Raw genomic sequence first — 72,089 nt, 5'->3', positions numbered from 1 at the left:
AGTGCTCAGTCCCTGTTTGATGTCTTTGTGTGCACATCTCTGAATATATTTATAGATCATTAATAAATACATTTTTTCAGCATCTAAAGAAACTATGAAACAAGCTTTTTTAGCTGTTTCCAATATCGACAAAGAATTTGAGCTATTTGCAGAAGAAAATAAGAAAAAGACGAAGAAGAAAAAAATCCATTTATTTTTCTCTTTCAGTGCTTTTCATCTTTGCATGACATTGTTGTCACCTACACTTAAAACAATATTTCAGTCTAAATTTACATTTTATGTAGGCCTAATTCAGTTGCATAACCATTGTCCATCTATTTAAATTACATAGTTTTTAACATAAATCAATAAACTTAATGTGTTTCATATGCGTCAGTCATACGTGAATGAAACAGGTATTATGTAATAGGTCACAGCAAAGTCCCCACACTCAGTGTTCATGTGTTTCCACACTACAGTGTTAAAGTAACATTGAAGCAGTGTTGGAGTTAAGAAGATAATTATGTGATGACTGACCATGATGAACAGCTGCTGTTAACAAGCAGAATCACTGGAAAAAAAGAGAAACACAAGAACTGACTTCAGCCACAGCCGAAGAAATAAAAGCCATTAAAATTCTCAATATCTGATTAAACAACTCCTAAAACAGCTTTATTAGCTTCTCATTATTAGCCAGATTTACTTTGTGTCCGACTTCTAGAGAAGCTCTTATTGAGAATGAACAGAGGTTTAGCTGTTATATTCTTTCATTTAAAATCACCATCAAGGAGACCAGTTTTCCCAGTTGGGCTCTTGACCCTTGATTCTTTAGTGTTAATGTTATGCTGAGTGTTTTAACTGTGTTTTCATATAGAACACGTTTAGCTTAAAAGTTTTCTTCTGCAGCAATACAAAGACAGCAGACATCAAGGAGCTATCACAACAATGGTGAAAGTCAACAAAATGCTTTATGCTGCTGTACATGGAGAGCCTCCTATGCTGTAACCTAATGCAGCATGAAGCATTTTGTTGACTTTCACCATTGTTAAGATTCCTATGCTGAGGCAGGTTAGGGTGTTGGTCCTCGACCTATCCCAAATTTGACTATGAGATACAAGTCTACTGCGCAGTTCGCCTTAGTGTAGTCTGCTGAAGTGGGCATCAGTGGCGCTCTGGATCTCTTTAAACCTAAAATGACGAATGGGACACCATACGTACATCTCTTGGATTACACGAACGCGGGCGGACAACACTGCAAGTTTACATTAAGTGTCCTATTTGCAACAGGGTCGCTTCCGCAGTTAACTATATTACCATCTCAAAGGAACCAACTGTGATTCTCAAAAAATTTTGTTCTCAACATTCTCTGTGATTATCAAACCAGCTTATACAGGTGTTTCGTCCGCACCAAAATGAACAGACCCTGTGTTGTTATTATGAGTTTCTTTTTGGTTCCAGTTTTAGCAGGTATGATTTCACCGTAGCTATACTCGATAAGAAATATGTTTTGATTTATTTTGAATGTTCATTTGCTTGTTTATTTTAAACATAACGCCTTCGTGTGTACGCTCATTCAAATTTTTGTGTGTGCCAGTATGAGGGTTTCCTTGAGACTTTAGCTTACTACAATTAAATTTACGTTGCTAGCGGAGGTAAACTACGGGTGCTTTCATTTGTCGTTTTCCTTTCCTCGCGTTAGCTCTTCTCTGCGTCAACAAAGACTTCCACACATGATAAACCTGAACTTTGTTTCCATGTGCGAAATCGCCTTATATAGCCTACCCGCATTAATGATTCCCTACATTAGTCCAGTAATACAGTGTACTTGAAGGAGTGAATGTAAATGATTAAAACAAATTCGGACACTGGGCGCTCCTGAAGCATTGGCATAGATTGCCTTTTATAATTTGAAACTTAGCAAACTGTCTAGTAATGTATTGATCTCAAACGCTGTAATGGAAACTCACATGTACCTGTATAAACCTTAATTAAACGATTTAATAATCAGTTAAAAATAAATAGCTTATGTATCTGTACGATCAGTTTCCAGGTCATGGACTTTAGGACAGAGGAGCGAGGAAACATCTTAACTTTTAATTAGCTTTAAAAAAATAAAAAGAAGGCTCAAATTTGAGCTCATATTATTTGAGAAAGTACCGATTATTTGTAGTTTTAATAACGGATGTCCCATACAGGACATCTGTAGTTTAGTTCCAGCAGTATTGAAAGATTGATTGTTTAAATAATAATTCTCATTGATGTCTTATATTTTATTGTAAAGTGTTGTCATTATTCCAATATTACATTAAAATAAAGCCCCTACTAGTATCCACTGTCACTATAGAACCTCACACTGATTGACATGCTTTATCTGCTGTTTCAGGTTCTCATACTTTGATGGGGCTTGCAACATACATTACAGGAGAAGGAGCATTTTGTGCTTCACTTATGTTGGATGACATTACTGTAGGATATTATAATTCAGTAACAAAGATCTATGTTGCAAGAGGGAATGATACAAATGAAGATGATGTCATAGCTCCAAATTACCTCAAGATTGTAAGTGAGAATCTACTCGTTCATTTTATAGAAAGATCACATCGCCTGAGACCTGTCAACAGCACAGAAAGTAAAAGTAAGTTCAGTTGGCTAAAGTGATCAGATATTGCATGAATACTTTAGGTCACTGCATGATTGTGTGTGATCTTTTTGTTTGAAAGATATGTAAAAACATTAAGAAAATGATGTTAAGTAAAAAAGCATTTGGTTTTGTAACATGTACACTGTTAGTTTACAATAGATGTGATGAAATAATTCATCTGATTCACACTCAAAATAAACAATTTATTTGTTTTATTTTGCACATGGAGAAAAAACAAGTTTTGTCTCACAGGCCTACTTCATTGTGATTCAATTCACCCACTATTTAAACAATTAATTATATTAGACATTATTATCTATCGACAGGATTGATTAGCTAACTAACCACATGAACTGATGAGTCTCATAATCAAAAGAAAATTCTCACTTTCACTTTTCCTTTCAAAAAGTGCCACATTGCTGTGTGGATTATTCCGCTGTGGTGTCCCCTGATGGGAGCTTGCTGAAAGATAAACCTCAAAGGGCTGTGGCCAAATGTGTTGTATTTATTTCCTAACAGGTTATGAAGTTCATCAGGTGATGGTTCTTTGTGAACAGAGTGACAATAAACATGGACATATAATAAGCAAAACTGCTTACAGAGGCTCAGCGTTTGATGAGCGTTTTTTCGATGGCAATTTCACATATCAGGTATTTTCAAATTACACACAGTCAGAAGTAAACCACAAATTAGAATTGTCCAAGCAGCTTCATGAGAAGGTGTATTAACCTGCATGCATAAAAACACTGAAGAATTACCTTAAAAAGAGAGAAACTCAACTAAGCAGAAAAGGTATAACACAAACTGCCATCAATAGCCATACTTTTTTTTTTTTTTTTTTAGGTATAATTCCCTTATCACTAATTTTCTCTGCCCTTCTTTCTTTCTGTAGTAAAGCCCAGAGCCAGACTCCTCCAGAAAGCAAACTCAGATTCTGGAGGGTCTCGTGTGAGTTGTTTGGCAACAGGATTTTACCCTCGTCACATCAACCTGACCCTGTTCAGAGACGAGCAGCCTGTATCTGATCATGAGACAACTGGAGGAGATCTGCTGCCCAATGATGACGGGACGTACCAGATGAGGAAGAGTCTGGAGATCAGCAGAGCAGACAAACGCACATACACCTGCTCCGTCACACACCTCAGTCTGGACAACAAACTGGACGTCACTTTGGGTAATAAGCTCTCACAGAAAACACAATCTAACAATTAAAACAAACAGAATTGAAGTCAATCTCTCAGTCTGTGGCTGATGTTGCAGAGCTTGAACACGGGGAACCATTTAAATCAGTGATTCCTTCAGTTCTGACTGTTTTGGCTCTGATGTTGGTGTCTGGAGCTTCAACTGCAGTAAAGAGGTGTGAAAACATTGTTACAGAACTGTGTTTCTAAACATTTTGTGAACTTTTTTTCAGAATCGGAACCAGTTGAATCGTTCAAATCGACGATTTTCTTAGTGCTGATAGTTTTGGCTCTGGTTTTGGTGTTTGGGATTGGAGTCATCAAATGCAAGACGAGAAATCAAGGTAGGACAAAAAATGAAAATCAATGAAAATTAGTCTAAAATACTTGATTTTTATGAATAACACCCTTTTGATTTTGCTGCTTCTAGTAAGTAAATTGTTTAAACTTTTTTTTTTTAAGTATATTAATTGAATTTTATTATCTTTTTGCATATTCAGATCATTGATTAAACTTTTTTTCAGCATCTGCAGAACAAGAAACAGCAAAATAATCAAATTAAATATAATAACTTGAAGCTACATGGATCAACATTTTCAAACCATGAAAAAATGAGCTCTGACAGATCTTTATGATGAAAGATAATAAAGATATCAGATGTCAAGAGTAAAATGTGAGGATTCAAATGTCAAAGAGTTCAAAATGGTTAGTTTTTATGTTGTGGTCTGCACAAATCTTTTTAATTTAACACAATCTGTCAATTTGAAAGCGCCTTTCTGCACTTTAAATATAAGAATATTTCAATTGCTATTCTGAAATTTTAACACAGACCATAAAAGTGTTGTTTAAATCACCAATTCTAAAAACTTCAATTGAAATTATTGAATTCATTGACAATTTGTTGTATTTTCTGTATAGCAAATGAGTAAGACTTGTCTCTTTTGTTTTGTAATTGTGATTTGTCTTTTAGATTTTGGTCTGATATTAGTTCCTTTTTTTTGTTCAAAGAAATGTTAATCACTCTCTTTTCCCTCACTGTAGTCCTTGATTCTATTCAAAGGAAAACAGATCATAATTATTGTTTAGTTGTGCATATGTATGTTTTTTTTTCTTTTTTCTAATTTTCTTTTTTTTTTTCTCTTACATAGTGTCTTAAAGATCGAGATTGCTCTTATTTCTTGTGTATGTGTACTTAATTGTTAAAATTTATTGTAATGTTCAGAAAAGTTTGGGACATTCTGCGTGAGAGCACCCTCTGGCTTTGAGTATATGAAACATGTATTAGAGTACTTAACACTGTTGTCTTTTTGAATTTAAATCTCATTTCATTCACAGTTGCCCTTGAAAATGTCTACGTGAACACAATTGACTGAAAAAGTGCGGGGGGTGAATTTATGTCCCTCAGGTCCCCTGTGCATTCTGGGCCTTTGTGGAAATGTATTTCACATAATTTAAACTCATAAGCTTAATTGTTGAGTGATTTCCTGATGAACTGTGAACCATTTAACACTAGATGTTCAGATCTTTAATAGCAAATTATCGGTTGTATATAATAAAGAAACATTAATTTATAAAATAAGGAGCTGAAGTCATTAAAAAAAACAAAGCTAAAGTTTAACACACCTTTGTCTGGACAACAAACTGGACATCACCTGAGGTAATGATAAGGTCATACAACATAATCAAGACATAATCGTACTCAGGTCAATCTCTCAGTCTGTGGTTGATTGGTTCTGACAGTTTTAGCTCTGATGTTGATGTGGCTCTGCATGTGTTGATGTGCAGGAATGACAAGAACTGATATATGAGTATACATACAAATAATGAACGTTAATGATTTTAAACAAACAATCTTCCTTTCTATTAAATATGGTTAATATTGCTTTTGGTAGTTTAGTTTAATATAGAGCACTGAATAAAATTAGGTGAATTATAGTAAGTTTAGGATTTTGTCATCATTGTACACTCATTAAATATTATATTTCATTTGTGGACACAACATTTATGTCAATGTCATGAAACATTTTTTATACAGCAGACAAAAATATGTTCTGGCAAAGTGTCATAATGGTTTCTTTTTCTTCCTTTTCTTTTTCAGTAAATCTTGTTCACTCCTTTCCTAATTTGGCATATTCAATCAGTAAATGTACATTACTACAGTTCCCACTATAATTATGTCTTCAATTCTTGTCAGTCAATATCAATTAGATTTTTTTTTTTTTTTTTTGCTGACCTAAATAGAAAGTTGAAAAAAAGTTTCACATGTAGATATTTTGAGACAATAATACACTAACTAGCCTACTATTTTTTTTATTAATTTATTTGTATGTATTTTTATAGTGTGACATATTGTATCCTTCAAACTTAAAATCATAAAAAAGTCAGTTTTCTTAATTAAGGTAATTCTTGTAATTTATATAATTGTAATAATTATTAAAAGCAATGTTGTAATCATTTTTATTATTTTATTTTTATTCATAAAACAATACCTGTTAAAAGTCCAGAGGAGTCTTGATTAATTCTATTTTTTGGTTTGACCAACAATTTGATGTCATAACTGAACAACTCTAATACACAGAGCCATTACATATAGTGTATTGATAAAATTGTTATTTGTATAATAATCATTTTAAAAATGTTTATGTTTCATAGTTTGTCTCTCAATTTTTATCATGATATTTTCTTATAAATAAAATTATTTAAAGATGAGCTGTCATTCCCTGAATTGAATAAGCCTCTGTTTTGGATAACATCACAGTCAGAGATATACGAGTGATTATGTAGGAAACTGCAGATAAATGTGTGTAATCAATTGCATGAATGTACAAAAGAATGAGAAACTTGTTTTATGATGTGTATAAATGACTAGATGATGTGGAGGTTGTACAAGTAGTTTTGAGAATTTCATTTCTGATTTGAGAAATGCACCAAAGTGACTGAGAAAAACTGTAACGAAACAAATACAGTAAAGCTTAAGGATGGGACAAAGCCAAAACATCAAACAAACAAACAAAATCTACTGGAACACATCAACTTCTGCCACCACAGCAGGAGTAGCCCAACAGGTTTCCTCTTTCCTATTTAAATATATAAATGTGCAGACTGTTTTTTTTTTTTTTTACAACCACAGACCGAAAGGGTAGCAATATTTGATTTTTGCTTATGAGTTTGTGTGTGAAAGTGACTTTTCGTTTCGTTTGAAAAAAATATTATTTGCTTGGGCCATTAGACACAGGCCTAATGGTGCAGAAAGTATCAATGAATTCTCCCATTTTCACGCACACAAACGCCGTGAACACACACCCCGAGCAGTGGGCAGACCATGAGAGTGGAGGGAATGCTGATTATTCACTCAAACAATTCCTACCTGAGACTCAAGAACCAGGAACATTTGGGTTCTCTATGGTTTTGGTTTCTTTTACTGTCTATGGTTACAAGGCATTAGGCCACGCCTACCCTCTTTTCAAGGTGAGTTCCGAGAAGGGAGGAGCTATTTTGCAGGTCTAAATAGACAACCAGTCGAGACAGATGGTGTAGTTTCGCTTAAGGTTTCGAGGTTTCTATTAGAAAATGGTAGGTTAAATATCAGGATATGGCTATAACTCTTATCCTGCTTGTGCTGTTCGTTCCAGCAGTTACTTCGAAGGGTAAGATTTCAAATAAGGATACTCTAAAGGTTAGCTCGTAATGTATTTTAAAACATTTGTCGAGATGAATACGTCATGTGAACGATAGGCCTATCGTTTATTTTTTTAGTCCATATTACATGGACTTTTTCTTTACAATTTCTATCATGTTAATTCAATCTCATATTTACACAATATTTAAATCACTAAGTGAAGTGCGCTTGCTGATTTCACAACTATAATAAAATACTTTTTTTTTTCACAGGTTCACATTCTCTGAGTTTGCATGCAACATACATTAAAGGAAACACATTATTTCCTGAATATAGTTACACGCTTATGTTGGATGATGTTGTATTAGGACTCTTTAATTCAAAGACATGGACATATGTTCCAAGAGGAAATACTACGGATGAAGATAATGTGATTGACCCACAACATCTCCACACCGTTAGTAAAAATATGTATGATGATTTTGTGGAGAGGTGGATTGTGATGGACGGGGGTAACCTTACTGGCAGTAAGTAAAGAAGGTCTGAAATATAATTTGAAAAAAACTAAAACCACTTATGTGATGAACACAGGCTTGTTATGAGTGGGTTGGTAACCTCACAAGTTTTGTTTCCAATACAGTAATACCTGTATTGGAAATTTTAACTTTAATAATAAATGTAGGCTATCAGTAATAATGGAGTATTTAGTTACTACAACAGCCGTTATACAACTTGCTAGCCAAGCTACTGTCGTTGAAATTAATTGCTACTAACTTTCTTTGGGAAATCTTATACGTTATGTCCATTCAGGTCTTCAGGTTCATCAAAAGATGGTTCTGTGTGAATTGTTAAACAATGACAAGCCAGGACAAATGATGACCAGGAGTGCTTCCAAGGGCCTCACCACAGATGAACTCTGTTATCTTGATGGCAAATTTTATTATCAAGGAACTTCGTATGTCACACAGCAGGAGCTCGAACCTTATCTGGAACTGTCCAAGTTCTTTCATGAGAATGTGTACTACCCAGCTTGCATAAACACACTGAAAAATTACCTCAAGAAGAGAGGAAATCAAGTCAACAGGAAAGGTATGTATTCCAATCTAGCAGAAAATTAAGAAAATAAGGTTTTTAATTGACAGCCCTAAAATATTTAGGACATAAAAATGGGTTTATCAGAGCAAAGACTAAATATGCTTTGTCTGCAATGTGTAAAATGATCTGATTTACTGCCTTAATTGCATTTACTGTATCTCCTGCTTTCTGCCCCTTCCCTGTATAGTAAAACCCAGATTTAAATTAATCCAGAAAGCAAAGTTAGATGGAGAGTCTCGTGTGAGTTGTTTGGCAACAGGATTTTACCCTCGCCACATCAACCTGACCCTGTTCAGAGACGGGCAGCCTGTATCTGATCATGAGATCACTGGAGGAGATCTGCTGCCCAATGATGACGGGACGTACCAGATGAGGAAGAGTCTGGAGATCAGCAGAGCAGACACACACACATACACCTGCTCTGTCACACACCTCAGCCTGGACAACAAACTGGACATTTATTTAGGTAATGATTTAAAATGATAAAATATCCCATTATCCCCGAGTTTCTAATTTGTTTGTGACCTTTTTAACATCTTTGTTTCAGAATTTGACCATAGTGAACCGTTTAAATCATTGATTCCGTCAGTGCTGATAGTTTTGGCTCTCGTTTTGGTGTTTGGGACTGGACTCATCATATATAAATGCAGAAGGAGACGAGCAGGTAATACAAGAACTGAAGTGAATGATAAATCATTCAGTGATTTTACTTATACATTTTTTTAATTGGCATTAATACTTCTGTTTTTTTTATTTTCTTTCAAGTTATAGCTTCCATTAAGAATGATTATTCTTCTGCTTGTAGTGAGTATATCGTTAACTTTTGATAATGCCATTTGTTTACAATTCTGGAAAAATAAAATTATTTAATTTTATTTTAAATCAATCAATAAATTATTTTACAGCATCTGAAGAAAACATGGATGCAGCATCTTGAAATTAATGTCAATTCTACGAAGCTATTTTTTTTCTTCAATATTTTACTGTAGATTCATACAAAAGTTTTGTGCAGTCATCATTTAAATGTTTTGTGTCTTAAATTTGTAGAATTGTTTTTTTTGAGTTCTACAACCTTACCAATGTCAGAACTATGGACGTGTCTGTAGCTGTGTCCAAATTCAGGGTCTACATCCTTCGGAGGACGCATTTGAAGGATGTTACGTCACAGCGCCGCGACGAAGGCTGTCCAAATTCGTAGGATCCTTAAAATGCGGCCCACAAATGCGTCCTCCTTTTCCCCGAATTGGAAGGATGGGTGTGGTGGATCCTTTCGCGTCCTACCTATCCCATAATTCTTTTCGGCAGGACGAAGCGAGCGGTAGCGGAGTGGGGGAGGAGTATTATTTTTTATTTTTTTTAAAAACTGGCTTTTCAAAAATATATATTTTCAGTGGTTTTCTAGTTAGGCATTTTGTTTTAGCGTTAAGCATTTTTTTTTTTTTACATTTGTACGTGTATATGTAAAAAACAGCAACAACATTTACTTTCGTAAACTAGCTTCTTCCTTACTGCCTGTGTGAATATCCCCTTACACACAGCTTATTTGTTAGTGATTGAAGCTGTTTTAACGCTTCTAAGGACGAAAGAGCAGACAGAAGTGTTTATAAAGCTCCGGGGAGAGAACGATGATCTCTTCACTCGTGTCTTGCTTGGCGCTGTCACGGTTGCTAGGCGACAGGATATGAACAACGGGTAAGGGAGGGAACTGAAAGAAGGGTAGGCTGTCCAAATTCACGAACACAGACTTCACGGACCCATCCTCCTTCAACCGGGTAGGAAGGATCCTAAGGAGGATGAAGACCCTGAATTTGGACACAGCTTGTGTGTTTTTTCCCCTCTGTCCCAGTTTCTGTCTGTCCTTAATCGTTGATTAGTTCCCAGGTGTGTCTCCTTGTTAGCCTGTCTTTATAAGCTATGTCCTTTCAGTTTAGTTTGGTTGGGTCTAACATTTTCATATGTGTGTCTTCTGTCTGTTCTCCATGTTGGATATATGCCTTGTAGGATTAATTATTCTTAGATATATGCCTTGTAGGATTAGATTATTCTTGGCAGCGTATAGTGACAACCAAAGCAGTGACAATAGCAGCTCTTCTTTCTTTTAGTACTCAAAACAATTTGGACTTAAAACCAAAGATTAATTGAGATTATAAATGAGTATTTACAAGCAACTAAAAATGAGGAAAGTAAAAACATAGGTCATGAATTAGGAGGCAACAATAGTAGTGTTGACACAGGACCATCTGAATAGAACAGTGTAATCTTAAACTTGTTTGACTTGTTACAAAACTTGGTATTCGACACAATGACTAAATTTGTCTGCAGAGAACATGTCTTTATTGCTTTATTGCCTGATAACATGACATATATTTTTTTAATTTTCTGAATGTGCTGCCATTTCCAACAGTTGTTTTAACAGGTAGGATTTCAGATTAAGTACAGTATACAGGTGCTGTGTATATGCTTATTTTAAACATATACAACATGTTAATATTGTTTTAGTTTTGTTGTAGGATCTCAACAGACTGTTTTGCAAAGATACTTTTGTCATTATAACAGTACTTTGCAAATATATTTTTCTTTTTCTCCTTTGTACCAGACGAGGAAGATTATTTGATTATTGTAGCATTGTATGATTATAATTGTAATATAAAAAATAAAAGTTGAAATATTAATAAAGTTAATTCATACACGACTTTTCCATTAATTACATTTATGCATTTAGCAGATGCTTTTTATCAAAAGCGACTTACTGTGCTTTTTTTTTTATTAATTGTTTTTTACCAGTATGTGTGCCCATCATTAACACTCTGTTGATTACAAGCTAAATTAGGAATGGACATAACCATAATGTTCATTCTTGTAATGAGATTACACATATTCCACAGTTCCAATTTTTTTTCTGACACTTGGTTTTACTATAGTAACCATAATTTTACCATGGTATTTTAGTTGAATCACAACAATACATTTACTATTGTGTTGGGCATTATATTTATATATTATATAGTGTTCCTGTAGCTAAATTGGTAGAGCACTGCGTTACAAAGCGCAAGGATGGGGGTTCAATTCCCCGGGAACACATGATATGTAAAAATTAATAGCCTGAATGCACTGTGAGTCGCAACTGCTAAATGCATACATTTAATTTAAATTTAAAATTTACAGTACAACCATGCAATTGTAAATGATTATCAGTCTGGCAAGAACAGTAGGACTACTAGTGTTTTTAAAGAGAAAAATACATTGGCTAAGTTGTGTTTTATTGTTTCTTTCAGAAATAGGCTTTATAATAAACACTGTAATTATAGCTAGGCTAATTTAGTTTCCCTCTCTCCACAATAATCCTTTCAATTAACAGTATTTAGAAAATTATATATATATACGTGTGTGTGTGTGTGTGTGTGTGTGTTCTTGACATCAGGGACGTGTCCCTACCCAATATCCAGCGAGTGCCAAACTGTCCCTAGCAATAGTTTTGATCAAACATTTAAATAGTTGGATGTTTTTGTAATTTTTGAAGCATCTGAAATGACATAGCTTACTATTGATACCTAACACGTTTTATGTATAAAACTGTGCTTTTTTTCAATTCAAGACAGCAGTCCAAAACAGTTAATATAGAAGTTCACTTCAGGATTTAACAACGTTGCATCGATGAGTTTGAAGTTTTTTTTTAAGGTGTTTGACAAATCAGAGCAAACGGAAAGAGAAACTATGGCTTTTATTAGCTCCCTTAAGCATACGGACAGAAAAAGTTGGGCGGTATAAGATACACAGTCTTCCAGTCTAGGGGTTATGTCCCAACAAATGTCAAAAGTAAACATACGCCGATGATATAGGCCTACTAAAATTATTGTATTTTTGCTTATGTAGTACGTTATTTGCTTTGTATAGTCTTAGAGCATCCAAGAAATCCACACTGAAAATTTTACAATTTGTGGTTTACTGATGTTCATGTTAGTATAGTATAGAGCACTTCACAAAACATTCACAAAAAAAGTACTTAGAAGTACTGTTATAGTTTATAAAAATAGGGTCTGTGTATTTTCTAAAGAGCATTATATGATGAATATATGGTATTATTATTGTGGCCTGCCAACAATTTGTTGTAATGTTTTTAAGTGACAGACCATGCTGATGTTAAGTAATCCATGCTGCTCTAAACTGAATGCATGTAGTGGCATCTAGTGGTCTGATTCAGTCTATGTAAAGAATCTTCGGCTCATTTAGGAAATAAGCATAAAAACATAAACGTATACGTGCACGTATTGGGAATAAAAAATAAATAAATAAATTCAAAGAAAGTTTGAAGAATAGAATAGGCTACCACTTCTAGCTGGGTATGCAGCATTTCCCTCCACCAAAAGTAACTACAGATATTGTCACATTATTAATAATAAATAATATGATCATGTATTTCGTTGTTACTTTAAATATAATATATACACAAATCAAGTGGAAGAGAAAGCCACGATCGCTACTAAGCAGAAAAAAAAGTAAATTTCTAGTTAGTTGAAACTGAAATTGTAAGTTTTATATCAGTAATCTAACCATCGGCAGAATTAAGAAGATACACCCATATGAGATCCTTTATTTGAAACATAAAAAGGGTTCTACAGTGTTTGCTTTTTAAATTTGAATACAAACTTCTTTCCTGTTACTTTTGAAGCTATTTTACTATCCGATTCCCGAAGCGATGACATTGCACGGGCAAATGCAAAGCGTCGCGTCTGGACACGTCACGCTCTTTTAAACTGGTAATAAAGCTGTGAATTCAATTCAATTCAAGTTTATTTGTATAGCGCTTTTTACAATACAAATCGTTACAAAGCAACTTTACAGAAAATTATGTTTCTACAATATTTAGTAGTAGCTAGTAGTTTGTGCACGTTTGACAGGATTTTAGAAAAAAATAAAAAAATAATAATAATACAAGACGTAGTAAGCTAGACGATGAACTATCAATATTAGTAATTAATAGTTATTATATGATGCAGTCACACATTTAGCAATAATTGTTAGTTCTGTTTGTTGATTCAAGGTTAGCATCATCTGGGGTCCTCTGAGGGTCAGCATCATCTCTTCTCAGGTGTTTTGGATCCAGACTGGAGCTTGTGTAAATCCTAGTTACCACGGGCCCGTGGCAAAACATAGAAACAAAATAGAGACATCATTAGCATAGCTGCTGATCCAAAAAAGTAAAATTAGTTTAACCCAAGCTAATGAATAAAAATGCACATTTGATCAGATGCAACTACACTCACAATTTAAAATATACATTATTCGTATGCTTGGCGAAAGAGATGTGTTTTTAATCTAGATTTAAACAGAGAGAGAGTGTCTGAACCCCGAACATTATCAGGAGAAGGCTATTCCAGAGTTTGGGAGCCAAATGTGAGAAAGCTCTACCTCCTTTAGTGGACTTTGCTATCCTAGGAACTACCAAAAGTCCAGCTTTTTGTGACCTTAGGGTGCGTGATGGGTTGCAGCGTGGTAGAAGGCTAGTTAGGTACCCAGGAGCTAAACCATTTATGGCCTTATAGGTAAGTAATGATAATTTGTAACTAATACGGAACTTAATAGGTAGCCAGTGCAGAGACTGTAAAATTGGGGTAATATGATCATATTTTCTTCACCTCGTAAGGACTCTAGCTGCTGCATTTTGGACTACCTGTAGCTTGTTTATTGACGAAGCAGGACAACCACCTAGAAGTGCATTACAATAGTCCAGTCTAGAGGTCATGAATGCATGAACTAGCTTTTCTGCATCAGAAACAGATAACATGTTTCATAGCTTGACAATGTTTCTAAGATGGAAGAATGCAGTTTTTGAAACATTGGAAATATGATTTTCAAAAGACAAATTGCTGTCTAATATAACACCCAGATTTCTGACTGTAGAGGAAGTAACAGTACATCCGTCTAGTTGCAGATTGTAATCTACAAGATTCTGTGTAGTGTTTTTTGGTCCAATAATTAATATCTCTGTCTTATCCGAATTTAATTGGAGAAAATTATTTGTCATCCAATCTTTAAAATTTTTAACACACTCTGTTAGCTTAGATAATTGGGAAGTTTCATCTGGTCTCGTTGAGATATATAGCTGAGTATCATCAGCATAACAGTGGAAGCTAATTCCGTATTTTCTAATAATATTACCAAGGGGCAACATGTATATTGAAAATAGAAGGGGACCTAGGACGGATCCTTGTGGCACTCCATATTTTACTGATGATAAATGAGATGACACCCCATTTAAGTAAACAAAATGATAGCGATCGGACAGGTAGGATCTAAACCATCTTAGAGCCTGCCCTTGAATACCTGTATAGTTTTGTAATCGACCTATGAGTATGTCATGATCGAACGCAGCACTAAGATCAAGTAAGACTAGAAATGAGATGCAGCCTTGATCTGACGCAAGGAGCAGGTCATTTGTAATTTTAACAAGTGCAGTTTTTGTGCTATGGTGGGGCCTAAAACCTGACTGAAATTCTTCATACAGATCATTTCCATGCAGGAAGGTGCTCAATTGAGCAGACACAACTTTTTCTAAAATTTTAGATATAAATGGAAGATTTGAAATAGGCCTATAATTTGCCAATACACTAGGATCTAGTTTTGGTTTCTTAATAAGAGGCTTGATAACCGCCAGCTTGAATGGTTTTGGGACGTGACCTAAAGATAACGACGAGTTAATGATATTGAGAAGCGGTTCTTCGGCTACAGGTAACAGCTCTTTCAGTAATTTAATGGGTACAGGATCTAATAAACATTTTGTTGCTTTAGATACAGTGATAAGTTTATTTAGCTCTTCCTGTCCTATATTTGTAAAGCACTGCAGGTTATCTTTGGGTGCCTTGGATGAAACTGAAGTGTTAGATGCTGTAGAATCTACATTCGCTGTTGTATTTCTAATGTTATCTATTTTATCAGTGAAGAAATTCATAAAGTTATTACTATTTAACGTTGGTGGAATATTTGAATCAGGTGGCGTCTGGTAATTTGTTAACTTAGCCACTGTGCTAAATAAAAACCTTGGATTGTTTTGGTTATTTTCAATGAGTTTGTGTATATGCTCTGCCCTAGCAGTTTTTAGAGCCTGTCTATAGCTGTACATACTGTTTTTCCATGCAATTATAAAAACTTCTAAGTTAGTTTTTCTCCATTTGCTTTCAAGACTACGAGTTACTTTCTTGAGAGAGTGAGTATTACTGTTATACCATGGTACAGTACGTTTATCTCTAACCTTTTTCAATTTGATGGGGGCAACAGCTTCTAATGTATTAGATAAAATAGTGCCCATGTTGTCAGTAATTTCGTCTAATTCATGTGTATTTTTGGGTACAAATAGCAGTTGAGATAGATCAGGCAGGTTATTTGCAAATCTTTCTTTGGTGGCTGGAACAATAGTTCTGCCCAGACAGTATCGTTGAGACATATAGTTAATATCAGTTATACGCAGCCTGCACAATGCAAGGAAATGGCCTGTAATATCATCACTTTGAGGTACAATATCTATAGCAGTAAGATCGATTCCATGCGATATAATTAAATCTAGTGTATGATTAAAACGATGAGTGGGCCCGGTGACATTTTGCTTGACTCCAAAAGAGTTTATTAGGTCAGTAAACGCAAGTCCTAATGCATCATTTGCATTATCAACGTGAATATTAAAATCTCCCATGATTAGCGCCTTATCAACTGTAACTAGAAGGTCTGAGAGGAAATCTGCAAATTCTTTTAGGAATTCTGTATACGGCCCTGGTGGTCTATACACAGTAGCCAGAGCAAGAGATACATTAGATTTATTTTGCATGTCTGACAGAGTAACATTTAGCAGAAGTATTTCAAAAGAGTTAAACCTGTATCCTGTTTTCTGGGTAACATTGAGAATATCACTATATATTGGTGCAACACCTCCCCCACGACCAGTCTGACGGGGCTCATGCTTAGAACAGTTGTTTGGTGGAGTAGACTCATTTAGACCAATACAATCATTTGGTTTTAGCCAGGTTTCAGTCAAGCAGAGTACATCAAAACTATTATCTGTGATAATTTAATTTACAATAACTGCTTTTGGTGTGAGTGATCTAATATTTATGAGCCCAAACTTTAAAAATTGTTTTTTTTCATTTACTTGACATTTTTCTGGTTTAATTGCGATAAGATTTTTTCTAGATCCTACATTATATTTATATTTTGACCTCACTATTCGGGGAACAGACACAGTCTTAATAGTTAGAATGATCTTTCCAGAAATGACGCTACTCGAGAAAAAAATACAATCACTCTAAAATAGATGGCGACACCTTACAGATATGAGATGTAACGTAATTTCTCTGCGTGTTTGTAGCCTTTTGCTTCGCAGCAGTGCAAGGCGGTTTGAAAGGCAACAGTAATTGGTTTAATTTCAGATGAGTGACAATTCAACAATATCCAGTAGACAATGTGGCTAGTATTTGCTGACCGTCTTGACTGGTTTACAAATGGGGAATGCTACAGTTATGGAGACCCGAGGAGGTCTTAGGCAATCGCCTGCTAAGTAACTTGATTGATTTTTAATAACCTAAATTATTCTGTTCCTGATGCAATAGGTGGCCAATTGTTGCCTTTCTCAGCTATCCCAAATATCTGGACTGAAGGTAATATGGGTATCATTTAACAGTAATGACTTGATTAATAATACAGTAATTGTGCTTTAAGTTTTATTTATTTATTTATGTATAATCCAGAGCAAGAATGTTCATGTTAAACAATGTTAAGTAATAAAATCTTATTGTAAAGTGTTTGAAAAAATATTGTTTAAATTGTCACTGCCTTTATTATTTTGGAATAAATGTAAAATACATTAAAAAACATTATGAAAAGTATAATTAGTAAATAACAAATAATGTTAATTGAATACAAAATAGAACAATAGTTGTTCTCTCTGTTTTATGTCATGTTTAACCAAGAAAATGTGACACCATTAAGAGAAAACATGAATTTCACCCACCCACACACACACACACCTATGTTAGTTTCCTATTGCTGTCTGCAAGAGGCAGCCCCCATGACTTCCTGTTTTGATGTGCGGTTTTAGTGAAAGGCACTTGCTGCTGACAACTGCCAAATTTCCCCAACAGTACATCGACTGTTATTTCATTTGTGTAAAAAGTGTGCGATATTTTTGGGGTAAAACAGATGCTCGAAATTCAATGTGATTTTAGACAAAAAAATAAAATAAAACCAAAAACATTCGGAAATAAATCGCCAACTTCAAGTGAGTGCTGAGTGAAAGCTTGCAATATGTATGTCAGCAATATGGGCAAAATCCTGCTCTTTCTGTTTTTACTTCCAGAATGCACTCTTACTGCTCCAAAAGGTAAGATTTCAAAATATTAATTTCAAACTCTACTTATTTAATTTGTCTGCACTTAGAATTCTGTCAGAATAATTGCACTGCAAATATTTGTTCAAACCAAGAATCACCGCTTCCCACCATGCTACAGGAAAGCATTGAAAATGACAGCAGTGAAAAGAAACAAATGAAAAATGGAAGATCAAAGATCAACTAATGTAACTATAAGGAGCTGTCATAATGTCAGAGAAACAATTTGGTTCTGGTTCAAGCAGTAGACTACTTCAAGCCGGACTATGACTTAATAAAAATAAATTTTACGAAATGCATGTGCACTTGGTTCTTTTTCACATTGTTTTAGTTATTTGATCTAGATTTCCTGGTTGAAGCAACTGCTAATCCCCAAAAAACTTGATGGAACAAATAGGCTATCAGTTGACTATCATAGTTTTTTTTTAATTGTGTTGTTGTTGTGTATTTCCTGTTATTATCACAGGCGCTCACTCTATATGGTTGCTTGCAACATACATTGAAGGACAAACGCCATTTCCTGAATATAGCTATGCATGCTGGATGATATCAGAATTATGTATTACAACGGTGAGACGAAAACTCTCCATCCAAGAGGGAATACAACCGCTGAAGACGATGTGTTTGATTCATCTCTTCTCCTCAGAATAAGTGACTACATATATACACACTTTAAGGAAAGGTTGGCAGTAGCCAAACTAAACTTAAATAAAACAGATCGTAAGTATTGTAATTATGTAGCTAATTTAATTTGATCTAAAAGGCTTTTTTTTATGACTGTGAAATGTCTACAAAGCTTTACTACTGAACTTTATCCCTCCATTCAAGGTGATCTTGTCCTTCAGAGGCTGGTTGTGTGTGAGTTGAGGGATGATGATGAACCTGGACAAATGATCACACGAGATGCCGTCAGAGGATCCACCACTGATGAGCTGCAATATGTTGACAATAACTTTACATATCAGGGAACTTTAAATGTCTCACCCTATGTGCTGAAAATACATCTTGAAGACAGCAAGCATCGTCATCAATTTCTGTACCGCCCATACTGCATCAAAACACTCAAGGGTTACCTTGAAAAAAGGAGAAATCAAGTTAATAGAAAAGGTACAATGACTAGCCAGACCTCGCAAGAACAAGTGTTCTTATTTATAGTTAGCTTTCTGAATTATATTGAACATTTGTTAGGCTAATATATAATTAAATAAAAATATCTCCATATGTATTTATCTATCAGTGAAACCCCGAGTTAGACTTATCCAGAAAGCAAACTCTGGCTCTGGAGGGTCTCGTGTGAGTTGTCTGGCAACAGGATTTTACCCTCGTCACATCAACCTGACCCTGTTCAGAGACGAGCAGCCTGTATCTGATCATGAGATCACTGGAGGAGATCTGCTGCCCAACGGTGACGGGACGTACCAGATGAGGAAGAGTCTGGAGATCAGCAGAGCAGACAAACGCACATACGACTGCTCTGTCACACACCTCAGTCTGGACAACAAACTGGACGTCACTTTGGGTAATAAGCTCTTACAGAAAACACAATCTTACAATTAAAGCAAAAACAGTTAAATCAATCTCTCAGTCTGTGGTTAATGTTGCAGAGCTTGAACACGGGGAACCATCTAAATCAGTGATTCCTTCAGTTCTGACTTTTTTGGCTCTGATGTTGTTGTTTGGAGCCGCAGTGGCTATAACTGCGAAGAAAAGACGATCTGCAGGTATGACAAGAATGGAAAACATTTGCACACTGTACACACGCATTAAACAATATATTTCATTTTCAGCATCTGAAGAAAATATGGACTCAAATTCAGTATTGATGTGCGACGACACAAAGTGACAATCTGTACATTTATCTGACCTACAATTTCCACTGTAATTCAGGGGTGGAGACCTTAGAGTTAAACAGATCTTTGTCTGCAAGTGTCAGTCACTGCCACACAACTGACTGACTGTCAAACTGTCATACCTTTCTATTCCTTGACCTACAAGTGGAGAAGCTTTACAGAAATGTAGACACCCATCATGCTTAAATGTCATATTTAAATGCCTCTAACCATTATTCATGGCCTAATGGTTAGGGAGTTGGACTTGTTACCCAATGGCTGCGGGTTCGAGTCTTGGTACCGACATGTATTGTAGTTGGCGGGAGTGAATGACCACAGCACTCTCTTCCACCCTTTATACGACTGAGGTGTGACCCTTGAGCAAGGCACTGAACCCCCAACTGCTCCCTGGGTGCCTCAGCAAAAACAGGTGCCCACTGCACCGGGTGTGTGTCTGTACTTACAGCTGTGTGTGTGCACTTGGATGGGTGAAATGCACAAATTTGTAATATGGGACACCATGCTTATAGCCACAGGTCACGTCCTTTCCTTTTTTATTGTAAATTAAAATTTAAATTTTCTTAAAATAAAGTTTATGCTTATATTGTTAGTAGTGCATTTATTTTTGTTTGCTTAGGTAGACTAAAGCTATTTTGCCTTTTTAAGAGATGCATACCATGACATCTGGTGGAATGAGCATTTGTATTAAATTTAAAAAAAAAAAATTGTATTACCCGTCTTGCATAAAACCTTGCAGAATTAACTTATAATAGAATGTTAAAAACACAAAATACATAATAATAGATTTGTAATTGATAGATTTTTTAAGTCATAATTTCTATGTTATAGTTTTAACAAAGCAAAAACTAAACATGCTTTTGTTCTGGACAGTCTGCTTTGAAAGGTGTAAAATTTACTGATTTGCGGCATTTATCTCCTTTCTACCCCATCCTTGTATAGAAAAAAGAAATACAAATTCTTCAGGGTCTTTTATAAGTTATTTGAGTTGTTGTCTTACTGCCTGCTAAGCAACTTATACTCACACTTAGTGGTGTTTATCAGTGATGCACGGTTACGAGTCATCCAAAAACATTTTTAATGATATTCGGGTCACAGTTGGTCGGGTCGTTTGAAATAAAGATGCCAATTAAACCTTTGTAATTTATATAGTACTAGACACAATTTTGAAATACATAGGCCTATACTTATATATTGGCTGAATAACTGGCATGAAGATCCCAATTTCAAAGAAACCCAAGATAACAGGACTTAACGACTACAGAGCCTTACTGGACCCTCCGCAGTTTGCTTACCGAGCAAACTGGTCCGTGGATGATGCAATTAACATGGGATTGCACTTCATCCTGCAACATCTGGACAAAACAGGGACTTATGCGAGGATCCTGTTTGTGGACTTTAGTTCGGCTTTCAACACCATCTTCCCAACAGACCTCCAGACAAAACTGACCCAGCTTTCTGTTCCTAGCTAGTGCATCACCAGCCTTCTGACAGATTAGTGAGACTGGGGAAATTCATGTCAAACAGCTGCTCAACCCTCACAAGATTTCAGTGTAGGTCACTTGGTAGTTGGCCAGTGTTAATCAGGTTTCAGGTAAATGTGAAAGTCAAAGTTTGTTTGTGGTGCAAAGGGTGTCTATCAGAAGCATTTATTTTTGATATTGCCAGTAAAACTAAAATATTCTTCTAATATGACCAGGAATTAGACTTAAAATAAATAAAAGTTCTGCTGCTGCTGTTGGAGAGTGTTGTTATATAAACTACAGCCATGCTTGTGTGTGCATTAAACCATTAACCGGTGCTAAACTGCTGACTTCATCATATAATTAACAATTTGAACCATCAATGTATTAATTAAACTCACTTTAACATTCAACAGTTTATTTTCTACACATCTTGTATATATGTATGAATATATATATATATGTGTGTGTGTGTGTGTGTGTGTGTGTGTGTGGTTACAGTCAAATCATATAAAACTGTGAAATCACTCAGGAAATCTGTCCTGTCTTGCCTGCATTGCTCAGCTTTTGTTGCTTGACTCGCATTGCTTACGCCCACAATCTGTTGCCAACGGTCGCTGTTGCTTGTGTCGCCAGTTCTCCAATGAAAATGAATGTGCCAACCATTCATAAAAAAAGATCTGTCCACAGCTCCGGGGAGTTAATAAAGGACTTCTGAAGCGAATAGATTCATTTTGATACATTATAAACCGTAATCAAAACAAGGATCCAAGGTGGCGGTGCATCCACATGCAGCGGCTTCTCTCTCTCCCGTCAAAATGGTGTTTTCGTGTTTTTTTTCCTGTGAGTCGCAGTGTTTTTGCACGTTTTCATTGCGTCTACCAGTAAAGGGTTAGTTCACCCAAATATATATATTTTTTCAAATAATGACTCTCATGTCGTTTCAAACCCGTAGGACTTTCCTTCCGTTCATCTTTGGAACACAGTTTAAGATATTTTAGATTCAAAGCTTTCTCCATTGAAAATGTATGTACGGTATACTGCTGACAAAAGTATATTCACTTTCCAACACAGGGTAACAACACTCTGGACTTTGTTTACACCACACAGAGAGGAGCTTACAAAACTGTACGCCTGCATACAGACCGCTCGTTAAAGTCACCAAACCAGTTCACAAACAAATACAAGTGTGGCCGGAAGGGTCGTCAGAGGCTCTTCAAGACGGCTTTGACACAACTGACTGGAATATTTTTAAGCAGGCCACCACATACAATAACACCACAAACCTCCAAGAGTAATCAGAGACTGTCACTGCCTACATCACTAAGTGCATTGATGATGTAACAGCCACAAAGACAATCACTGTCCGGGCCAACCAGAAGCCGTGAATGGCAGGGAAGGTCTACAGACTCCTGAAGGCTCTGAACGCTCTCTTCAGAGCTGGAGATGAGCTGGCCCTGAGGACAGCTGGGGCCAATCTATCCTGCGGCATCAGAGAGGCTAAGAGACAGCACTCCAGGAGGATAGCCCATCAATTCAGCGACGGCACTAAAAGCTGAGACAAAGGATACAGACCATTACGGACTGCAAGCCCCCACAGCGGACCTGTGACAGCACCATCTCCCTGCTGAACGAGCTGAACACCTTCTTTGCTCACTTTGAGGAACAAAACAGCACCACTGCACAGAAGACTCCACCTCATCCCGGCAACAAGGTGATGATGCTGACCCTGGACAGGACGAGGAGATCCATCAGCAGGATCAATTCATGCAAAGCTCCGGGTCCTGACAACATCCCTGGGCATGTACTCAGAGACTGTGCAGTAGAAAATCACTGATGTCTTCACAGACATTTTCATCATATCACTAGGTCAGACTGTTGTACCCACATGCTTCAAAGCTACCACCATCATTCCAGTCCCGAAGAAGCTGTCTCCATCCTGCTTCAATGACTACCGTCCAGTTGCACTTACTCTTATTCTCAAGAAGTGCTTTGAACGGCTAGTCACCCGGACCCCTTCCAGTTGGCATATCGGTCAAACTGCTCGACTGATGATGCCATCACCACTGCTGTCTTCTCAGCACTAATACATCTCGACAAAAAAGACTCATGCGCCAGAATGCTAGACTTTAGTTCAGGATTCAACAAAATCAACCCTCAACAGCTCATTCACACACTGGTCTATCTGGGGCTCAACACTTGGCTGTGCAATTGGCTGTTGGACTTTCTGACAGGAAGACCTAAGGGTCGGCAGTAACACATCCAGCACCATCACACTGAACACTGGGGCCCCCCAAGGATCTGTTCTGAGCCTCCTCCACTTCACTCTACTGACACACAACCGTAAACCACCACACAACTTCAACCTTTTCATTAAGTTTGTGGATGAAACCACTGTAGTGGGTCTCATTAGCAACATAGATGATACAAACTACAGGATCGAAGTGAGCCGCCTGGCCGGGTGGCGCAGTGACAACAATCTCTGAATATGGAGAAGACGGAGGAGATTTACATCCCCAGGTGTAACTAAAGAACTGCTCTCTGAGCTTTTTGTCACTTTAAATCAGTCTGAACTATAGCTCTTTTGCACTACAATAATTTTATCTGCACTGTTTGTTTTCTTCACTGGTTTGCACTCTATCTTCCATGTTCCTTGTGCTGCTTTATTTAATTGTATTTTTTTTTGTATTTATTTTTTAAACATGCCATTATTTGTATAGTTGTATTTCATATTTAATCTGTATCTATCTGTATTTTTATGCTCTACTTGTTAATGTTATCTGTATGCACCAAGTGTCTGAGAGTAACGCAATTTCAATTATTTGTAAGTTTGTGCTGTACATGTGGAAGAATTGACAATAAAGCAGACTTGACTTGACTTGTATTCTCAAGCTTCCGTTAACTGGTACACATGTACATGAGAGAGTGGCATTCCAGCAGATGGCGTAGGATGTAGCTGACAAATGACAAATAGTGATCAGCTGACAACACCTTGTTTTGAACTGTGTGTTTAAAGTTCATTCGGCAAAATCTGTAATCTTAATCTGGCATAACTCAGATGTTTACTTGTAATTTTCCAGGAAACTGTGGAATCCTTGACGCGCATCTAATACTGAAAAATAAAATATTTAATCCTACTTTTACTATTAGATGACAATATAAAGAACTAAAATGGCAATGTTGCTATTTTAATGTACATTTTTGCCATTAACCATCAGTTACACCTCTGTAGCTGTTTATTATAGACTTTTTTTTTTTTACCTTGTACCAACCCAGGCTTTCCTATTTAAACTCACATAAAAAGCAAGCTTCACCAATGAGATGTGCTACTGGTTGGTTATTGATTACATGGGAAAAGCTATTTTTTTCACTGAATGCCATTTGATTTGTAGCTTAAATTCTAACAACATTTATTTATTTACCTTGGAGAGTTATAAATGTAAAGATACAGTAGAAAGACAAACAGATTGAAAGACTAACAGCAAAACAAGCCAAAACTTCTCCATACCATTTTTATTCACATTCATTGATTCGGTTCCCAGTAAGTGTCTGAAAAATGCATACATGTATGCTGCATATTGGTAAAACTATGCTAGTTGTTGAGTTAGTAATACAAATATTTTACCTACACTGATTACACAGAAAGGAAGTGTAAAACTAAAACTAAAGCATTTATGTCACAATGTCATGATGTGCACAAACTAGAATTTCCAGTTAGTTTCTTGAACACAGATACTCTGCATGCAGCATGGACAAAATTCTGCTCCTTTTTGTGTTTTTATTACCAACAGCTGCTTCAAAGGGTAAGTTATATAATTACTGCAGCAGGGGAATGTATTATTGCCATATTTAATGATATTATAAGTAAATGTGAGTAGTCATTTAGCAAATAACAACACAATGCTTTCTCTTTGAGACTTTAACCCTGTATCTCGTTCATAGACTATTATATGAGACATTACAATTAATGATAATATTTTCATATTGTATTTGGAATCTATATAAACATTTGTAATCTCACATTAACGAGTACCACATGCAAGAGATCAAATAAAAAAATAATTCTACTTTTTGCTGATGAAGATCTGGTTAGTGCCATCTAGTCAGCCATTTGAAATGTTTGCTGCAATAAGTTTATGAAATGAAACCCTGCTAAATTTTACATGTTATAGTACTGTGCGGGTCAAACTGAACTGCAAGGCATATTTTCCCACTGCTTATAGAAATATTGTACGTGGTTTATTGAATCTCTTCTCTGTGCACTTCACATGTATTTTTCCGTTTTATCAGTTGTTTTGGTTGTTGTTTCTTATAGGTTCTCACTCTTTACATATTCAAGCCACTTACACTAAAAGCCAGTCACTCTTTCCTGAATATAGTATCACATTTATGTTGGATGACATCATAATCGGATACTATGATTCAGCGACAAAGCTCTATATCAAGAGAGGACATACAACAGAAGAAAATGATGCATTTAACGAAAATTATCACAGGGCTTTAAGTGACGATATGTTCACTGCTATAAACCATAGACTGGAATTGCAATTCGATAATCATACGCACAGTAAGTAGAGTGTTCTAAATACGTTGCAAATAATATGATAAAGGATATGTTAAAACAATACTATTGTCATGTTATGTCTAGGCCTACATGTTATGAATGTCTCAAACTTTCTGCAAGAGGATAATGTTATGTCCCTAAAATAAAATATATTCAGATTCAGTGGTTGTACATACACACTGCAAAAATGTTGGTTACTTGGTATTTTTGTCTTATTTTCCAGTACAAATATCTACACATTATTAAATCAATATACATTTACTTTACAACCATATTTCTTATAAATTAACCCTACTTAATAATTGTCCCTTAAGTAGGGTTTACATTTAAGTTCCTTGGTGTCAGATAGATCCCAAACTTTTATTTCCCAAAATTAAATTTATGATATTTTTTGGGAATTGTTTTTATTTACCGCACAATTATTTAACTACGCCATAAATTATCTTATGAAAAATTCATAAAAAAAAAAAAAATCTTTAATGATGATCTTAAATCTTAATTGTATTTGGACATTGATCGATGTGATAGGGATAGAATACTGCCATCTACAGGTTTGTGGAAAATGTTATAATGTTATAATTTAAGAAAGAATGTGAAATGGCCACATATATCCAGTAGAGGTCAATAGGGATTGCTTCTCCTCACAACTTTATGATATATATTTTGTAAATATATATTTAAACATTCTAAAATACATTAAAAAACTGTATTTATTTTTGTTGTTGTCTTATATATTTCGAATTGTTTGCTTTTGCAAACTATTATACTTAAATTTTCAGAAATTTTACAAGTCGCCAATAAAACGCATGACCGTAATCAGTTATTATTTATTTAATATTTAAGAAATAGTGTGTGTGGCGTGGTGTGTTATGTCTACCTCTGCACACTGTTGTGCATTTATGTCATCCAACCCCCGCAAATATATTATTTAAGAAAAGTCACAGAGTCTCCTGAGATGAAGGGAACACTTTTTAAGAATGAAGGAATCTTTCAATAGGGTCAGCTGGACCCCAAGGACTAATTAAGTGTTAAGTAAAAAAATAATTTATGATTAAAATAAGAAAACTATCTGCTGGTTGGGAAAAACAAAAAATTAATTTAAAGGGAAAATAAGGCAAAATACTGGATTTATTTATTTTTTTGCAGTGTAACAGTATTATACCAGATTACTGTGTAAAAAAGCAAGTTAAATGAAGACTGTCCTCCTCACTTACAGTTGTTGATGTTCATCAGACACTGATTCACTGTGAGCTCCTGGAAAACATGGAATCAGGAAAAATTACAGTTAAAGGTGCCACAGGAGGATCCACTGTTGTTGAACTGCACTTTCTCAATAAAGAGACAACCTTCAGTTCTTCGTTCAATATAGTAAAGGTCAAACCGTTTGTAAAATATCTTCAAGAAAATTATGAACAAATGTACTACTCAATTTTCATGGAAACTCTGAAGGCTAACCTTAAAATGAGAAAAAAACTAATCAACAGGAAAGGTAAGTCAAAAACACTATTTCATATTTTTCTATGAGCTAGCTATATGAATTAAAGGAATAGTTCATCTCATGTTCCAAACCTGTATGAGTTTCTTTCTTGTGTTAAACCCAACAGAAAATATTTAGCCTACTGCTCCGGGTGTGTGTTTACGGTGTGTGTGTGTGTTTTCACTGCTGTGTGTGTGTGTGCACTTTGGATGGGATGAATGCAGAGCACTAATTCAGAGCATGGGTCACTATACTTGGCCACATGTAACTTTCACTTTCAAAACATGTCTCAAGACACATGACACGTTTTCCATTCCATGTGTCGCGTTTAAAAAAAAAGAAAGAATGAAAGAAAAAGTGTTATGTAGGCCTAAACTCGGTTCATTCTGCTCACCACAGTCCATTCTGTGTGAACACTGATTTTCAATGTGTACAGACAGGCTTGGGAATCAGGCGCTGTGTTGATGCATTTCTGCAAAAAACTAAATTAAGTAAATAAATCAAAATATTTCATTATTCAAATAATTACATTTATAACACTATATCGTGTGTGACAGTATTGCCCTGGATTTAAATTCAAAGTGTTTTCAAATGCACATTCGTCTCTCTACTTTTCTTCCTCCAATAATGCATTTTATTTCACCGTTGGAGGTAATGGGAATGCAAAAAAATAGTTTATATAAATATACATTTTTATATAAACATAATCCAGTAGTTTAGGTTTACATTCCAAACCAGAAAATCATGTTTCCAGTAGTGTACTTAGGTCTTTTTTCATTTTTCTTAAACAGTAAAGCCCAGAGTCAGACTCCTCCAGAAAGCAAACTCAGATTCTGGAGGGTCTCGTGTGAGTTGTTTGGCAACAGGATTTTACCCTCGTCACATCAACCTGACTCTGTTCAGAGACGGGCAGCCTGTATCTGATCATGAGATCACTGGAGGAGATCTGCTGCCCAATGATGACGGGACGTACCAGATGAGGAAGAGTCTGGAGATCAGCAGAGGAGACAAACGCACATACACCTGCTCTGTCACACACCTCAGTCTGGACAACAAACTGGACGTCACTTTGGGTAATTAGTTTACATGAGGCTACTGCACATAAATATTATATTTGAAATATATATTTAAAATTAAAATATAAATTAATGTCTTTATGAACTTTTATCTTTCTTCAGAGTATCCGGGGGTAACATTTAGGTCAGTGCGTTCCACAGTGCCAGTGGTTTTGGTTTTGGGGTTGCTGTTATTGACTGTGGCTGCTATTATATTAAATATTATGTGGAGGAAAAGATGGCATTACAAGAAATAAAAACATTAAAATAAGATGAAAAGAGATAGATCCTTTGACAAATAAATTTTGTTTTGTAAATGATGTATAATCATTAATTTAAATTAATTTCCTGTGTTTTGAGATTACTCATCTGCTTCTAGTGAGTATTTTAAATGTAGATCATGTCATTTTTCAAGTTGTGACACCCGCCCCCACTGTATTTTAATTTCAACATAGCAAATTACATTAAATTTGACTGAAATGAATATTTCCTAATTATCTGAACTTCCTTTTCAGCAACGACGGATACGGAGTGACAAGGTTTATAGTAAAAAATAACATGCTTGGTCCCATTTGTAAGCATTTATTTGTCACCATGTGAAAATATGTACAATTATAATCTGCCCTTGTTATTAATGAATTCATGTTAAAAAAATATATTTTAAATATGGCGGGGGAGGGGACAAAGTAAATGCCAAAACGTAATATTTCAAAGCATTTAATAAAAAAATGCAATATATACAAATGTATTCAATATAAAAATATATTATCTGATAAATAATTACAAACAATTAAAACAACAACAAAAGTCTTTAGATGAAGTTTTCATGGAGTGAGCATCTGATTTTTTCCTAAGGTGACCTCATATCCTCTCCTTGTTGTTCTTCATCTGAAAAACTGATTGCTGTAAATCGCATTGTGTGTTGTTGTGCAGGGAAACTGTAAAAGGAAGAAAAAGGAATGAAATCACTGTGCAACAAACAATTAGAACTCTTATAGTTATTAAATGAACATTCAGTATCTAGCAAATATTAACAGTAATGAAAAGCCTCCTTACCATACAGGATTGTGCATCTCTGAAGTTTGAAGCAGAAAGAAAGTTGTTTTCCATCTGTTGTGGTGAATCACTGAAGGGTGTGAATGGTGGACAGTACTGGACATTTTCTTGCATGTGTCCATGTGGCTCATCCAGACTCCAGGTTTCTGAAAGCAGATCTGTCTCAAGCCTCTCTGAAGTATCTTGTGAGTAGTCTAAGGTCTCCTCAGACTGTTCCAGCTGAGTAGAGAGATACGAGATGTAGCTAATAGTGAGGCGGAGGGTCTCAATCTTGGTCAGGGTTTGTCCAGCAGGAGCCACAGAAGGAGGTAAGTAGGTTCGGAGATGATGGAGAGCCTTGGTCAGATCCCTCATCCTGAGCTTCTCTCTTTCACTGGCCGTCTGACGCTTCTTTCCAGGGTTTTTAGACCTGGAACGTCTCTTTCCATCGGCAGGTAGAGCTAATCTGTGATTTTTAGCTGGTACGCAGTCGATCCCAGCGGCCTCTTGCTGTCTTTCAGCTCCCCAACGGCTCGAAGAAGGAGAAAAGCATCCAGAATCAATGGAGGAACTTGGAGAAAGGCTGCCACAGGCACTGAAGTACCCAGCATCAATGGTGGTAGATGTTTGCTTGCATTCAAACTGGCATTTGGCTCCCTGGAGCATGTAAGGAGAAAAGTTCAACTCCATGGTTGTGATCTTTTCAAAGCAGAGGAGATGTTTCCTTCTCGTTCTCTAGTACCTGAGTGAATGCTAAAGAGCTGGAGGCAGCAGCCCAATATATCCTGGATGTAGAGGTGTGATGTTGCACCTCCAGAAGGTGCTTTAGAATTTCAAAGCGGCAGAGAGACATCACACCAGGGGCAGGGGGTCTCTGGGAAAAATCACATCACTTCCAGCACAGGTGGGAGGTGGTGACTGCTGCGGTAAAATAACATACACGGCTACAGGGCAAGTTCAAGATAGATTTAGATTTAAAGTCTGGAGATTTTATTTATAGGAAAAATTCGGATGTGATTTTTTTGGCCGCTGTGTACTTCTGTATTTAGTTCAGTACTACATGGCACATAATAATAATTTTTAAAAAATCTGTCAATTTCTATTCCTGTAAAACCAGTCAAAAGTGGCATTTTAGTTATTGTTTAGTTTTAAATTAACAATACAACACCAGTAAATCAAAACGGAGCCATGCAATTTATTTTTCACCTTGCATCAGAGTCATGTCTTGATGCATTTTTTTTTTTTTTTTTTTTTTGCATTTTAAGAAATAAAACTATATATATATATATATATATATATATATATATATATATATATATATATATATATATAATTGTGTGTGTTTGTGTGTGTGTAATTATATGCATTTATTCTTTATATGTATATATTACATATATCTATATTTATAAAAAAATTTCAATTATACATTTATTATTTTTGTATGTGTAGAATTACCATCGGGTTGTTTTTCTAAAGAAAAGTTGTTCTGAATCAACGAAGGCCGTGAACGTTGGACAGTACGATTTTATTGAATTAATTTATAAAAAAGCATTTATTTATACGTTTGAAATGGTATGCAATTTAAATGTCTTGTTTTCTGCTTTTTATAAAATGCTTACTCTCTCAGAGTAGCACCTCTTTCTGAGAAGTGTGTAGCCTGTAATGTGTCGGTTGCTCACAGGTTTTTGTTTAGACAATTGACCTTTTACGGCCTCATGGGAACTCAGGAAGGACAGCTATTTTTAAGAGGGCAGATTATAAACATTTGAATTTGAAGTCACATTTTTGTTCAGTTTTACTTTAACAATTTTAAAATGTAAAATATATTACAAAAATAATACATATACTGTTGTGTGTGTGGGCATGTGTTTGTGACATATCAGGACACAACTCTGTATAATGACATGGGTATGACACAGGTATTACAAGGAGAGGGTGACTTATGAGGACATAACCCATGTCCCCATTTTTCAAAACACTTATATATCATACAGAAAGTTTTTTTGAGAAAGTAAAAATGCACAAAGTTTCCTGTGAGGGTTAGGGGTAGGGTTGGTGAAGGACGATAGAATATACAGTTTCTACATTATAAAAACCATTTCGCCTATGGGATGTCCCCACTTTTCACAAAAACAAACGTGTGTGTATGTGTTTGTGTTCATACACACACACACACACACACACACACACACACACACACACACACACACACACACACACACACACACACACACATTAATACATACATATACATACAATATTTGGAATTAAATGCAATCTCAAAATGTGCAAATGACAGGATAATAAAACTTGTGCAAAATCGCTATTTGATGCATGTGCTTTTAGATTTGAAGTGAGATCAGTATTTGATGGCTGTGTATGCAGTTGTTGTTTTCTTCTCTGAGGTGTAAGGTGAGCTCTGGGCTTCGGTGTGAGTAGCTCTGAGGAAATGGTTCCCAGACCACAACGTGTCACTTCTTGCTCCTTCTTGCCTGGTGCTGACCTGAAATAATTCGATTTAGACTGTTCCCAGACAACACACTCGTTTCAGATGAGATCAGAAGAACTGACTTCTGTGAATTTGCTGATTAAATTAAGAATGAGTAAATTCCAAATTCTGAATATGTCAAAAGTCATCAAATGGGATTCCAAATATACAACTATGAAATAATCATGGTCTATAGGTTAAAGCATACAGCAAACTTGCACAATTAAAAACGAAACAACAACCTCAAAAAAGACAAAATGTGCACATAATTCATTAAAAATGTCACTAGACACTGGTGATTCACTGAAATGTTGATTTAAAGTCTCAGACCCCCCTGCGAATGAGTTCCCTTCTTCCTTTTTTAAAAAGCGTTCTTAGTTTTTCCTAAAGCGCCAAAGGTCGATTAGCACATCAATGTGAAGTGTTTTTCTTATCCTGCTTGGTTAAATGTTGATTTGAGGTAAACAACTAGATTGTCTAAATGCTTTCCTCCCAGTGCTCTGTAAACTGTGTATTGAGCTCCAAATTAACACATCAGTCACAGGGTCAAGGGTATCTAAAGCAGAGCCCTAGTTCTAATCATCTGAGTATCTAACACCTCGGCACTGTCCTGAAACACATGCAGCACGCCGACCCCTCTCGCATTAGAGGATTATGAAGATAAGCATGCATGAAGTCCAGGCTTTTAAAGGGATCATCCTGTCCAGACTTTGAGGTGCGAGAGGATCTTTTGTTGACTTGAGGTTCATTAAGAAAGAGCTTCTATTTGCACAGGCCTGGTTAGTACTGATTAGTATTTAGCACAGCTTGAATGGGTTGGGGAATACCATCTTATGTCTTTTTGAGTTTAGAATACTGAATTTAGCTACAGGGAAAATGTAATCTGATTTACTTATTTTATTTTATTTTACATAAAAAGTATAATATAAATGTATTAATAAACTGAAATAAATAATAATAACTTCTTCTTTTCCAAGTCTTTATTCAATATAATAATATTTTATTTAAAACCTTTTCTCATTTAGTCCGTTTGACCACCAGAGGGCGTCTCAGAGTGGAAAATTTGAAAGAAAGTATAAATAAAAACAACAATAAAACACACACACACACACACACACACACACACACACACACACACACACACACACACACACACACACACACACACACACACATATAGTTGATAATAAAAACAACAATAAAACACACACACACACACACACACATATAGTTGATAATAAAAACAACAATAAAACACACACACACACACACACATATAGTTGATAATAAAAACTAATCAATTTATATTTGAAACAATCAATTATAAAAGCACTCAATTATATTTTTTCTTTAGTATAACAAAAATAAAATGTAATGATTTTTTGCTGAACATGTCTTTATAATAACACACTTAATATGTCAGAACTAATATTAGGCTATATATTTTTCTCAGAGTGTTAAAACTTGTTTTACATGAAAATATATAGCTTCCTTTATATCTTAGGAAGTGCAACCCCTTAAAAAAGGCGTCATGATATTTTAACCCCGTTTTATATTCTTCTAAACAATTGTTAATGCTGGTTAATTGTTTTGCTCCGTATTACATTTTCTTTATCTGCTGGGATCTGCGATTCCTGAATGTGAATACTGGCTGCAAAATCACATCAGCAGCATTCTGAATGCAATTTACATGAAAATGACTGAGGAGAGGCTCAAAGCATCCACTAACGCTGTAACTGCCTATCTATACAATTTCTGCGCATTCCAGAGGATTTTTGCATCTTTATTTCTGTCAGGGGTAACACAATCGCTCAACAGTATAGGAAGAATTGCATTATATATATCTGTATCTAGAAAAAATGCTATGAAAACAATCGTCTTTTGATTAGTTGCAATTCATATTGCTGTAAAATCATATATAAAGCACGCAACAGCTTAGGTTTAGGACAAAAGTAACAGTGTGTGTCAAGAGTGACATGAAGAGGAGTCGTCGTGGGGCAAAATCATAGCGGCGTATGGCTGCATGAGGCTGAATATTGCACCCTCTTATGGAAAATATAGACATTGCCTTACAATAAACCAAACAGGATTCATATAGCCTCCGTCACTCATATAGAATATGTTTGAGAAAGTATTCTTTTAGCATAACTGAGAAGCTATTAAAGTCTTTATTATTATTTTAAATTATTATTATTTTTTAAATGTTCAGTTATCATTTTAATGTAAGCCAGTTAAAATTTGAAAAAAAAAAATAAATAAATAAATAAATAAATAAATAAATATATATATATATATATATATATATATATATATATATATATATATATATATATATATATATATATATATATATATATATATATATATATATATATATATATTATTTGAAATATGTATTGTAATTATGGTTTTAGTTTCAATTTCAGTTTTGGTTAACTATAATAAGTAATAGCTGGTTTGAGAATCTATTGATAATGAGTAATCATGAATAATAACTGTTGATTTGTTGATGGACAAAAATGTATTTTAAACAAACAGTGAATATCTTTTTAATGTTATTGAATGATAAATAAACAAAATCGTGCAGTTCAGTCAATACACAAAAAAATAAAAACTTTGACATTTAGATGTTTTTAATATAAATATAAATAAATTAGTATAATTCTTGTACAAAAAAAGATAACATACAAATATAATATTAATATAAAAATGTTCAAATAAGATAAGACACTTTTTTTTAAAATACATTAAATACTGTACAGTATATATATATATATATATATATATATATATATATATATATATATATATATATATATATATATATATATATATATATATATATATATATATATATATGTATAAGTTGGATGACAGTTTCATCCCCAGAATTCCGGTGCAATTGGACAGCGGACAGCTTTGTTGTAAACCTTAAAAGAGAGGTGGAAAAATGAAGTATTTTATTCAGCATTTATTCAGTGTTTGAAAATGTAATTAATAATAATAATAAAAAATTACACAATGTGCATTATTTACATAATCAGAATTTTTCATTACAAATATATAAGTGCCAAGCAAAGAACAAACCTGGTATGTTGTGGCTGTATCTGCATACAAAGGGCCTTCCTGAAGAGATTCAGAGCTGGAGTTGAAGGAATCATCATGTGACGGTGTTTCCATGCTCGTGCAGACCTGATGACTGTCCATCCCTATCTTCCTCAACACATGCTCTGAAGGTCTGAAGGTGCTTTGAGACAGTTCTTCATGTGATGTGTTGAGTCTCCAGTACTCTGGTGTTGAATAGCCCTGATTTTGAGACAATTCTTGGTATGTAGCGCTCAGGCCCCTCATCTGGCAGAGAGACTCCTCGCTGAGGCCTAGTTGAGCAGACAGATAAGAGATGTAGCGGATGGTGAGGCGGAGCGTCTCAATCTTCGTCAATGTTTGACCGACAGGAGCCACGGAAGGAGGTAAATAAGTCCTGAGGTGGTGGAGAGCTTTGGTCAAGTCCCTCATTCTGAGCTTCTCCTTCTCGCTGGCGCTCTGTCTTTGCTTGCTTGGGTTCTTGCAGCGTGTTCTTCTAGCTCCTACTCGGGAATGTGGGCCGTCCTGATGTAAGGAACCCGATGTGGGCAACTTTACACCTCCGGGAGGTGGAGAACAGCTGTTTTGAAGCTGGGCTGAAGGAGAGAAGTCCATGTAGGAAGTAGGAGAAACTGCTTCAGGAGATAAGATGTCGTTGAATTCAGAGTCTGAGCTCAAGCAGCTCCAGGAGTTTTGTGTGAAGTAGCTGAAGAAAGGAGAAGACACGTCCATTCTGTGAGGTTTGGGAGAGTCAGTGATGCTGGAGGGAGGCTTTATAGTAGCCTCAGGCCTCAGAGGTGTGAAGTGACACCTCTGCAGGCCTCTGTCCCAGACCAGACTACAGGGAGAGAGGGAGAGAGGGAGAAGTCCAGGCCCGATGTGGGAACCTACAGATATGAGTCATCAGGTAATGTGTGATTTTTCACTCCTACCCAGCATGAACTTTCCCCCCCTTCCCTAATATTTTTTTACATCAAGCTCTCCAGAGCTGTTTAGACTATTTTCACCCCATAAATACAAACACAATAAAATAATTAATTAAAAATGTATAATCTAAAATGACAATTAAAAAAGAGCAGATTAATTGCATAACAATCACAATTTCATATAATGCTGAATACATAATTAGAAATAGTATACTATATAAATTCACAGATGCTGAAAAAAATTATTTAAATTATATTTATATTATTATATGAAATTGTATTATAGTTTGTGTGTATATATATATATATATATATATATATATATATATATATATATATATACACACACACACATATACACACTAGATTTAAAATATAAATGTTTATATATGTTGTTTTTGTATATTAAATAAACTAAAAATAAATGTTTTTTACATTATATAATATTTATATAATGAATAATAATAAGAATAATTATATAAATATATAAATATATAATATAATATAAAATAATATATATAAAAATAATAATGTTTTTGCATTGTTTTACATCAACCATAACATAAATATCAACCAATATCACTCCCCCAACCCCACAGTCAACTTTGATAATATATTGATAAAATATAATACAAACAACAACAACAAAAAACTATAAAATGCTAATAAAATAAAATAATGTTTAGAATTACATGTCAAACATGGCATAAATTATTCAAAAAAAGCACACAAATGCAAAGTTTGATAGATACTGATAAACCCATAAAGTATAAATCTATTCCGTTTCTAAGGAACCAAGCTTCAGACGATGATATGCGGTCAGTAGGTCAGTAGGTCAGAGACAGAGACTCAGGCCATTCTCTCACAGCCGCGGTGTTAAAGGACACCTCTAATGGGACACATTAAACGCTCTGTGGTCTGTGTCAACCTTTAATGGAATTTCACACCACACATGTAAGTGAGCTAATGAGGCTGGCTAAATAATATTAAGAGCATTCACACCAATATACTGTCAATGAAAAGACATTTAAGAATTAAGCTTATTCATATATAGACCGTTAAATGTTTTTTAGCTTTACATTATGACTTTTTAAAACTTGATCAGCATTAGCATAGCATAGTGTGCTCAAACATGTGCTGCTAATCCCAAACACAGCAGTTGCTAAACATTTAAAAATCACTAAAATGTTATGAAAACCCATTAAAAAGGTTTTCAGTATATTTAGCCTGTTTGAATGTGTGTGGGAGTGTGGGAGTTTTGAAATGCTACTGTTTAGACTGGCACCTTAGCATGGAACAACAAGGTGCTAAACCTGCGCCACACAGTTCACGAGAGTCTCCGCGACCTCACCGAGCTCAAGTCAAGAGTTCATCTGAACAGGCTTCTCTCAAAACATTTAGATTGGGTCAGATCAGATTTGACCTTTGTGATGTGAACTTCCCGAACCCTGATCTCACCCTCCGGGAGCCGAGAGGTGCCAGGTCTGTGGTGGTCTTTGGCACCTCAGATGCATGGTGGGTGAGACTGTTAGTATCTATTAGTTCTCAGTCTTAAAAGACCACAGTGTTCTGTTCACCATATCAAAAAGAATAAATAAAACCTATTTTTATTGAGGCATGTGTTTCTATTAACTCCTGTCATTTAAAGCAACAAACTGTCCTCTTGATGTTCCCGTGGGAATGACAATGTTCCCTCCTCTCGTGGTGTGCAGCATTTTGCACCATGAGTGTGAATCAAAACAAAATATCTTGAGACAGAGGTGCTGCGAATCAGGAGAAACATGACATTGCATTGTGAGAACAACATGAGTATGTGGTGCCCAAAGTGAAAAAACTAATTTAGTGCACTAAATATACTGCAATTACATTATCATATGAATCTCCAGGAGTCTAGTGTTTGATATTCACTCATTTCTGAACCAGAATTTGCATGTAACATGATCTTTGAACTCATTTTTGTACATGTTTTCCCACCCACTTCTACAGTTTCAGAGACCGTCAGTGTTGAATAGCTTCTTTTCAAACTAAAACCTCTCAACCAAGCGAAAATAAGGGACTCTGCTCCAGTTCTGTCTCAGGTCTTGCTGTTACATCTTTCACACAGTTGCTCAAACCCCAAGACAGAATGAGCTGGCAGGCAGAAGAAAGTTTTCAGCCAAAAAAAAAAACAGAAAACACAAACTGTGAATCACATAAATGTTTATTTATTTTTTTTATTCATAATGTACGGTCACAAAACAAAAACATCAGAACAGAAAACAGAAAATGATTTATTTCTGTGAAAGCCAGAAAATATTTCCAAATATACTTTAAAAATGAAGAAGCAAGTGTTCACAAGTAAACTTAGAATCATATGGATCACATGGATCTGTTTGATTTTTCAGGTATGAAATCCTGATTCTGCCACAGATTATTATTATTATTTGTTTATTAAAATAAAATCAAATTCTTTTTTTTCTCACAGTTACAGATTTGTATCTCAGAATTCCGACTTTTCTTCTCAGAATCTTGCAGTTCCAGTTTTATATCCTGCAAGATAAAAGTCAGAATTGTAGGATAAAAGTCACATTTACCTTATTTATTTTTTCTTTTTATTCCATGGCAGAAATTGGCTTCCTTATTCAGGTGTATAGATTTCATTTTGGTGCATGTATTTTTGATATTGTGTTTTAACGAAGTAATATAGTGAGCAAGCACAGCTTTGTTTGTTAGTTACAAAGGTGACAACTTTAACTTAAACTTTAAAGGTACAGTTCAGCTAAAAACAAAAATCATGTCATTATTTACTCACCCTCATATCGTTCCAAACCTGTATGGTTACACAAAATAACATTTTCTGGACATAGAATGGAAGTCAATGTGGCCCAAAAATAATATTTATAGACATTCTTCAAAATTTTGTGTAAAGAAGGTCATGCAGGTTTGGAATGACATGAGGGTGAGTAATGAGTTTTTTTTGTATGTGTACCATTCCTCTATAATCAGCTCATGAAAACTAAAATGATACAGATTTCCAATGATTGGTATGGTCTAAACCAGTTTTATTTGCAGTGAGACATACATTACATCATCCAGACAGCACATTGAGAAAAGACACATTACTTGGTAACTTACACACATGCAACTCAGCCAACAACACATACAGACATGTGGCTCTGTGAAGCTCAAGTCCAAAGTGACCAAACCGTTCCACTTTTTCAGGATTCACAGAATGCAAAACAATAAAACAAGAGCGCAATAGAGAAAGAGAGTGAGAGAGCACTAAGAAACAACACATTTAGTGAAAGGCAAGGTAAAGCGAGGCTAGCTTTGTAAGGAGCTCCGCCAGTTTACAGGTAATAAGCAAAAATAGAAAACGGAGGAAGCACAAGTAATGGTTTCTGTAGTGACCCAACAAACACAAGCGCACATTCTGCACCGAGCATCCAAACACACAGCGACACATTGAGATCAGTCTCTTGACATACAGTAGGACACTTGCAAACACCGGGACAAAAATACACTTTTTTTTTATCAGTGGAGGTTACATCATAAGCAAAGGCAGAGGGTGAGACGACAGCAAATTACAAGCTATAGAATAAGGTAAAAGTAAAATCTTCAACAGTACCTGAATTTTTTGACCAAGAAATGGCACAGGATTGAGACTTCCATAACTCTAATTACCCCATCCAAGCAAATCTAGGACAGCTGTATTTTTCACTAGAGGTTATTCTCTATAACACTCCTTGTAGATTTTCTAAAACTATATAACTAGTGCAGGTATTTTTTTTGAGGCTCTAAATGACTCAACAGGCTTTTAACGTATTGTATATGAAATATCAGGCATATCTATACAATAATATTTGACTAGGAGTAGATCCATCAGTTGGTCCTTGTAGGTTTTGAATATTGGAATTTAATATCACATATTATGGCATTTAAAGTATATATTTTACATTTTCTTGAATAAGCCCAATTTTATACATCCCAGCAGATATCTCCACACTAATAGTCATTTACAATGGCTTAGACCAAACTGTCAGCTTCAGATTTTCACAGCAAGACCTTCTCTCTGGTCTCAGGCAGTTTAAGGGCCAGCACTCCGCCACCGACCAGAGCACCGAAGGACAGCAGAATGGGGATGACTTTTGTAATGCCAACGAACGAGGCAAAGATTGAGCTTCCCAGTATCGCCGCCAACTTACAAATGGCATTTAAGACTCCAAACGCTGTGGCTCTGCAAGAGAAGTTAAGACCAGACAATGAAAAGACACTATGGCTTTTCACTTTTCACTTTAAAATTTCAGTTCTACTAAAAACTATTTGTATTAAGTCAATTTTTTGTGCATAGTCGGCTTGATAATGTGATTGTAACACTTTTTACGTTTTTAATCAGATTACAATTGGCATGGACTTTGTAGCCATGCTTCGAAAGACAAATGCAACATGTATTTAATCGTTTCAATATAAAATCTGCACACCAGTATTGTTATTGTTAAAGCAATCTATAGATTTAAAGCTAAAGCTAAAATATAAAGAAATACATATATAAAAACTGGATGAAAAATGCAAACCTACAAAAGTTTAACACTTTTCGCAAATCCACTAGCAAAAACAACACTAGTTTCTCAAAATGTATCCATTGGTTTTACCTTTTTGAAGTTGGGTAGAGCTCCACAGTGATGACTTGAATGCCGTTCCATGCTGCTACGCTAACGCCACAGAACAGACACTGCCAGGCTATGATGGCTGCCTGACTAAAGCTCAAGAAAAGGAAAAAGGTGCAGCCAGCAGAAATAAGCATCGAACCACCTGTAAGAGAACAAAAAATAGTCTTCACAGGCTCCTCTTGGTTTGAAACAACATTAGTGACTTCCTAGATTGCAAGCTACTAGATAAAAACATGCTGATAGCATTTCTGACAATAGCTAAGCTAAGGTTTGTAGCCATTTAGGCAGCGGTTCAGCTCACCTATAATCTTGATTCGTCCAATCTTGTCCATGAAGAGTGCCGAGATGATATTTCCAGGCAACACGGCTAAGCTGCCTAAGAAGCTGACCAAGTATACGAGGACGTCGTTCTCCTCATCATAGTCTAAATGGCATCCTTTCTTGTTTTGCAGGAAAGTGACGTTCTCAAATGTACAGTCAATGAACTTTTCTTCATACAAGTCTGTGGAAATGAACAAACCTTGAGGTCTAGTGCACTAAACCAGCTCTGAAAATTGGGTAAGATCTCTTACCTGTGTCATAAAACACAGTCCTGCGGATGGTGCAGTTCTCAAAGGTGGTTTCAGTGGATCGGATGTTCTCGAAGAAGCAGTCCAGGAACAAGGAGTCTTCAAACTTCACAGACTTCATCTCAATGTCGATGAACCTGCACGAAAGCACAAAGCCCATGTTGAGATAATACTATAGCCTGACAGTTAGGAAAAGCATTTGTGGGTAATTGATGTCGCAGATGGCGTTTTTGTCAGTGTACTTGTCGTTGATGTATTCTCCCTCTTTATGGACTTGGTTCTCCAAAGAGAAGTTGAAATGAAATTGCTCCACCTTCTCCCGATGAAACACTTTGACCTTAGATTCATACTCCTCGTGCTGGAGGTGTTTGATCATGTCAGGAAACCACACAGAAAGCCCGTAAAAACTGAAATATACCACAAGAAAGAGAAGCAATGAAAATGTTTTCTAAGTGTGAAAACGCCACCAATGGGGCTAATTCAATGTGTTGCAATTCCATTTGCTGACATTAGAGGCACTAAAGTTACAGAATTGGCCTTAAACCAAAGAAGAAATTATTAAAATAATCAATGCAACAGTGTTTCAGGACTCAAGAATAATTAGTAGTTAGTAAAATTGGTTTACCTAAATGCCATTGTGAACCATATAATGGCCATTAGCAGAGTAGCTAGTCTTAGATCACGACCAAAGAGGGACAACACATTTTTCATGACCTGCACACAAAAATAGCTTATATTAGAACTACATGTTGAAGAACGTACAGTAAGTTAAACTGTTAGCTTTATGGTTTACCAGCTTGGTCAGTGTCAATGTTCGAACCACCCATCTCTGGAAAGCAGTTCCAGTTGCAGACTGAATCTCAATAAACTCATCTTCCTGTGTCTTTGGAACCTTGATTTGAGTTACCTGGATTATAGGATTCATTATCCATTAGTCATTACGATAAAGAATAAGTCTTTACCATATTACATGACACAGAGCTAAGAAAAAAAAGTATCACGTTACTCCAAAACATCAAATCAGCTCTTGAAAATAATTGAACTTACAGTAAACACTCTCTCGGGTTCTCCTTTGGCTCTCCAGTTGGTGTCATGAACCTGTTTCAGGATCATCCAGGCTTCATCATGTTTAGCATTCTGGAAGAGAAAGATATGTTTAAATAATAATAATAATACTACTTTTATCCAGCAAAATTGCATTAAATTGATTAAAACCGACAGCAGAGACATTTATAATGCAACAAATTCTATTTGAGGTGCAAGATTTTTTTGTTTGTTTGTGCTGTGTAGTTTGGTTAGCTTAGCAACATGCTAATGTCAAACTCAATTTTGAATTGTTTGCCGTTAAGTTGCTAGTGGCAATCAGATTTGTGTGGGGCAAGTTGCTATCTATGAAGAACCTTATGAGGTACCATGTAGCATGTAGCAGTTGTTTGTGTAGGCAGTAGACAGCAAGTCAGCTCACTATATGTTGGAACAGCGCTATTGTATATTTCAGATAAATACCTCCAGAAGGAAGCGTGGGCTCTCAGGCATGAATATTAGCCCAACAAAAGCCGCTATAGATGGGAGAGCACAGACTAGAATAAAGACCCTCCAGCTGTGGAACTGGAACTCTGTGCCCATACTGAAACCCCAGCCTGAAATACAGCAAAACATTCAACATGTAAAAGCAAGGGAAAAAAGAAGCGTAATCCATACACCACTCTACATACACAAAGTATAGATATGTACCATATCGAGGGATGATGCCCCAGGCGGTGAAGGAGGCATAGATGCCCCCCATCATCCAAAACATGCAAAGCCAGCTGAGATGTTCTCCTCTTTTGTCCATCTGCAGGAACTCAGAGAAGTACGCGTACACAATTGGGACAGAGCCCCCAATTCTGCAAGACAACACATGGCCACAGTTATTTTAAAATGCTATCATGTCCACAAAACCTGTAAATGTCCACAAGAGCATATTGACGAGACCTCTAAAGTCATGATATAGTCTCAAGGGTATACTATAGCCTGAAAATACTACCAGAGGCAGCTAGATTGAAAGTTCCCCATGAATCAGTCCTGTAATTACCGTCCAGCATTGCAAGGTTTAAATTAGAAGTCGAGCCGAGGGAGAAGGGCTTGAGCCTGGACATGCCTGATTTACAGAAGGACTCAACCTCTAATGGAAAAAAATGACTTATTGTCAAGCAATTCCATGGAGGGCAGACCTTTGTGTTTTTTTTTTTTGTCTTAATATACCACTACTTCTCTTTCTTTTTTTCTCCAGCTTAGCTTACCCAATTCCAGAAAACAGCCTGAAGAACAGGAAGAAGCCATATCCCTGGGCGAATGAGGAGAAGAAGGCAGAAATGCAGTTCATGGCCAGGACGATAATCAGACATTTCCGTCGGCCCACTTTATCAGCCAGGCCACCCCAAATAAATGCTCCGAACATCATTCCCAGGAATACTATCAAACCTGCAGAAGGAACGATAAACCACGTTGATTGATCGATTGACATACAGTATTGATAGTTATATCATAACACACAGAGAGAGAAAGCATACTTTAATAAACACACATATACTTAAATTTTTGTTATTTAATATTCTCTCTTTATATGTTATAAAACATTACACATATTGTACCTCTCTTCTATTTTACAGCACCTCTAGGGGGCATCCTTTCCCTCCTTTCCTTATTGTTAGTACACAATAAGAGTCTCATCACCCCCAAAAATTCATTTATTGTGCGGTGTTCACTTTCAATCACTCTTATCTAATGAGATCCAATAGAGTCTCCATGTGAATATAAATGACAAAGAAATATGTAAGATCAGAACTCAACCACGCAACCACGATCAATTTAAGCTAATTTAGTCTCGGAAATTGAAGGAAAGGAACATCAAATGAGCAGTCACGATGTTAAGTGACTGCAATAGAAGGTTTTGAGGTCCTGGTCAATCTTAATGAGTGCGGGTGGGTGTTTAGAAGCTATAGTAAGACTCTCAGGTGTGCAATTTGGCTGACGTAACATGTTTAGTGAATGTACCTGTCAGCGGGGTGCTCACTTAAGAGAGCAGCTAAAGAGCTGGCATTTAATTTGAACCTTTGTGCAAATGTTGTACAATGACAGTGGAGGCATCAACTGTTCTTTGAAGGGCAAGATTATAAAATTAGACTTCAGGAATGCAGTAGAGGTTTGAATGGTTTAATGTTAATCATGATTTAACATTAAAGCTATTTTTTTAGCTCAAACTTCAGGGTTCACTTCCTAGATGGCCTTGTCACATAAGTTGCTTTGGATAAAAGTGTTCACCAAATGCACACACATTACGGTTAGACTTCAGACTTATTACATCCAGAAATAAAAGAAAGTCTGTCATTTTTAATATCTGCAAGATTTTTTACAAAACTAGACTTGTATTAACAAAAAGCTTAAAAAAATAATCTTAACCTTCTAAAGAATTAAAATTCTAAAACAATAGTTTTAAAAAATAAATAACATATTTAATACTGTTAAATATTTAACAATTAAATATCAGGTATAAATATTAAACATTTATTAAATTAAATCATTTAAATAAATATTTTATGTAATTCTAGAATGCTTTCAGCCAACATTATGTGTACTCTCACCTACTTTTAACTCATTTTATCAAACCTATTCTGCATTATTCTGCAGATTTTCGCCTCAAAACTATAGTGTTGCACAGGCATGAAGCACGAGTTGCCTGGCGTGGAGTGCAGATGGTCATGTGGTGAAGGGAGTTTGGTGTAAGACTAGTGTGAAAGTGACAGCACCGTCCTCTTTGAGCAGATCAACATATGGAGCTGAGCTGCCATTATCCCCCACCGCTCAGCATGAGGATCCTCCCAGCATCCCATTGGTCAGCCTTAATCCGCCGAGTCACACAGTCGTGACAACGTTTCAAAGCCAAAATGAGTGCCGGAGGCTAAGCCGATGCTGTGATTGTATTCTGTATTGTAATACAGATTAACGTGACTACTAGTTTGCATTTCAAGTGTTAAAGGTGACGAGCGTCATTTATTCAGTGGTAAAATTATTTCAACTGTCCCAGTTTAATAAGTGGAAACTATAAATAGGCTATTTGTTGGTTTATTCCCCTCAGAAGTGAAAGCACTTTGCTGCTTTCAAAACATTCCTCTGTTTGTTTAAGAAGCCTAACATAGCAACGCTGACTCGGCCAATGGCGTGAGTTCGGGAGGGGTTATATGTTTTTTTTTTTTTGACCAATGAGAAATAAAGGAGAGTTAAGGAAACTATTTAAATCAAAACCATTAAAACCTATTTTGAAGTTATGTTTGGTGAAGAAATAGAATAGGGGTGTAGTAATTAGTTTGTTCACCTCTTTTATATAAAGGTCATTGAGACACAATGAATGACTAGATAATTAACCATAAATTCATAAAATTCTACTATTTGATTAGTAAGGTCAGATAGTCTTGGCAACCTTTTTGAAAACGTCTTCAAATTCAACCCTTAAAAACTACTTTATTTTATCGATAACGCTACAGGTGTTCTGAACAACACCTTTGGCTGATATGTCAAGATTTGCACTGATTTTATGAGTGTTGCATTTTTAAGATGACATATTATACATAGTAAACTTTTAAAAAATCATATGTGAATGCCCCCTAAAAAATTTTTCGAAACATATACATATATATTCCTGATTGCATTCTAGGAATCCTATCAAAATGATTGGATTTTACCTGCAAAAATTCAACAAACAATAGTAAACGTGACTGCACTTTAAAAGTTAGTTGGATAGCATTATAGGAACCCAACATGAAATCTGACGCAGTGCTGGGCCAAAAATTATAACCACTAAGAAAACCTGTAAAATTGGCAGACACCTCTACAAGACATCATATTCGGTTCTAGACCTGCAAGAAGCTAAAATGTCTCTGTAAAGACGCCATATCAGAACCAGTCCCGAAAGTGTTGTGAAGTATGAAAAAGCGAGTGAAAAATATCCCCTTCAGGCGATTGCGAGGGAGGTGGGCACAGGATTATGTATCAGAGCAAGGTCAGGAGAGAAGCTATCGATCTGTCAGGCTACTGCTGACTCAGTTGTTCTCCACGACGGGTGTGCAGGATAGAAAGTGCTCGCTCATTCTGGCTCCCTGATGCTCACAGCCAGTCTTTACTCTCATACACGCTGCTTCTGCACATACATCAGTATCACTTATCCAGACGGGGGAAGGTTTTCCACTGTCACCTTTGTGCCTTGAACAATTCAATCTGATAGACAGATATGTAGATTTGTCTTTATTATTACACGGTAAGCAATAGTCTTTAAATCCGGCTTCCTTTTGTCACTAATAAAGGCACAGATTATTCAAAAAATCTTTGAATTATCAGGCATGTCTTGAATAATGTTTCTCTGAAGTGAGATCAAACTAGTAATTATTCTTAATTCAGGTCCTGTATTACTATTAAATAAAATAAAATACAATAACATTTTTTTTTATAGTACAACAAAGCTTATATCTCAAATATAAGGATAGGGGCACATTAAACACAACTACCTCTTGCTTCAATTTCTATGCTTGCTTGGTCTTGCTTAATTGTTTTTCTTTAGTCCGTCCGAAAACCTACCCTATCTCAGTCATACCTTCGGGAGTCACGAGTCAGTTCCCCCAACTGCTTTACTAAGCAAGAGTGGATTGATGTATACCGAGCGTGAAACCCAGCTGCATGAGTCCCAACTGTCGAGTGCTCCATTAGCTAATTTGAGAACATTCTTAATTGATGGTCTCCTGAAGTACCAGCTGGCTAAAACTGACTGTATGCCATCATTCAGGTCTGTCTCAATTTATAAAATTTAAAAAAATAATAACACTAACATTTTTCATCAGCATGTGCATATGGATTCACATCCAGGACTCACATAGCCAGCTAAATTTAATTCATGCGGTTTTTCTTGGTTGAGTTTTTGTTATAAAAAAGGACTCAGGAAAAAGAATTTCAGCACATTGGTTTAAATCCATAAAAATCAATATACACCAAGAAAATCCTGCATATATCCCTTTATGATTGTTTATCCTAACTCTGTCTTCATGTTAAACTGAGATTAACAAAGGTTATAATGGAATTTACAGTATCTAGCCACATACTGCACAGTGTACATTGTATTCAGCCTGCTACATTTAAAAATTATGTGAAATCGTATGCATTATGCACTAAATGTTTCAAACAGTTGTAATCTAAAAAATGTTTATCCCAAAACCTCAAGCGAGTTTTCTATTAGTATCCAGTTAGCACTTCTGCTAAATATGGTTATTTAGCCTTTTGTTTACGTCTTGATTATTTTTCAGTACAATCAAACAGTGAGCCAATAAAGATAGCAACTTGATAGCTTGTTAAAATTAACCATGATTTTATAGTATTGATTTATATATTTTTTTGGAGTATTGATTACCATTTGTATTCCACAGTTTTATTACAAAACACCATGGTTAATCTATGGTTATTGTATCAATACCACCCTCAATTTGTGGTTACTTTTTGTTTTTACTGTATTAAAACCATGGTTCATTTCCATAAAGATTTGAACTGTAAATGTAAGGAAGAGTGCAATGCATCATGGGAAACCAGTACCTATAGCCTAAGTGCAGTATACTTCCCATTTAGTGGAACATTCAGGTGTTTACTGCAGAAATGCTATGGTGGTATTCTGAACACTAAAACGGTGACTTACCCAGCATTCCCTTCTCAGCGTGGGACAAACACATGTCTTTCTCTGCACTGGGTAGCACCAAGGCCACTACAAAGCACTCCACGCTGTCCGCCATTAGCGCCAGACCCAACACCACAAACAGGGTCCACTGGAACTTCCCATGTCCACAGTCCTCCATGATGTCCTCGTATTGTTCAGCAAGCTCCTCCTGATCTGACACGGTGTCCCCCACGGTCCTCGCTTTTGCTCTTGCTGCCCTTCGAGCAGCCTTGACCTCGTCTGGATGGGGTATGCCCTGGTACTCCCCTTCGTATATTTGATCCTCTTCATCGTGTCCCTCAGTGGCGTCACTGGCGGCGTCTTCCTCCTGCGGAGGGTAGTCAGTCTGATAACCGTAGCCATCCTGTCCCCCCTGTCCATACGTCCCATAGCTGTCTCCGTCTCCCTGGTGGTAAATGTTGTTGTGGTAGGGGTCCGCCATGGTTTTTGAGATGTTCTTACCTACACTGCACGTAGGAGCCTATATAGGCATAATCTGTAGCTGTGTTGGTTTGTGTCGTTGTTCTTTTGATCTGCTTGAGTGTTTAGAGCTAAAGAAATCTTGAGAGGTCCTCGAGGCGCCAATTAAATGGGACCGTTGAGTTTGAGTGTAAGGATGGCGATTGGTCACTTCTAATCACCTTTGATTTTCAGAGCTCTCATTGGGCCACATGCTGAGCCTGCAAATGGAAATCAACACTGAATCAGTTACATGGAAACTTGAATAAATGCTTCAACATCAAGACTTCAAGCATTTGACTTCTATAACCACTCATGAAACAGGTCCAAAAAACAGGCTGCTTAATCAGGCTTCATGAAGCCAAGGACAATTGACATCAGTGATTGAATTAATGTCAAAACTGTTTTTTAAACATGCATGAGCACCAAGAAACCACACTGGTATGAAAGTATACAATTTGGGTTACTCTAGTCTCGTGATGGGGAAACGATGCTTTGAGAAGCACCCAAGCTTTCTTATTAACTGTTTTGTAAATTGGATCCTTATTTAAGATGAATAGCACCAATCAAGCATCTGGTTCTACAGCTTACTATTTGCAAAGATTGGATTTGATTTGAAAGAAATAAAGAATAAATATAAGTAAATCATTTAAATCTACAATGTTGCTAAAAAATGTATTTAGAAAAAAATATGTACTTATTTATTTATGTAGTGTATGTTGGTATTCATTTATTTATATTTCATATAAAAGCTTATATTGACTAAAAGAATGCATATAAATACAGACAGACTGTGTATATACTGTAGATAGATAGATAGATAGATACGCATAAATAAATATGCATGCAATTAAACAGTCATTAAAATAGAGAACAAATTAAAATATGCAGCCAACTGTATCTGTAAGTACAATTAATTAAACATGCATTCCTTAACAAAATCAGCTTTTTCTTGTAAGGCATGCCATGACATGCCGCATTAACGTTCCTTCCTTTGTTTCACACTTTTCAAATATAGGCTTTTTAAAGCTGTGACCAAATTAGCTCACAAATGAAACCCAGGACTGTCACAAGACACAGAGGCTTCTTCCCATTTATTCGACATCCGTTTGGGTCTCTGCTAATGCAGCAAATAAGATCTGTCTCGACACAATTCTCACTGTCTTTTTGACACAAGCGAGGTTTTACACAAGGATTTATTCCCATGTCTTATTCCCACAGGTCCATATATTCACATCACCAGCAGACAGACACACTGTGAATTATAGCATAGAAGAGTACTCTATTCCCCTATACATATGTTAATACTGTCCATCCCATCTGTTACTACCTGTAAGACCTGTGGACTCATTACAGGAAACGGCGCTATAGCTGAGACACTCATGAATTAGGTGTGTGGGTTATTAGTTTAGTTAAACAAGAACCCTAATTTAAATTTCTTTGGTTGGAGTGAGAGGGCACAAGTGGGATCATCCTTTGAATTGCTAATTTGAATAATCATATGCTGAATGGTGAGGTCATACACATGAGCCTGTTCCAGATTAATTAGCATTGATGAAGAAGACATGGAAATGACACATTTAGTCAGACTCATTCATTTTCGATTTGTCTAAATTAATTATATTTATGGGATTTTATGGATTAAATTAGACAGAAGAGCAGAGAGGAGAAAGAAGAGAGTGGTAGAGTTATATGAAATATTGCCAGGGGCATGTGTGCTAATACTAAGGTGGTCTGCAATAATAGGAGAGAGCTAGCCATTAACATTCCCATTTATGAATCCTAAAACCTTCATTAACTATCCTGAGCTGTGATATTTCTGTAAGATTTTAAAAAGTTTAAAAATGTCATGCTTTGGTCACTAGCAAAAAATCTACTGTAATTGAATAAATTGTTTATGGAGAGGCTACAAAATAAGTGTTGTGTTGTATGCTGTGCTAACTGTGTAAACACAAAAATGATATGTCATGTTATTGAAAAGAAGCTAGAAATGGTTAAATTAAACTTTTTCTTCGGTTATCCACTAGCTGCACTTACCAATGGTCTACTAACCTGCAAAGCATATAGCTAATTAGCTAATTAGCAAGACATCTAAGCATGCCGCTAGCCTATAAGGTTGCAAGTTAGTGTGTCAAATTAAATATTTTTTCATTTGGTTAGCTGTAGCTTTAGCTTACATACCACTATTCTTTTAACCTGCAAAGCATGTGTAGATCTGATTAACAAGCCATCTAAGCATGCAGATAGCTTATTAGGCTGCAAGTTAGCATGCTGCTAGCTAACTAGCCTGCTAGATTAGTTATCAGTTTTTTTGTTTTTTTTTAACAGGCATTACACATGGCTACATCTTGGAGGTAGAATTTTACACAACAACACCATCTAGCAACAGGCCCTAACGGGACCATGCTAAGCAGCCAAATCATAGCTGCTCTAACGTGCAGGTAGGAATTTTATCATTGCTGTATTCATACATTTTGCAGCACAAATTGCAAAACATTAACGCCTGCTAAGTTTAACTATGTACAGACTATATTCATCATGATGGGAGATAAACAACTAAAAATTAAAAGTAAAACACATTCAGTCTATATTCCTCAGGGTAATCAGTAATACAGAGAATATGATTTCCCTCAGGAACTGATCCAAACAAGGCCTATTAGAAAACTGTTGTTGGGGCAAATTCAATTTGCAATAATTTGAGGCGGCGCACTTTCCTCCAAATTCCCATGTCTTGTTAAACATTACTTCCCATCTGTGCAATATATGAGAGGGGCGATTCTGGCACAGTGCTGTGCAAAACTGCTAGAGCTCATTAAATGGCTTTTTATTCAAGATTGATTCACTTCGTCGTTTCATGTCCTGTGTGGATAACAATGCATTTGTTTATTGTCCAGAAGAGGATTGCACTGAGGTAAATGTGCAATTTGGCATTTTCTCAGCCTGCAGGCATCTGCGACAAAGTGGCTCATTCCCTGTTGACAAAGAAAAGTAAAGGTCAGAGTTTCCAGATGGGCTTTTCTCAAAAAGAATCAGTTGCAGGTTCATCTGATACCATTTCCATCGAGCCTACAGGAGACATCTGGCTCTTTGCAAACTGATACAAGAGAACATTCCTAGCTGTATTTTCTGAGCAGTAGTTACTATGACAATGCCAATAGTTTCTATGACAATCAGGCGGACTTGAGAGTTAAGGCAATGACTGTTTTGCTATTTAAGCTAAAAATAAATGCTAAAAAAAGCATACTTGAAGAAATGTGGAATCAATACTTGTATGCATTGCATGAACACATTGCTTTAAAAGTATGGTGAGATCGCTGACATCAATAATTTTGCTATAATTTGTAATAGCACATATGTCCCCAAGTCAGCAAATTCTTAAACTGAATAAAAAAAATAAAAAAATGTCAAATTTGAACAAATACAGTAAAACATCTACCAGTTATTAATTTATGAATAAATAAAATGTATTAAATTTAATAAAATGTAAATAGTGTGTACATTTCTGAATATATATATATATATTAGGGGTGTAACGATACGCGTATTCGTATTGAACCGTTCGGTACGACGCTTTCGGTTCGGTACGCGGTACGCATTATGCATACCGAACGGTTCGTTGGACTAATTAATTATATTTGGAAAAAAAAAAGAGAAATATAATGATATGCGTTCAACAAGGTAGCCCAATAACCCAAACGACGTAACAGGCAACGCCCCTGACACTCCCGAAGAAGAAAAAAACACCAACTTATGTTTATGTTATGTTATGACTCAGTCAGGCGCTCACTCACTCAGTACGCGCTGAAGGCTCGTTGCAAAATGGCCAATGCGTTTAACAGACTAGAAAAAGAAGATGACTCTCAAACATATTGTTTGAGATGCATGATTCCATCTATGAGCTGCTCGATCAGAGTGACATGAGAGCCCCTCCTTAGAACATTATTTGTAAATCCATGTTATGGTAAGTGTGCACGTGAAGTCTTTGCACACTTTCTGAAATCCACACTGTGGTAAGTTTGCACACTACACTAGTGCTCTGCATTCTTTCTAAAATCCTATATAGTGAGGGCTTCGCGCGGTTGCTTCATTGCTTTAAAAAAAAAAAAAACACCAGCGTGAATACTTGAAACATGTCAACTCATTTACGCCGACATCACCTTATTGTGTCAGTATCTGGGAAAAGACGAAAAAAAGGAGAAACACGCAACAAACTATGCCTGCAGCATTTAGACACCAGTATTATAGCTTACAGGGAATCCAAAGTGCACCCAAACACCAGACCTGTTGGTTATTTTAGGATCTTATATTTCTGGTCTGTTAAATGCATTAGACATTTTGCAATGAGCCTTCAGCGCGTGCTGAGTGAGCGAGCGCCTTAGGGTCCGTTCACATATCGCTCCTAAAAACGCGTGGAAAACGCTAAGCACGTCTTTCTCCTCCTTTCCAAAGCGCTCGGGCAGAAGCGCTCATGAGGCGTCTGTCTTTGCTAAGCAACAATGACGTGCTCTCTCCATGAGACGCGGAAATTTCAGCGAAGGATAAATGTCTAAAAATCTAAAAATCGCTTGCAGTAGCTCTGCTACTAAATTTATTTCAAAATTGCAATCCATATACAACTATGATCAGCTGTTCCTTCATCTTGGCTGAGTTTTCAACGTTGTTATGGGAAAGGATGAAGCTGATTGGTTAGTTCTTGTCACATGACCCGCGGTGCGCTTGCGGCATTCTGAAAAGTTGAGATGTTTTTGCATTTTGCTGTATCTAAAACGTACCGAACCGAACCGTGACATCAGTGTATCGTATCGAACCGAACCGTGAATTTTGTGAACCGTTACACCCCTAATATATATATATATATATATATATATATATATATATATATATATATATATATATATATATATATATATATATATATATATACTGTATATATATATATATATATATATATATATATATATATATACTGTATATATACTGACTATAGAAAGATTGCAACTATTAACTCAAAAATAGCACTGCAGCTCGTGCCATTTCAGGTGAATGATGTGTGTATAGTAAAAGAACTGATTTGTGCATGGCAGAGCCTTGAGAACCTTTCCTGAGAGAGAACACACTGCAGTAAGAATACAGCCATGGTAAAAGACACTTCCAGTGCACCACACCACACACACGTCAAGCCAAATATACAACACATGCGTCAAACCATAGAGGCCTGGCCATGAAACATTCAGAAGGCTAACACTGGCTAGCCCGTCATTCATTATCCATGGGGATAACAAGATTCTAGGTAGTTGGTTGTCCACATATCCCCGCCCCCCAAAGACGTGATTTTCTTTTTTCTAACAGAGAAAAGTTACTCCTGTCCACCTCTTCTTTGTCCATGAACCGCATATTCTTGACATTATGCATAAAATGCCCTTTAGAGAATATTCCAAGATGGCAGAACAAAGCAAAAGGCGAGATCAGAACAAATAAACAAAATAATAGGGAGGCTGCTGTGAAGGAGCTGATGTGATATCTCTCCCTCTCATCATATTTTATAGCTCATTATCGAAGACATGGCACAGCGTGAGAGAAATGACAGGCTCTTCAAACGGCCCTCATATCACACCATTCCACAAAATGGAAGAAAATGTCATCAGAAACTTCAAGATTGTGGATGTTTAGGTGTGTGTGTGCAGCTATCGGGGACAGGAGCTATAACTAAAGCCTATTACATCGTAGTGTTCATCATACTTCTGATCATTATGGCCCTGACTATTTATTATCCTGCCCATCCAAAATAATAAGAAAGTTCACACATCCATTTCATATCTATTCTTATACCATCCATGCAATGGGTCCCACAGTGTTACGTGCTGTACAATGTTAGTTAGTTATGTTGTTTTTACATAACAAGCATACGATCCTGAGGGGTATCACTGAAACCCATAAACCCATAAAACTATAGCCAATGGGAATTTCTCCGTATTTTATATATTACATATTTAATACTGAGTAACTTGCATTTTAGACACTATATTGGCAGAAACTTTTTGTCTGTTTTTGTTCACTCAACAAAAATAGTTCCAAACAACACCACAGTAAAACCTGCAACCCACTGATGTCTATCAATTCCTGAATCTATCAGGGTTTTTGAATACCCTTAATGAAGACAGAAACCGGTTTAACTTCTGAACAACTCGGCTGAATTAATGACTCAATGACTCGTCCATGAATGAATCAGCATTTTTTAATGAATCATTCAAATGAATGAATCAGTGAATCGTTCAATAAAACAGTCACATGTCACCACATTTTAGACAATTCAGCAATTTGGCGACAATCAAATTGCTCATAATCAAATATACAGATCGCTTTTCCTGAGTCTAGTGAGGTTAATCATATTCGCTGATCGTTTGAAATCCGTCCTGATAATATTCACGCTTGTTACTCATTCAGATCAATTAGTAAGTGTCTCGTTCCCATGGGACCTCTGAAACATACTGATTTATTTGTCATGCATTGCACTGCTTCCCTTGAATCACAGAGCTGCATGGCTTCACGAAACATTATATATGTATCTAGGCTATGAGCAGTCGATTCCTTTGGTATTGGATCTTTTCTAACACTGTTTAGACTTGAAACTGGGGCATGAAGTACTAGGGGTTCATTTTTCTCAAAGCACACCCTAAAATAGGCGCTGAGGGGTAATATTTTGTAACGGAGAAGTTGCTGTAGTCTGTAGTTTGTTTAAACAGGTCAAACCATCTTAACAGTCATGTTCTGTTGAGGTGTATTAGGGCCTATTGGAATTGCTGTTTCTTCTTCTTGTTCTCCAAAATAAATCAAATTCATGAAATTCTACACACGCGCCAGAAGTGGAGAAAATTTACATCTGATATGCGGCTGTGGCAAAATTGCTTATTAGCGCTGCCTATAAAATTTCAACAATGTACCCCTTGAGCTATGTTTCACAAACATGTAAATTCGGTAGACACATGCAACACACCAACACCTATAAATAAGTCTCCAGGTATGAAGTTTGAAACTCAGCAGGAAGTCTGTCATTTTTTATTTTATCTGCAAGTTTTGTGACGTTTTTTTTTTTTTTTTTTTTTCAGGTGTTGTAGTTAAACAAACTCCTCCTAGAGATTTTAACAGATCAACGCCAGATTTGATCAGTGTCATCTAAAGCCTTGTGATGGTAAATTGCGAAGATCTTGAGTTTTCGTTGAAGGGTGTGTCAGTGGCGGCCTGACAAACTTCGATGTTTCGACATGAAATAGGAAGTTGTTAGAATTCAGGCATACAAAGTCTGATCTGCCCCGAAAACTCTTGATAAGAGTCCTGTCCTGAACACATGTCCATGCCCATATTCAGTTAGAGTTGTAGCGCCACCTGCTGGCAGCAGGAAGTGGGACGTTTTATGCTCTAACAAACTCCTCCTAGAGATTTAATGAAATCAACATTATGTTTGGTGAGTTTCGCTAAAGGCGTTTGCCATGTTAAGTTGTGAAGATCTTGAGTTTTCGTTAAAGGGCGCTGTGACAAAGTTTGATGTTTTGAAATGGAAAAGGAAGTTGTTGTAGCTCAGCCATAAAATTTCTGATCTGCCCCAGATTTCACACTTTTGATAAGAGTTCTTGCCTGAACAAATCGAATGACCGATATTCTGTTATAATCATAGCGCCACCTGCTGGCAACATGAAATGACTTGTTTTACACTAACTTGTAAACATGCAATGTCCAATCTGCACCTCAAAAGGACCGATTATCCCTGACCAGGTAGTTGAGTTAATCAGCCAACTAAACCAGACTGGACCAGCTAATGACCAGTCAGAGCTAGTTTAACCTGGATAATTTCCTCAGGGATTTAACAACATGGCATATGTTGTGACAATGATAGATGTGGAAAAATAATGTTGTATTTTCACAGATCAGTAGAAAAACTTGACAAACACCCACTGACACCAAAACTGCAGTCAAAATCCCATGTGGTTACCACAAAGGTCACATCTTTCAAGGCCACTGCGACCAAAGCTCTCATGACAGTGACATCTTTATTACCAGAGATGCTATTTCTAACCCAGTGAACTATAATCTAATTGAGCTCTCCCTGAAAGCGCTGATAGACTCAAACTTGAGAGTTAAGCTGAGAGAGGTGAAGTATTGCCTCTCCAAACACCGGCAGCCTGCTGTTAACTCATCATGATCTGACCATGAGGCTCCCGCGTTGCTCCCTGGCATCTGCCTTCAAAGCTTAATATAAAATATGAATCACAGCTCCTGGAAGACAGATTCAAACATCATTTTTATTTATTTTCACGGTTTCTAAAACCTGCTAGTCTCAAGCTAGGAACTGTTTACGTCAGAGCCCACCAGCAGGATGATATCTGCACCAAATGAAGTTTACAGCAATCTCTGGCAGGACTAATGCAAATCATGCTACAGTCAGTTTCTTTCAGCTGTCTGTTTAAAATAAAGCACATATATTGAACTAATATACAATGTAAATATTTAAATGATCTAAATACTAATTTTTAAATGATATGAAATACAAATATTGGAAAAAGGATCAACACAGAAGAAAACCAAACAGTTTTGTAAAGACATAAGTTTGAGTGAATGATGGAGGCATTTTCATTTTGATAGACCTTTGGCAGAAGCTGAAGAATCTGTCAATGTCTATTGTGGTTAAGGCCCTAGAAACAAGACCTGAATGTCTACAGATCAGTAAATGCTCTTTATTTTCACTGACCTTTATCTCTGAGAAGTTATGTGCGAGGGGAAAACAACAGAGAGAATCAGTTTGTGAGATCAGTTGTCGATACGACAGAAGAGAGCTGCGATTTAATCCTGTAGAAATGTTATTCTGTCCATTCTGGCTTTAGATTACTCTCTTTCTCTCTCTGAGCCAGAGTGTGTAGATGACATGAGAAAAGGATTTATCTGTTCCGTGTCTCTCCGTTGTCTCATTGCATTTCGTTATTGTCGCAGACAGCCGATAGCAGCTAGCATCTCTTATCAGTGATAAAGTCAGACATGGAAACTTTCTTTGCTTACTTGGAGGAGGAAATGACAGTCTGCCTCTGCGAAACAAAGCCAGTCCTGTTTGGTTTGTTTAACAGACTGGTTTTATGAGCTGCTCACATAGAGAATGAGATCAACAGAAATCAAAATGGAACCTATTTGCTTTCCTAATGCACGTTCCTGACGTAAATGATCCATTGGTCATTATTGCAGAAATAGAGATATATTTTGGCTTTGTATTTAAAATCATAATAACTATAATAACATTAAATAATAATAAAAAACATAATTATAATAACATTACCCTGAATATTTTTTTTTTCTTTACTGAATACAATAAATAGTAACCCGCAATTAAAATAATATTAGATATAATGAAAATAATGAATAAAACAAATATATAATATAATAATCAGTTTTTAATGTATCTTTATTTCTTCTTGTTAATTTTATAATTTTTATATTACATAAAAATATTATTACTGTAATATTTTTATATTTATTTATTTGTGTGTGTGTGTGTGTGTGTGTATATATCTGTATTTAATTAACTTTAATTCTTTTTTATTTTATTATTTTTATGTTATACATATATACAATATAAAACCTTAACCTAAAATCTATACATAACATTAAAAAATAATAGATAAAAATGAGAGAAAATATTAAATTATTTGTTATGAGAATATTTACTTTATAGAATATAATTTATATTCAAAATGTTAATGTAATATAATAATCCATTTGTTTAGTTTTTTCTTTTTATTTAATTGTATTACTTTTATATTACATGAAATATTTTTATCTTTATGTATTTCAATTTATTTGTCTAAAATTGAAATGTAAACAAAAAAGAATAAAAATTTAATGATTTATTATTAGAATAATTTACGTCGTATGCATTTATAACTTTGGTGAGAAGCTTTCATCTTGGTTAACAGCAGCTGCATACACAGCACACAGTGCTTGTTGATGTATGTTTCTACACAACCCCACCCAGCACTTCCCTCTTCGGCTCTCCCTTGATGAAACAGCCAGCTGGGTGTTACATAACCGCTGCTTTCTGAGCTCACGTATGCACCTATTTTCCTTCTCCCGTGTGGAGTTTCTCTTCCTTTAATCATGTGCTGTAATGAACATGAATGAACACAAAACAATGAGCTTCATGAAGAAAGATAATTCAGTTATGAATCTTATATGGCATCTATGTAACATGCATAAAACTGATGTATTCAGTAAATCATTTCAATCTTCTGCTGGAGAACCAAATGAAAATGCTTGACAGGGATTCGCTTCTCAGGTGTGCTATGGTTTAATGTACTGTAATCACTTCAGATAAGTCTCAATTTTATATATTCTGTATATGGGCTCAAAGGTCATCACCCATGGTGGTTTGGATGTCAGATCACATGGTAAATGGTTAAAACTAGCTTTGAACTTAGAAAGATCTATATTGGGCGTCACGCAACAAAGGGTTAAATCTAATATCTTACAATGAAAGCAATGAAATGAACTACATGTGGATTTTCAAATCTACAATATCTTCCATTTTTAATCCTGTGGTAGCCACACATTCGCTAACGCTCTTTTAATACTATCACACAGACAGATCAGGAGGGATAAATACATTTTGAGAGGTCCATTAAGCTGAAGAGGAGACGTGCATCTCACCCACGTCTATTTCTGAGCTCAGAGGTGCATGTATTACTTTGACAAATTCCAGGTTATTGATTGATTCCCTGCTTTGCAATTCAGCAGCGCACACATAAAACATGCTGGGGGAAGGGTTATCAAGATGACCAATAGCTGACAAGACTCCATTTGTAGCATAGCACTTGTTAACTGAAACGACTTGTGTTTAATGCGCTTTCAGCATTACAGCGGTAACTCCAGATTAGTTTTCAAAGTGTAGATGATGAGATTTAGTGCCGATAAGCAGGTGTGGATCGCCCATTTTATTGTGGATAGCATCATATCGCTAATGGTAACCAGAGGTCTGTATCAGTGGGGCCCATCAGGAACACGCTAAGTCTTATTGATTTCCTTGACATGACCATGACAAAATTTCCTTGTGTCCATTAACCAAATGATACCCTTTGCATGGCCTAAATTATTTTAAACGACAGGTGAACGAGAGGGAGTCTATAGATAACATGAGGTATTTTATCATCTCTGTTTACAGATATATCATTTTAATTTGATGGTATCAGCCACGTTTGGACTCCAACATTAGCATAAATACATTAAGAAATAAGTGAATGAGTGGCCAGAAAAGTTTTAATGATATATAATTTCATAGTTCTTCCAATACAGCTAGTAATAAACACAAGATTAAGCAATTTCTTTCTGTCAGACCTGAAATCCAAATACTTCAAATATTCCATCCTCTTCATCTCTTATTGACCGAACAAACAGCTGGCCAAACGAATGGCTTTGGCGAACTCGTTTCAAATTTGTTTGAATCCGTAGAAGTCGTACAAAAAGAGACCTTTTTTAAGCATGAAAGTTTATTGATTAACCTAATCCTTAGTGGAGGGCAAGAAGATCGTACAAAAACACAAATGAAATTCTTACGAATTCACCAAAATATAGAATATTTACGAGTAACAATGATAGTGTGATGGATTGTCATGGGATATTAAACTTTTATAATGTGTCCTGTGTCTGAATTACACACAATTTAATAGAATAGAATAGTTATATGCGCCTGTAGGCAGGTGTACAACTCATATACACTTTGCCTATGACACGCAAAGGGACGCGCAGCAGCACACAAACATTTTTAAAAATGAAAAATTACATTCCGCCATGTAAATAGTGAACTCGCCATAGCGCAACTGGCTTTTAAAGGGGATGGGAGATGAGACTCTGATTGGTTTATTGCATGTTATGCCCACAAAACACCCATTACTCATTAAGAGAATAGGTACAACTCGTGTAGACCATGCACCCGGGTGCGCCGACCATTTTCCCGTCATTAAACTAGCAAAAGTGGATTCGGACATGCCCTGAGTGCACCTGCACTGTGCGCTTTAGACCATGCACTTAGGGCCCCAGGAATGCACATTTAGAAAGCCAAATTTGATTTCATATTGACTTAAACATCTGAAAAAGGAAACAAATCACCTTTAAATTGACGCACTGCCCATTCACCCCAACCCTCTTTCGGCATTAAAGAACAAATGTCAGGATTTACTAAAGACACACTGTGAAAAATGTGCGATGAAAAGACATGGACACAGTCAATTGCATGTTTCCCTTTCAAAGGCAAAATTTATGGGAGGAGAGTACTGTTTGCTTGTTTGCGAACTTATGCTAATTTGTACAGCTCTTGTTGTTCATTATGGAAAAAATGTTGCAGCTTCTTGCACATAGTCAGTAGAACTTTCCACTCCCATATGCGCTTTTTTGGAATTAAAGTAAATTAAGATGCCTTAAGATGTGCACCGTAACACTTGCCTTAGATAAAACATGATGGCTCAACCACTTCAAATGAATTTTAAAACCGTCGATGTCCATAAAATATCTTTGTCCGAATGCATAATTATTCAATTAAAAAGCAGCACAAAGGGAATAAATCACAGAGGCTCAGGGTGAAAATCCGCCATGTTGATCTATTAGGGAGAACCCTGCTGTGAACAGGGCTCTAGTAAAATATTAAGGAGTCTGCAGACATTCATGCACTCGCTTAATTCAGGAACATTTCCTTCTACGGCTGACTATTAATACATAAATATGTTTTATGTATTTTTAATACTGCTTGTTATTCAAAGTAAGCTCCTTACTGACAAGGAAACTGAGAATTTGTGATGCTTATACCGAGATGCTTCATTATGGTGATGTTGACTGTAACACCTGTCATGCTCTCGACAGATGAACAGATAAAAAAAAGTTTAACCCTCATGGTTTCAGGAAGCTGGTTCAAACAAAAGAGAGGAAGAGTGAGAAACCATAAAAACGAAAAAGAAAAAAAACAGAGCTTTTTTTTTTTGTGAGTTTCAGGGACGTTCTGCTCCAGCATTTTTTTCTGCTCCCTCTTGAGATTCGCTGTCCAGAAAAAAAGCTTCTCTCGCAAACATAAAACACAAGCCAACTGTAGGACTGCAAAATTGCCATTACATTAACTGCCAACGCTGGGCTGAAAAAACAGAGCTCTTTTGCACAAGCTCACATTCAGTTTTGTCCATGTAGCTTAGTTACAGTTGATTAAAATATAAGCAGTAGATAAAGACAGATGGAAAGTTAGTTGTGAAATTGACTGTGAAGTCCCAGTTTAAGCAGACAGTACAAATTGGAACTAATTGTACATACAGTTTCTTATTAACCTAATTCTTTGTATAACAAGATCTCAATGATAAATACTATTAGAAATCACATCTTTGCTTTTATATTTGGATTATTGTAGAAAAAGAAGGTGGATTTAAATATATTATACTCAGAAATTGCTGGTAAATTTCAAAATGAATTACAAAGAAATGGCAGGTAAAAATCTGACTAAAGGTGAAATTTTAAATTTTGAAGTGTGTGTGTGTGTGTATGTATGTGTGTGTATATATATATATATATATATATATATATATTATATATATAAATATATATATATTTCACCCATCTATAATGACTTTTCTAGTGTTTGTCTATGGTCTGTGAATTTCAATAAGTATGAATGCATTTTTTACGTAAATTATTTAAAATATAGTGTAATGTTGCTTTTCACTTGTAATAGTGAAACACAGTAAAGTTTGAACTGACCCTACTGACCCGTTGGACATAAGACCCATCTTTTTAAACTTGTGTTTGTAGAGGAAATCTAATTTTTTTTCTTGAAAGTTATTTAGAATACAGCAAAATGTTGTTGCTCTTTGCTTATAATAGTACAGGAACCAATGGGGATGGAGCTTAGCAAAGCTTAAATTCTGTGGAATGGATTCAAACATGGTTGAAAATGGGTTTAGACTCCTTATATATATATATATATATATATAAAGCTAAAATATTAATTAAGAGCAAAGTGTTATTTTTTTTTTGTCTGCTATTTAGAAATGACAGCCATTCCAAATGAGCAGATTCCATGTGGGCCTGAATATACCCATTTACTGTATCCTTTTGGGAATTGTGTGTTATCTTGAAAATTCTTAGCAGTTGCCAACTCTGCTTTGGAGATTTAGACTCATATCTGACTGTGGAACATTTAACACTATAGTGCAAACATTGGTCTGAATTTGATGCAGTGTCTGAGCTTCGTTTCTGCTAACTCAAAGCAGTCTTCAAGATCTGTTTGGCCCTGCATTCCCTCGCTGCGAGGCGCCTCTAACAAGTCATTTTTCTATAACACGTTTTCTGTCTTTGATCACCAGGAATACACATACAGTAGAAACCACAGAAGCCACAGAAGACAGCTAATGATCAAATGTTATCTAGGAGAGTGAGTTGGAAACGTTTTTTCTAGGTTTGCTTGACAGGTTACGTTTAGTTACTATAATGAATAAGTTCACCTGCAGTTGCATACAGTAGAGTAGCATTTACTCCACAACTAGCTTCATCATGAGCGATTAACGAACAATTTTTGTATCTGAGAAAGACTATAATGGTTCTTCTGGTGCCCACGAGACATTTAGAGGCTATAAATAATGCATATGTTTTTATCCACTGCAAGGAGATCCCCCACCCTTCGGTACACAACTAGCACACACAATTTATAAATACACAACTTGCATTCGCCCACACATTTCTGAACGCACATGCTTGAGTGCACTGAAAGTGATAAACATCAATTTTATAGTTTAATCAGTTCACACTCTTGCATCATTGCACATCTCATTTTCATAAACTTAATGATGCTTTTCATGTCAAAAGGAGAAGGCCAACAGATTTCTCTTCTATTCTGTGAATATCTAAATACTAGAATTAGCAAAAGCAAGTTTTGTAATGCGTCCAGCAAAACTTCTCTCTGCGATTGATGAGCGTTCTGCTTTTCGAATGTGGTGACAATCGTGCACTTTATCATATTAGATTATTGCATCACTTAGTCGCTGCAGGAGAAATATTTTCACTGTGTATTGATTATGTAACTGCTTCCAAAATCTACTCAGCAGGAACCAGACGCTCATTGATTCGTTCTATAAACGGAGGCATCATCTAAATAGCTCAGTGTCTTCGGTTACAGTTTATTTAAAAGGAAAACTCCCTTTAGCTGAGTTTTCTGGGCACTGAAATCTTCAAACACGGTTCTTACCTTTAATATTTTATAAAGTTTTACCCTGCAGAGAGTCTTAATGTGCATTGCAACCTCTAGTATGGACTTTCCAGACAAAAAAAAAGAAAAAAAAAGAAGCAGAAATTATTTTATTCACTATGTTTCTATATCTTTATCTAGTACACAAGACACATAAACAAACAATCAACTTTCTTACCGTCAAATTATGTTGAATATGCACCAAAATAGTCCCTGTATTTTTTAAATGGTACAAATTTACAATCCCCCAAAAAGCTGAGAATCCGGTAATAACGGCCTGTGTTCAAACATGAGAGAGAGGGATCATCCAGAAAGCCAGCAGAGATGCTGAACAGGAAGATTAGGATGCGAGCGCTCCCACTCTCTCTCCCTCCCTCCCTCCCTCCCCCGATCCGTCCATTATAGGAGGAGCTCCCTGAACACGCCCAAGCAACTCACAATGGTAGCGTCCATGTCTACCTCTGCTCCTCACTCACTCCTGCATGTGCCAAAGCTGGCGGGAGGGAGCAGCTACTGTTTGTGATAGAAGAGAGAGAGAGAGAGAGAGAGAGAGAGAGATGGAGGGCGATATACTGTAGAGAAAACAAGAATGCACATCAGGGAGGAGGAATTGGGCTTGGCAGATGGACAGTTGCTGATGTGAGGGGGGGGGGGGGGGGGGGGTTCCCGGCTTTATAAATGATGGATGGGTTAATTAATATAATGAAGATAATTGCTTCATTATCTATCTATCTATCTATCTATCTATCTATCTATCTATCTATCTATCTATCTATCAACTGTCTATCTATCCATCTGTCCATCCATCCATCCATCCGTCTGTCTCTATCTATCTATCTATCTATCTATCTATCTATCTATCTATCTATCTATCTATCTATCTATCTATCTATCTATGTCTGTCCGTCCGTCCATCCATCCATCCATCCATCCATCCATCTATCTATCTATCTATCTATGTCTGTCTGTCTGTCCGTCCGTCCGTCCGTCTATCTATCTATCTATCTATCCGTCCGTCCGTCCGTCCGTCCTCCATCCATCCATCCATCTATCACTCTTTACAATAGCTAACCTGAGACCTTCACTATCCATCTATTTATATATCTATCTATCTGTCTGTCTGTTCGTCCGTCCGTCTGTCCATCCTTCCTTCCATCCATCCATCCATCCATCCATCCATCCATCCATCCATCCATCCATCTATCTACAGTATCTGTCTTTGTCCGTCTATCTATCATGTGTTAGCCAGTCTGTCTGTCTAACTGTTTATCTATCCTACATTCAGCTCATAAAAGAAAAAAAACACATCTCTATTTTTACCGTCTGCAGTGCTCTCACCTGGCAAGGTGTGTGTGTCTGCCAAAGTGCTTCAGGGTTTGCCATATGGAAGTGCTGCATCGTCTGTACTTAAGAACAATGAATTGCCTCGAGACTGATGCAAAAACCTCCAACAATTCAGCTGTGAATAAAGCAGATGCCGTAAACACTGTTGTTGTTACATCTAAATGAGGCTTTATGTAAAGCAGTAAAATCAGTATTGTGAAATGATATTGCAGTTTAAAAGAACCGTTTTCTATTGAAATATATTTAAAAACTGTGATGGAATTTTAGAAGCTGAATTTTAGTATGTCACATCTTCCACAAAAATATTATGCAACAAAAACAGTTTTGAGCACTGATAATAATAAGAAATGTTATTATTAAAATCAGCATATCAGAAGGATTTCTGAAGAATGAAGTGGCCCTGAAGACTGGAGTAATGGTTGCTGCTGTAGCTTGCAATCACAGAAATAAATAAGAGAAAAAAGTTGGTTAATCTCCAAAACTGGTGTCTGCATCAGATAAGCTTATTACATAAAAAAGAATACACAACAGAGCAATAGATCAGATCTTTCTGAACCAGCTCATATGGATAATCAACCATGTTCTTGCTGTATTTCTGCACCAACCTACTGCATAATGGATTTGGAACCTGCTATGATGAATACAGCCATGCAGCATTTATATGGTACGGGGGGGGAAACTTTCTGCCTGATCAAATATGGAGCTCCAGGAAGAGCAGTGTGATTCGAATGCTTCTTTCATGTCATCAGGCCTGGTTGGTTTGACCTGCTGCTGGGCCATCATTATAAAAAGTGGATGTCCCACACAGGAAAGGGAAAAGCTCACTAATCCCACACCACATAATTCTGCTTGCACGAGGATTAGGGTCAGACACTGGGCACAGCCCATGACCAGATTCAAATCATGCACCCTTGCCCACCCCTCATCTGCCATCATCATCAAAATCACTGCACCCTGGAATTAACCAAAGCAAGGGACTTTCTGAGGTTGGGAAAACACATTATATATTGTCACATCTATCGAGTGATTGTGTTGTTTCTGAGCCGAAGCCTTGTTCTGCTTGGGTGGAAATAAACGGTTCTCCATCCACGTGAGGAAGACAGAAACATTGCTGGTTGTGATACCTCCTCAGACATCTTTGACAAAGAGAGCGTTTTAAACAATCTTCACTTTAAATAAAGAACGAAGGAAAAGTAAAGGTGACACTTTCCAATAAGGTTCCATAATTGGTTAACGTTCTATTCCACAGATAACTAATAAATGAAACAATCAATCAAATAAATAATATTTTCATTGAATTAAATGTTTAAATATAAAAGTATTTTCAGAACTATAGAATTTATAATGTAGGATATAAAAAAAATGGACACTCGTTTTGAGATTAAATTTAAAAATCTATAATACTACCAGATTACTTGAATATGACAGCAATATATTGTGCAACCCTATAGTAACTGATGTGTAACATATAAGCAAAATGCCATTATGAATCGATAAACACCTAATATCCATTCTAAGACCCAAATAAAGCAAATTTTCCTCATAGCCCCATTGAATTATTACTTGGTGCAAACATTTAATTTTTGTGACAGGAAACACTCCGACAGGCTTGTATAGTGCAGAATCATTGTGCTTATATTTCCACACTGCTTAAGTACTCTTCTGGCTCGGAAACAACATTCCTTGTCCATCAGTTAGGAATGATGGGTCAAGGATTGACCGAATGCAGTATATTCTGCAAAGCATTGGCCTGCGTTTAACGAGAATTAGATTTTTGGGACAGGCAAATCAGTCTACAGCACTTAGTATCCCTGGTGAATCAATAAACGTGAAACCTCAGATGCTGAAAGCCAGTGATTGGCTGATGCCTCGCATCATTCAAATTAGAGTCCCGCCCTCTCTGAGTAAAAACTCAGATTTTTGAAGTTAGTTTTTGATGGCTTGAGTTATGATGGACGTTTGGCAACCCTCATCAGCAGATTAGTAAAAAAGACTTTACATGAATCAAACAGGACCAGTTGTCAGTGAACTTGAGTAGATCATCGTTAAAGTCTAAAAAGGACTAGGAAGAGACCCCCCCATTTCCCCATGAGATATAAATCAGAATGGGACCAGCAGTAAGCACTTTGCCGAAGCTCTCATTGGCTCTGGATGATCCATCAATAAAAACTGGTGATATATTGCAGAAGTGAGAACATGGAGCTGAGATTCACTGCAGCGAGGGACCTCAGAGCATTCAGTCATTACAGTTTCTTAATAGAACAATTCATTATGAAGTCAAAGACATAAAGTAATGTAGATTCAGCTGTAGATGTTTAAAAATATAAGTCATGTGTCTTGAAAATTAGTAATGTGGCTGAAAAATGGGAAGGAAATATAATCGCAAAAATTACAATATATCAACTGTTGCTCTCATAATTCTGTACTGACAGATTTACAGGCTGTCATCAAATTTCTGCCGGCAATTACTTCCAGAGCTGTCCAACACATTTTACTGACATCTCCTTGAAATCTGAATTGGAGTTTTGTGGCTTTTATATGCAAGTGTACACCTAAAATTTGGCAAAATGTACTGAAAGCGCATAAGCAAATGTACAATTTACAGTGTTTACTTGTAATGTCTCAAAATAAAATGTTCTGAGAAGATTGAGGTTGGTATAATTTTTTTAAATGTTTTTGAAACATGCATTTATTTGTTTACTTTTGATCAATTTAATGCATCCTTTCTGAATAAAATATTTATGAATGTCAAAAATTTCCTGTTCACAGTGGCATATACATTTTTTTTTTAAATCAAATATTCAATGCTCCTGAATGAACATATCCTCTCTTCCTATAATATGACTTGTCACCGACAAGCAAATCATAGTTTTGCTAAGCTGACACCTAAACTGTTTTCTAAAGGTTATTTGCTAATCCAAAAAAAAAAAAAAAAAAACGTGTGTCAATAGACATTTGTCTAACCATTTCATAAGTTGAAAAATGCGTATACTGCTATCAATATCACCAACCTGTTACTTTTTAAATGCAGAATTCATCGAAAACACAAACAGTACCTGGCAACCCACAGAGAAGCCAGGTGCACCCGGTCTGCATGCGGGGGTGGATTATCTTTTCAAGCAACTGAATAGATGCTGGGCTGCTAAATAAACAAACCACAGAGGTGATGTCTCAGCCGCCTTTGCTCTCTTGAAGCAAACAGCACATTAGCACGTCGGTCTGGATGTCCAATTATCGTATACTTCAGTATGCATTGAGCTAGCAAGATAAAATACTTGCTAAAGACTTGTTAATACAGTACAATTAAATTTACATTTGGCTTAAAATCTGTTTCCACGTCAAAACAACGTCTCCATACACGCCCACGTGACTTTTATTCACAATACAGTCATTATGTTGACCATATGTCTAGTACAGTTTGCCTAAAACTCAGTTTTAGCGTTGGAGCAGCTAATGGTTTCCACTATTTGTTCACATTCACCAGTGGCGGTTATAGACATTATAGAAAGTTTAAGTCTGGTCAATTCTACTAATGAGAGATCTGACATTTAGCGGACTCTCAGGACTTGTAGCACTTCTGCCTTTGGTGTCTCAGTTGGATCCTCTTGCAGAAAGGTCAAGCCGAGTGACTGTGACTCAGATTGGAAAGGTGTTGATGATGTATGAAACAGATCCGGGTTTACCTGGTTCACGTCTGGACTGACTTGTGGAGGGGTGGGTGTCTCATATATAACACCGGCTCATCAATCCCATCTGAACAGTCTTTATTTAGCTTCCTTCCAAAGGCCTTATACAATGATACATCTGACACAAAGGCAAAAAATAACAAAAAATATATAAAAGTAGATAATCATACAGATATTTGAAACAAACTACAGATTAATAATTATAAATATTAATATGATGCTTTTTTATAATTCTTTGAAACCCATGTATATCTTCAAAAATTAGGCCTAAGGAAAATTAAACTGATTTTTAAATTGATTTTTGAAGAGTTTTAAATTTGATTTTTAAGAGTATTCTGCTTGATTTCTGCACAATGTATACACACTATCACTCAAAGGTTTTTGGAAAAAAGGATGCATTCAGAAAGGATGCATTCATTTGCTAAAGTAATGGTAAATACATTTATAATGTAAGAAACTATTTTTATTTCAAACAAATGCTGTTCTATTGAATTTTTTATTTAACAAATAATCCTGAAAAACAAGTTGCCACAAAAATATTAAGCGGCACAACTGTTTTCAACAATGATAATAATTATAAAGTTTATTGAGGAGCAAATCAGCATATTAGAATAATAATAATGGATTATATTTGAAAATATATTAAAATAAGTTTTTTTAATTATAATAATATTTTACAATATTACAGTTTTTACTATATTTTGATCACATAAATGCAAATTTGGTAAGCATAATATAATAAAATAAAAATAAAAAACATATGGTTTATATATAATCAAATGCACTTTAAAATGAAGTCAAGCCACAGGTGTGTCCAGACTAATTTCTTGGAAAACAAACACAACCGAAACATGCTGTTTAACTGGTATTATTTAAATCATCTTCAAATGATACTCAAAACATCTGTACATCTAAAATTTCTTCATGCACATTGATTCGTTCACCTTTTGTTGTCTCAATCTCATTGCACTAGTAAATTGCTCTGGCAACTTAGAAAACGTAAAAAATAAAAACTCTGAAGAATTACCTGTTGCCGAAATCTTTACCACACAAGGTGTTCCTTTTGTTTTGTTTTGAGGGGTTCTGGTCCAACAGAATGATGCAGAAAGAGGGGGGAGAGAGTGAGAAAGTGAAAGAGAGAGGAGGGGTCTGGCCGTGGAGTTCCTTGATGCAGTCTGTGCAAGGACTGAATGCTAATCAGACAGAGGCCTTTCCCCATGCTTACAGCAGTGCACATACATCTTGTCAGCCCCTGCAATGATACACACACACCCACACACACACACACACACACAGCCACATACACACACATTACAGATCCAAATCCAGATCCAAGGGAATCAAATTAAAGCATTAATAACTCCAACTGGTTACTTTTGCTTTATTCATGGTCAAATAACACCAGCCTACATGCACATATTAACATTTTATAGACAAACAAATGCATATGTGACGATTCCCCCCGGGGACCGATCATCTTTCATCGCCGCTACAGCAGCTCTGGGGGCAGATGTTTTAAATGATCATTTAAAGGGTAAATCACACTTGCCTGAGTGAAATCTTTTCTGAATGGCGAAGGCGTAGGCTGCTGCTAACAGCTAAATAATTCAACAATATTGATGTGACAGTACACAAGCTTTGCCTGGCATTTATTTATCATGCAATATTAGAGCTTGCAACATGAGATGTGAGATTATGATGCTCTTTTTAACAACAGCCTGTACATTTCTCTGTAACTAAACAACAACAACAACAACAACAACTCATGATAAATAAATGAATTAAAATTGAATATGTCTTTAGAGAAAAAAACAACAACAACAACAACAACAAAAAAACAATATATATATGTATTGCTGTATTTGTGCTTTGACATGATCACTATAAAAAGTACATTGTTTTGAAAGGCAGTGTTATAACATTGCTTTTTAAATATACTTCTATCATAATAGTCTATCATATTCTGATGTAAACAGCGCCCTCTACTGATTAGATACAATACTACAGGGTCATTTTTTTTCTTTTGCACGTCGTTATAGCTACATCAGATTTGGGAGAATCTGGGAGACAGATCTCCCAAATCTTATTAAAATAATGAATCGAAAGGCATCCAAAACAATGGTGAAAGACTATGTATAATTTATAGGTTTTCTCATCCATTTTAACATTATGTTCAAATGTTGAACAATTATGGTTTCAGTGGATGAAAAATAAAAGTTTACCGTTACATTTTACATGGCTGAACACGTGGACGTTAAATATTTTTAATGAGTTGAAAATATTTAAGAAACTACTTTTACTTCAGGAAATAGTACCTTACAATATACAAAACAATATTAGGGTACAGCTAAATTAATACTGAACTCCTCAGAGGTTATTTTCAATACTATCCATAACTGAGATGTAAGATGGAAGCAGTTGTGTTGATTGTTGAGGATGAGGACGACAAATATTAAGAAACATCTGACCAGCAGGGTTCTGAACACTATAAGTGATCAGAGCATTTTATGTGGAATTCATTAATATTTGCCTTCTGTGAACATTTGCCTTATAAGGTGTATAGCTATAACCTACGTTAACATTTATTAAAGCATCTCAAAAATTACTGTCTTAATGCTTTTGTAAATAATTAAGTTAAAAGAAAGTATATGAATTCTGAAACTATATTGATTTTCTACCATATTGGCAATACCAGAAGTACACAAACATGTCATATTGTGAGTCTGTGCTGGGCTGCGAGTTGTCGAGATCAGTGTGTTCTGGAGCAGCCCAGCATGACAGGAACCGGGGCCAGCGTTCCTCGTGCGCTCTTATTTATTTAACCCAAGACAAACCCCAGAGAGTGAGAGAAAGATAAACGGAGTAAGAGAAAGAGAAAGAAAGGAGGAGTCTCAATTCATTCAGAACCCAAAGAAAGCACCAGAGACCTTGATAGACAACAGACACGTGGTAGCAGTGAAAGCAGAGGAGACTCTTGGGCCTTTTCTCCATCTCAGATCTTGGCTGCACTGATAGATAAACAGTTAGACAGAAAGACTGGCTAACACATGATAGATAGACGGGCAAAGACGGATACTGTAGATAGATAGATAGATAGATAGATAGATAGATAGATAGATAGACAGACAGACAGCCAGACAGACAGACAGATAGATAGATAGATAGATAGATCTATCTATAGATAGATAGATAGATAGATAGATAGATAGATAGATAGATAGATAGATAGATAGATAGATAGATAGATAGATAGATAGATAGATAGATAGATAGATAGATAGACAGACAGACTGGCAGACATACAGACAGAAAGATAGATAGACAGACAGACAGACAGACAGACAGACAGATGACGGATGGACAGACAGACAGACAGACAGACAGACAGATAGATAGATAGACAGACAAACAGACAGAAAGAAAGATAGATAGATAGATAGATAGATAGATAGATAGATAGATAGATAGATAGATAGATAGATAGATAAAAAACAGACAGAAATACAGTCAGATAGACAAATAAATACATATTAACAAAGATGAACAGATAGATAGATAGATAGATAGATAGATAG

General features: G+C 36.0%; 5 protein-coding genes and 2 pseudogenes across 6 annotated transcripts; 4 read left to right on the top strand and 3 right to left on the bottom strand.

The window, feature by feature from the left end:
* The first annotated feature begins 3,145 nt into the window (after window positions 1-3,145).
* On the top strand, window positions 3,146-4,011 carry LOC113083234 (T-cell surface glycoprotein CD1a-like; annotated as a pseudogene).
* Window positions 4,012-7,332: 3,321 nt separating this feature from the next.
* Window positions 7,333-9,680, top strand: LOC113083238 (zinc-alpha-2-glycoprotein-like). Its single transcript, XM_026254417.1, has 7 exons — window positions 7,333-7,448; window positions 7,693-7,947; window positions 8,231-8,509; window positions 8,703-8,981; window positions 9,063-9,179; window positions 9,281-9,319; window positions 9,421-9,680. Exons 1-7 carry the CDS (start codon window positions 7,394-7,396, stop codon window positions 9,450-9,452), a joined length of 1,056 nt encoding a protein of 351 aa, XP_026110202.1. The 5' UTR covers window positions 7,333-7,393; the 3' UTR covers window positions 9,453-9,680.
* Window positions 9,681-17,575: 7,895 nt separating this feature from the next.
* LOC113083237 (hereditary hemochromatosis protein-like) lies at window positions 17,576-20,847 on the top strand (annotated as a pseudogene).
* Window positions 20,848-24,931: 4,084 nt separating this feature from the next.
* On the top strand, window positions 24,932-28,551 carry LOC113083232 (major histocompatibility complex class I-related gene protein-like). The gene is made up of 5 exons (XM_026254414.1): window positions 24,932-25,001; window positions 25,514-25,765; window positions 26,979-27,251; window positions 28,031-28,312; window positions 28,418-28,551. Exons 1-5 carry the CDS (start codon window positions 24,947-24,949, stop codon window positions 28,549-28,551), a joined length of 996 nt encoding a protein of 331 aa, XP_026110199.1. The 5' UTR covers window positions 24,932-24,946.
* Window positions 28,552-28,833: 282 nt separating this feature from the next.
* On the bottom strand, window positions 28,834-30,070 carry LOC113083240 (mesoderm posterior protein 1-like). The gene is made up of 2 exons (XM_026254420.1): window positions 29,351-30,070; window positions 28,834-29,232 (listed from the first exon to the last, which is right to left on the bottom strand). Exons 1-2 carry the CDS (start codon window positions 30,017-30,019, stop codon window positions 29,179-29,181), a joined length of 723 nt encoding a protein of 240 aa, XP_026110205.1. The 5' UTR covers window positions 30,020-30,070; the 3' UTR covers window positions 28,834-29,178.
* A 4,588-nt stretch (window positions 30,071-34,658) lies between these two features.
* LOC113083242 (uncharacterized) lies at window positions 34,659-35,660 on the bottom strand. The gene is made up of 2 exons (XM_026254422.1): window positions 34,905-35,660; window positions 34,659-34,747 (listed from the first exon to the last, which is right to left on the bottom strand). The coding sequence occupies exons 1-2, from the start codon at window positions 35,631-35,633 to the stop codon at window positions 34,697-34,699; spliced, it is 780 nt and encodes a 259-aa protein (XP_026110207.1). The 5' UTR covers window positions 35,634-35,660; the 3' UTR covers window positions 34,659-34,696.
* Window positions 35,661-38,852: 3,192 nt separating this feature from the next.
* LOC113083233 (synaptic vesicle glycoprotein 2B-like) lies at window positions 38,853-68,535 on the bottom strand. 2 transcript variants are annotated; one of them, XM_026254416.1, is made up of 13 exons: window positions 68,512-68,535; window positions 47,758-48,455; window positions 43,328-43,508; window positions 42,780-42,931; window positions 42,552-42,685; window positions 42,093-42,182; window positions 41,839-41,952; window positions 41,671-41,759; window positions 41,288-41,452; window positions 41,049-41,182; window positions 40,778-40,978; window positions 40,459-40,618; window positions 38,853-40,043 (listed from the first exon to the last, which is right to left on the bottom strand). In XM_026254416.1, the coding sequence occupies exons 2-13, from the start codon at window positions 48,215-48,217 to the stop codon at window positions 39,860-39,862; spliced, it is 2,064 nt and encodes a 687-aa protein (XP_026110201.1). In that variant the 5' UTR covers window positions 48,218-48,455; window positions 68,512-68,535; the 3' UTR covers window positions 38,853-39,859. The 2 variants fall into 2 exon arrangements, with proteins under 2 accessions (XP_026110201.1, XP_026110200.1); XM_026254415.1 differs by lacking the exon at window positions 68,512-68,535 and adding an exon at window positions 63,663-63,854.
* Between the last annotated feature and the right edge of the window lie 3,554 nt (window positions 68,536-72,089).

This window comes from Carassius auratus, unplaced genomic scaffold (genome assembly GCF_003368295.1).
Source record: "Carassius auratus strain Wakin unplaced genomic scaffold, ASM336829v1 scaf_tig00037431, whole genome shotgun sequence".
Classification (NCBI taxonomy): Eukaryota; Metazoa; Chordata; class Actinopteri; order Cypriniformes; family Cyprinidae; genus Carassius; species Carassius auratus.
This window is presented reverse-complemented; position numbering and strand designations above follow the sequence as displayed.

Bases quoted from the DNA above. Each gene is read 5' to 3' on its own strand.
- LOC113083242 (XM_026254422.1), bottom strand. From the start codon at position 35,633: ATGGACGTGTCTTCTCCTTTCTTCAGCTACTTCACACAAAACTCCTGG. The intron at 34,748-34,904 runs GTTTGTTCTTTG...CTCTCTTTTAAG, and splicing joins ATACAGCCACAACATACCAG to GTTTACAACAAAGCTGTCCG.
- LOC113083240 (XM_026254420.1), bottom strand. From the start codon at position 30,019: ATGGAGTTGAACTTTTCTCCTTACATGCTCCAGGGAGCCAAATGCCAG. The intron at 29,233-29,350 runs GTAAGGAGGCTT...TTCCTTTTACAG, and splicing joins GAGATGCACAATCCTGTATG to TTTCCCTGCACAACAACACA.
- LOC113083238 (XM_026254417.1), top strand. From the start codon at position 7,394: ATGGCTATAACTCTTATCCTGCTTGTGCTGTTCGTTCCAGCAGTTACT. The intron at 8,982-9,062 runs GTAATGATTTAA...TCTTTGTTTCAG, and splicing joins CAAACTGGACATTTATTTAG to AATTTGACCATAGTGAACCG. The intron at 9,180-9,280 runs GTAATACAAGAA...TTTTCTTTCAAG, and splicing joins ATGCAGAAGGAGACGAGCAG to TTATAGCTTCCATTAAGAAT.
- LOC113083232 (XM_026254414.1), top strand. From the start codon at position 24,947: ATGGACAAAATTCTGCTCCTTTTTGTGTTTTTATTACCAACAGCTGCT. The intron at 25,002-25,513 runs GTAAGTTATATA...TGTTTCTTATAG, and splicing joins ACCAACAGCTGCTTCAAAGG to GTTCTCACTCTTTACATATT. The intron at 27,252-28,030 runs GTAAGTCAAAAA...TTTCTTAAACAG, and splicing joins AAAACTAATCAACAGGAAAG to TAAAGCCCAGAGTCAGACTC.
- LOC113083233 (XM_026254416.1), bottom strand. From the start codon at position 48,217: ATGGCGGACCCCTACCACAACAACATTTACCACCAGGGAGACGGAGAC. The intron at 40,979-41,048 runs GTAAGAGATCTT...TCATTTCCACAG, and splicing joins GACTGTGTTTTATGACACAG to ACTTGTATGAAGAAAAGTTC. The intron at 40,619-40,777 runs GTGAGCTGAACC...GTTCTCTTACAG, and splicing joins TGGACGAATCAAGATTATAG to GTGGTTCGATGCTTATTTCT.